The following is a 72,089-nucleotide window of genomic DNA, read 5'->3' on the forward strand; positions in this document are numbered from 1 at the left end:
TGGGTCCTCCGAGGGAAAAACAATGCAGTGCTGATGCTCAGCAAACTGCACACTTCTCTCTACAACAGCACCTCCCTGTCTGTGTCTGCATGAAGTGTCTGTCTGTGCTAGGATCTGGAACACATAGCTCTCTTGTAGTAGAAAATGTATCATGTAGGTTGTTCCACTGGGTAAAAAGTGCTCTGAAGCGCCATAGGCTCTGTCTGCTTAGTCTGTGCAAACTCAGCTCACCCCAAAAGCAAACATAAACCTTCTGTAGCTGCTTCCTGCTTCATTGAAGGTACGGACTTTGGCTGCTGAAAGATAGGCGACCTAAAGCCAAGTGACTACTTTAACACTGTGGATTACAAAGTAGCGCTGCGGTATCTCAGAAGTAGAGTTTCTCCTCCCCCTCCTCGCCCTTAGGTAGTTGCTAACAAAAATGAAAAGAGAAGGTCATTGTAAACAGTGAGATTAAAACTGAGAAGCTGAGACCAAGTGTTTCTTGTAACTCTGTTTCTTGTAACTCTGCCACTTGGTTTTCAGTTGATGGAAAAATCACTCTGTTTCTTTCTGCCACTTGGTTTTCAGTTGATGGAAAAATCAGCTTCCAGGCTGGTAGACTGTGTGGAGCACAAAAAGAAAACTTGATTTTTCAGATGTTTTTGTGTGGCTGAAGACACATGTCTATTTTTCTTTCTTTGTTGAGTACAATACATAATTAAGAACAAAGTGTCTCCAGTCTTTTTAACTTATTTTTCCCCTTCTCTCAAATTCCACTTGGTTTTCAGTTGATGGAAAAATCAGCTTCCAGGCTGGTAGACTGTGTGGAGCACAAAAAGAAAACTTGATTTTTCAGATGTTTTTGTGTGGCTGAAGACACATGTCTATTTTTCTTTCTTTGTTGAGTACAATACATAATTAAGAACAAAGTGTCTCCAGTCTTTTTAACTTATTTTTCCCCTTCTCTCAAATTCAAGGCCACCAAGTTCAAAAACGCAGCCTACATTTTCCCAGTTACTTTATCTGCTCAAGTTGAAGGGCTGTTTGTTGACATGTTCTAATGTGGTAATTGGTAAAGATCTCTTCTCTTTGGTAGTGTGAAGGGCTGATTTATTGAAATGTGACAACAGTGGAACATCACAGTGGAAAAACCTCTCTACAGGGATTTTCACTTGTCATGGACTGTTCTCCTTCTGTGTTTTGCAGCTTACCAGCTCTGCAGTGTTTGGCCCAGCTACAGGAACCTTTCCCTCTCTACTGTAGAGCAGTGGGATCTCTGTGGCCTCTCGGGCATCTGCCAAAGGCATCTTCTGCTTTGGGCTGTGTGGAAAGGCTTGTGCAGAGGTTTCCCTTAATGGAGAGTCTGTCTATAGTAGCAAATCAAAGACAACTTGGGTGTTGTGCTGAGGTCTGGCACGTGATCGGTCACCCTGGTGAATGGTCAGCATGGGCACTAGTGTGGCTTGCTTAGGCCACCTGGCATTTTCCTGAGCCATACCAGGCATCAATTAAAGGTGGCAAATGCCAGGTCTTCTCCAAAAGATATGAGACATGGCCACCCTCTTCGGATGGGGGAGAGGGGAAAGCGATTTTGGCTGTATAGTGATAAATCAAGCAGTGCAAGTTTGCCTCCAGGCTGGAGAACAATCTCTGGCTTGTCTTACTAGTGTAAGAGGTAGCCAGTGAGTTTTAGAAGTTTCTGTCTGTGTTGAAGTGGGTATTTTTATGCTGCAAAGATGTCAGTGTACAGAATAGATGAGGTGATGTCCACTTAGCATTTTAGGTATGCATAAATATGTACCTACTAGTAGCATGTTGAAGGGAAACAAATTTGTGCCATTTTTGCATTACTGTTGGTGTGAAAGAGGAAAATATATTATCAGAAGGTGGAGGCATGTGATGGAAAATGCCTTAAGAGGTCTTTCACTAACTTAATTCAGAAGTTCTCTTTTTTCTTGCCTTGACCTTGTGGCGTTGGAGCTTCTCTTGCCAACTCGGATCCAGTTCTAGGAGTGTCTAATGCTATTAATGGGACTGAATCACTATTGCTCAGTGGGAAAAACAGCATAAGAAATGCTATGCTTGAGCTTCCTGCTTTCAAAAATCACCCCATTTAGTCTTATTTTTAGTCTTTTTACTGAAAAAGGGAGAAAAAGCAAGTGTTAGGAGCTGAGCTGTATACTTAATGGTAGCCTTACGTGACTAGTCACAAGGAACATATTACTTGTTTCTTTTGAGCTTATTCCAACTGAAATGATCAGAGGAGACACCACTTGGAGCACTTAGCAGTTCAGTGCAGCCTGCAAGTAATCATAGGATACTGTCTTTTAACACATAAATAATTCATCATTAGAGTTTTCACACATACATGTATGATTTTGTTTGGGAAAGAGAACTTCACTCTGAAGACACTACAACTTCTGATCTTCATCTTTAGAAGGAAATGTCTTGGGATCCTGCAGTTTTGCAAAGAACTTACTCTGTGTTGCAAATCACTGGCAGAACTAGTAGCTTCCCAAACTGCAGAAAAGAGTAATACAAGAATGAATTGTGAAGTTAGGTAAAAGACTTTTAGAAGTGGTTCAATCTGGAAGGTTTTTGTACCGTAAAAACAAAGGATTAATTAGAACTAGCCATTTATGGCATATTAAAGGGTCATACAGCCACTAAAGCAAAGCTTCAGGAGAGTAAATAACAAATGTTTACTTCAAGCTGTGGTTTGACATTTATGAAAGATAAGTCTTGCATGATACTTAACCAATTTTATTTTTGAGCACTGTTTGCCAGAATGGAGCCGAGGTAATGATCACCTGCAACTCATTGTTATATATGCAGTTTTATCCAGGAAAATAAACTGAGCACCTAACATCTAGTACTTAAATAGTAGTGGAAAAGAATAAAGGTAGTATTGAAATACCTGAGTGATGTATTTGATGACATCAGCCTGAAAGTATTTGTATTTTTCTGATGCTAGAAACATTTCCATGACTTTGGTCACTTGGCCAGTGTAGGATCCGTGTTCCACACAGGTCCGTGCAGTGAGTAATGGTTTCCTGTGGGATATACTTTTGGGGAGGTGGGTGGAAAGCATGACCAAGAGGCTGGCATTCCTAGCACTCCTTCAAACTTTCTGTTCTTATTACGTTTCTCTATACATCCTTAATTAAAAGCACACAGTGGTTTTGGCAGAGCCTTGAAACTTCGGCTACAGACTTCCCTTGCCGCGTGAGGGTTGGTGCTGGAGAGGCTCCTTCAGCCTGTTTCCCTGTTCATTGCTAAAATGTTGGCTGTCTTCACAGTGACAAGTCTCAGCTGACATGGACAGGTTTATAAAAATGATCATTAGAGATTGACTTTCTCTGTTTAGCCATAGGATTGTTTAATTATTTTTTCTTTTTCCTTTTCACTGAGTTGCCAAGTCGTACTGAGCTTAAGTTTCTTCTATTTAGCAAGGTAAATGACCTTGATAATGGGTGTGCATTTAAAGTAGCATCTGTTGTGCAGTGAAAAACCTTTCTGTCTTTGCAGACAACAGTCTTGCCTGTTTCAATTTGCTTCTCCCTAGGAAATAACCAACACTGTAAATAGCTAATGGCAAATATTTCCTTCAAGTCTCTGGAGGAATATGGGCTTTTCTGGGGGGGAAAAAAAAGCTGCCTTTATAGGCATGATTCCTAGCACAAATCTGCGTAACTCTACTCACTTGAGGTTTTAGTTTGGCTTCTATTGCTTTCTGTGACAACAAAAGGTCTTTCTTTCCTAGCAGTGACAAAATCATGCAAAGCTACTTTTTATCTGCACTCAGTTATATGAGATGGAGAATTACATGTCTCTTGTAAATGATGAACTTCTTAAATAGATCCAGTTGCTGGTAGTTGTTGTCATCAAATTATTCTTGACTTGTAATATTCTTGATTTGTAAATATGAGATGCATCCTTGAATGTGGCAATGTTACTGGTTTGGCTATGCTGAGAGCATCTCATCAAGAATTAACTTGGTAAAATGAATACTTTTCCCCCATAGCTGTTGCTGTTCTTCCTAGTCTAACACAAAACTACAGGAGTGGGTTTCCTCAGCCTGTATGGGCATCTCTGTGACTTTGAAAAAGCTGAAAGGTGCCATCATACTGTTCTCCAAAGGTTTTGATAGTTTTCAGGGATAGATATTCCTGTGATTTACAGCTGAGCTCATGCACAAGGAGCTGATTGTCTCAAAACCATAGGGGAAAATGGGCAGATATGGGAATAAACCCATAATCCTGATATAACTGTGAAGTGTCCTTGTTTCACAGTAGGTAACATCCTTACTAATACAAATGAGCATTATGGATTTTTCAAGGATGGCCTATCCCCCTGTCTTCAGTGCTGGGGTCATTGGTCTTTTTCATCTTCCAGATGCAATGGGCATCGTGAGTAACACACTAAGGCCAATGAGAAGGAAGAGGAAGCTGCTGGAGGTCCCTGTGGCTTCTGCTGTTTCATGAACCCTTCATTCTTGTTGACTCAGAGTCTTGGACCCACATCATTGAATCAGTAGTTTTTCGTACCTTAGGTGACTTTCTGAACTTCCTTCTTGTTCCCACTTACAAAGTTTTCAGTATTTCCACCCCTAAAAACTTGTCATTAATGGCAGGAATTAATCTGTCGTATTTAAGCACTGATTGGCACAAGAAACCCAAAACCTGCTCTCTGTACCATGTGCTCCTAAGCTTTATGTTATACTTCCAAGTTTTGGTCTCCTCTATGCAGTATAAGTTCTGTTTGGGAAAGCTCAGCCAGGAAAAAGACTAAAGACATTTTAAAGATTATAGATCCAAGTGTGCACATGAGATTTCAGTCTTCTTCATTTCATATTCAGAGGTAAATTTTCTGTATTAAAAACATAAATCTTATGCATGTGTTAGAAAAACTTAACAGTTTTCTGAAAATCTCTCTGATATATACCTGTAAAAACTAAATAGTATCTGTCTACAGAAGAAATTCCATTAAGTCTTTAATTTATGGACATTAGTGTTGTAAATAGAAGATATCTGAAGGGGAAAGAAGTATTTCAGAATAGCCTTCTTTAACAGGAAGACAACCTTTTTCTGTAGGCAAAAATATTGCAAGGTCTTCAGCCAAACTTCAAAGGCTCACAGGGAAACCTGGAGATATAGGAGCTTCTCAGAGAAATACCTTGTGTGTTTCCCAATAGAAAGTGCTAATGTGTCAGGCACTTGGCATTCCATGGGGATATCAGCACATCAGCAGTTACATCAGTTAGGGATGCTGTGCTGGGCTTTTAGTGCTTTGCCAGGTTCCATCCCATGTAGAGTCCTGCATTGCTCCAACAACCAAACTGCCCAAGAAAACAGCAGCTCCATAAACTGGTTAGTGGTTCATGTGTTTATGGAAGGCTTGAAATAAAAATGCAGAAGAGAAACAGCCTCTTACCCTTTTTCCTTGGGGAAGGGGGAAAAAATTGGCAGCAGATGGGAACCTCTCCATCCTGTCCCAAGCACTTTTCTCCCAAATGACTCAAATGTATGTCCTTGGGCTTCCACGCTGGGCACGTAACTGCTCCTCCCCTCGTGATACCAGGGCATTTAGGAAAGATTTACATGCAGCTCTGTCTCTTCTCTGTCTGCCAAGCCGGAAGCATTTTAAACTAATGAGTGTGATGTTGACAGGTCTTGGAGGTGAGGAAAGATGTGGGTCACAGCACAGAATTCAAACCCTTGGATAGCCATGGGAGGTCTTCAGGCCCTTCAGTGCCCTGTTTTGTTGTATGTTGATTGCTTAAAAATAACACAGTTCATCTGTTGTCTCATGCCATGGCATAGTGTGCCTTGGCAATAGGGTGGGTAGGTGGCAGTAAGAGGTTCATTTAAAGGAGAGCTGTTGCTGAGTGCCCAATAGCCTGAAACTGAATTAAAACAAATTTGGGGCTACACCGTGTCTGAAAGGACGAGACTTCCTTCTTGTTCCCAGGTCCCAGTCCCACTGCTTCCTTTGCATAGTATCTAGCAATTACAAAGTGAGTCAGATCAGTGCTGATCTGACTGAAAGACCAACTCATCAAAAATGAGCTGTGATGTCTAGAACAGAAAGAAAGGAGAGGACCGAGGAAGGGGTGGGACTGCATCTTTGGTGGCAGGCTACAATTAAATGATTTTCATGACTAGCTTAAGCAATTCCCAGCAGGCACTTCCCTTCCACAGCCTTAGCAAGGCTGGTGTGAGGATGGGCTCTGCCCATTCAGGCCATTCTCTTGGTGCAGCTGAGACCAGCATGGTCCTTCTGGGGCTGGGAATCCCAGAAGTGTAAGCACCTGGGGCCTGGAAGGTCCTCAGGGAATGCATCTCTCTATGCTTCCCCTGTTCTCTGTTTTACTGTTGCAATGCCTTCAGGAATGTTGCCAGACCAGGTTGGTGGTGAAGTGGACATAGTGAGCACCCAGTCACCTCCCAGGTCCAGAAATCCAGGCAGTAGAAAGTCCTCAAGGTGAGAGTCCTCAGCTGCTGGTAAGAACAGATGCGTCATTGTAACCATGCTGGTATCAGGGTTTGGGTGTTTGGGGTTTGGGTGAACTGAAGATCTGATGGAGTGCTGTGATGAACATGAGACCTAGTCAAAGTTATTCACTTATCTTACAGGTTTTACCTGTGACATCCATGTGCTGGGAGCCTCTGGTCTGGCTCCTGCACATGCTTTCTCTGTCCCCTTTTCTGTGCTGGGAGCTAGGCTGCTGCCTGCCTTTCTTCTCCCAGTGTACTTGATACAGCAGAAGTCTTTGCTGCAGTTGTTGGTACCAGAGTTCAGCTGACAACATTTTCAGCTGACAAAAGGGAAAAGGTCACCACTGCTCACCTACTGTAACCAGCACTTTTGGGAACAGCTGTGCTAGAGAGTGCACTGCAATGAAATGCTGTGCACTGAGTCGGTAGGTTTGAGACAGATGGAAGCTGTAGTGTTAGTTGAACACCTTTCCTTGTGCTGTTCTACCAAGTTCCCTGGTTTTAAAATGGACATGGCTGGTTTTGAAAGTACTTCCCTGGCAGTGCCAGGACAATTTCCACGTGTGCAGCAGACTTTGATTGTTGGTTGAGGCATATAGCATATACTTAGGGTTATAGGACACTTTGTGACAGGAAGGCTATTGATTTTTTTTAGTAACAGTTGCTTTAGAACATACTCGCAGTGATAATAGGTAACAACACTTCCCGTTAATGTGATCAGCTGACCAAGTACCACTTCTAGACTAGTGAGTTTCATAGCTAAAACTGGCCAGTCCCTTGGTGGGAAATTTAGTGTGTGAAATTTTTTTTTGCCCTAGAAAACCTACAGTGGCCCTGTAAGAGTTGGTTCTATTTTACTGGAATATTAACCTAAGGGTTTTACAGACAAGATTGATATTTCTGCTCAGTTTGTTTAAGCATGTAAAATCTGACAGGGAGGTACAATTGCTATCCAGGAAATAGGTATGTATTGCCTCATCTGTTAGTGCATGGCTTAAAATTTGTGTGCAACTGTGAAATTTGCCAGAAGGTGTGAAAAATGACAGTGTAACCAAATGACCTGGATTATCAACACCAATGAAACAAACCCTGTCTAGCTGTAATGTAGATGCTATTCTGATGTGGCCCATGCTACAAGATGCTGAGCCTACCTAGAATATTTTTTTAATCAGCTCTACAGTAGATAACAGCAAGGTGTAGATTTACCTATTATTCCATTTTTCAAAACTTCAGTTAAAAATAAAACCCTTCTGAAGGTGCAGTCAGTGTAGCAGCTCATGCTGAGACCAAGTTATAGACAGTGCTCCCCTTCCTTGTGGAACAGTTTCTTCATGCTAGTTGATAAACAGTTGTTTTTTCTTTCCTCAGCAGTGGTTTGAAATAGCAGTTGTTTAAAGTAGGAGCTCAAAAACAAGACTACATAATTTAATTTGTTATGAAAAGGCTTTTAGAGCACAGTTCGTAAGTTTAGGAGTTCTGTAAATGCTCCTCTCACTTGTCTGGAATGTTAAGTATTGCAACGGTTCCACATTGCTCACAGCAGTTACAGCCCCCAAGTTTTCTCCAAAGAAGGAGTAGAGAAATGTAGGTGTATAACAGCCAATTCTTGCCCAAAGCTCTGGTCTTTCCTCCCTTCTCTTTACAAGAGAAGTAGCCATAGCAAATGTGGCTTGAAAACAGTGGATGGATAATGTAACTTAATGGCAGAATTCCTATTTTTGTAATGCCACAGCTTGTAAAGCAATACTGTAATGGCTCTTTTGAATTTTTTAAGGTAGAAAGTAATAGGAAGGTCTTTCCTCTCTGGTTAAGTACCTGCAGCCTTTGTTCTAAATGTGCAGCTCCCATGCTGTGTGTTTTCCTCCCAGAGCGTAGCAGACACTGCCCACACTGGCACAGGGATCCATCCCACCTGGGGCCCTGGGACTGGCTGCAACTGTGGGCAGATGCCTTAGGAAAAAAACCAAAACCAAAGTCTTCCCTCCTGTCCTGACTGCTTTCCCACCCTGCAATTAATTTTGGCTCAGAGGGGTTTCTGAGCCCTTTGTGCTCAGGTCTTTAGCATCCATCAGGGGATTTCTCTACCTTGTGCATGTCCCTTCCCCTCGCACTTTGTGCAGCCTCAGAGTTGTGGTAATCTGCATTAAAAGTACAGCTCACTGGTTTTGAACCTGGCTCTAAGTTCGTTTGTTGGTCCTTAGCTTTAATACTGGAAGATATGGTTAACAGCTGTTCCCAGTTTGCCTTCTCCATGCCGTTCCAGATTTGATAGGGTTTTGTCATAGTCCCTGTGACATGTCTCATGGGAGCTATTACATACCTTTGATCTTATTTTTGCTCTTGCTGGACCATTTTCAGATCTGTAAGAAAATCCTCATCATTTTTTTTGAGCCTGAGAGACCAGAACTACACATAGCAATTGAAGTGTGAGTAAATGGGTGAAAAATTGATTTGTTGAGTGCAATATTTGTGTTTTATGGTTCCTTTTCTATCCCTTTCTTTAATAATTCCTGGAATTGCTTTGATTTTTTATTTTGCCTTATTCCAACCACCATACTGATAGTTTAATGAAGCTGTGAATCAAGAGACAGAAGCCTTGCTGAGCAATACTAATACAGTGAGAGCACATTTATATTTGAAGCTGAGGTTGCTTTTCCTCAAGAGATAGATTGCTTTGTTACCTATATTTAATTTTATTTGCTGTTTTTATTGTCCAGTTAGTCTCATAAGGGTTTTCTGTGATTCCAAGCACTTTGCTGTTATCCTTGGTGTCTTAAATTACCCACTAGCATCAGTGACTTTCAGGTCACTAAAACTGATGTCTTGATCTTTAGCAACAACAGAAATGCACTGTTTGCTCTGGGCTTCTGGAATCCAGTGGTCAATATATTATGTTTTTGGAATTATTGAGCAGGAGACATCGTTGTAGAGTGTTTGTGCAGCTTGCAGGCTGAAGGTTTTAGAAGTGTAGAGAACTCTGTCTCTCTTACTATGTAGCTTATTTCTTATCCCAGCTATGATGTGGTTGGTGACCATTCTGGCTTCCCATAAGTGACCTAAAAATGTCATTCCCTAATTATTTGGGAAAAAGTTGTCAACCTGAATATATCAAAAGCAAAGAACTTGTACAAATAGAGAGTGAAAGTGTACTGACTCTGTTGCTCTTATTTTCCTCTCTAATTTGGGTATTTGGTTTTTCAGAAGTGCTCAGTATCCACAGATTTGAGGGATCACTTGTTCCTATTTTTCTGGATCTCCCCTCAAATCACTTGTTCCTATTTTTCTGGATCTCTTAAAAGATTATAATTTTCTTAATAACTCACAATTTTTAGTAGGTAAAACTGCTTAATGCCTCCTGATACCTTGTCTTTTCAACCAAAAGCAGAACATACTTTCGGTGCTTAATTCTCACCTTCCAAGCATGGCGAAATTATTTTTTTCTTCTCTTGTGATAGAGCCTGAGTTTTGTGACAGCAATATGAGCATAAAAAAGCATATTAAATAATGGATGAGATTAAAATAATCAGAGTAAGAAATCACCCCTTCCCTGCCCTGCCTCTATTCAGGGCTCTGGAGGGAGACGCTGAAAGTGTTGCACGTTGGCTGGGTGGATGTATCATATCAGTTTACAGCAAGGAGCAGAGCCATGCCATTGGGCAAAACACTTTTAAATTATTATTTATGCAGTTGTATTTGCAGTTGGTATAAAATGCAGGGCTGGTTTCACATGCCTTCCCAGAGCAAGGAGAGCACACTCCTGAGCAAGGTTCTCTTATTTCCTGTGCTATGTGTGCTGTGGAGAGAGAGTCGGCTGGGAAAGGATACAGGTTAGAGTGGATAGTTGTGTTGTGGTTCAGGGTTCTTTCTAGCTGATATTTTGGCATTGTTTTGGCTTTTTTCCATCCTGATTAGTTTTGTCATTGATGCTGTTGTGCTAGTGTTAATCAAATGTTTTCCAGTAATGTTTTGTGCCTGTTGATAGATGAGTATTTTGTTTAGTGGTGTGATGTGAGGCACCTCCAAAAGTCTCTCCTGACTCTTCATGGAATGACACTGTCAGCTTGTAGTGTTAAGCTTCTACTTTGCTCTTTTTCTTCTGTTTTTTTTTGGAGGGTTTGGTTGGGATTTTTCAAATTTTTGTTTTCTTTGGGATTTTTTTCCCTTTTTTTTCCTGAGGTGGAAGTGTGTATAAAGGCAAAGGAAGTCTTCAGTAATTCCTTCTTTCTCCCTAGGGCAAAATAAAAACTACAGTTCTTTATGCAGTATTTTCTTTCTAAAACAATGGTGAAATAATGTTTTAGTTCTCCTTTGAATTGTTAGTGCTGTGTGTTACTCTTCAGAAAGTTTCTTTTGGCCAGAGTGCGTTTAATTTCTTATTTTAAAATTTATTATTGGGCAGAGAGAAAAATATTGTTGATTACTAATACAGTGTCTTCTTAAGGAATGTGGTGGTGTTCTGAAGCACAAAGGCAGTCTTTATCTGTGATACCTGCCTTTTGAGAAACTGGGTGAAGTATATCTTTATCCCCTTCCAGTCCGACAATATTGATGTCTTCTGTTTTCAGTGCTGAAACCTCATACTCTTTTTCCTTCCTGGAGAAGGCAGGAGGGGAGAAACTGGCACAGAGAGGTCATAAATTCACTTTATGAGCCTGAGTGAGCAGCTGCTTTTAGAACCTGTAATGCTAATTAATGTCTTGTCCTTATTTTAAGTGTGACCCATTTGTATATTTTTATCAGTTTAAAAAATATAATTACACCATCTTCTTTCAGTGAGTAAGCAACTACTAGAGCTTAGTTTCTTCTGGAAGAAAAGCTGAAACAGTGGTAACTAACCCTTCTTGTCCTCTATGTATCTCTGTTTCACTGGGTCATAAAAGGTGTTTTTCAGTGTCAGATTTATGTTCCTTTCAAAGTAATACTGTGATAAAACATGAGGATTACACTTAGCTCACATCATTGAGTTTCAGTTGTTTACATCACTGTCCTATGCAGTTGCTGTTCCTGAAGCAAATCCCGTGTCTTGTTTGAGGAACAATTCTCAAACCTGCATTTTGTAAAAAACCATTATGGAGGAGAAACCTTGGAGTTCATTGTCACTGCTCACCCCTGTAACACAAGAGTGTAAATGGTTCGTGCTGTGCAAGCTAACGTTAGCCTGCATTTCTTTCTTTCTGAGACTACATCCAGTGGGTTATGTTACTGCATTACTGGCTGTAATAAGCAGCTCCCAAATGTATTTACTGTGCATGCAAAGGTTGTGTGCTGTGTGTCTGGCACGGAAGGTGTGTCAGGCTTGATGAATGTGCTCTGTAGTCTGGATAAATGTGTATTGCAAGTGGCCATTGCTGGATGTCTGCATGCAGCTGGAGCTCCTGCTTCACAGCAAACTGCACTGAAAATTCCTTTGGTTATTTCTCAGCTGTGCTATGGGCGATTTATTTATGTCCACAGAACATCAAAATGCCATTCAATAGTCATGTTGCCAGTTTTACTAAACAATACTATCCTCTTTGGTCTTTTCAGTTTTCGTTTTCAGTCGAATAAGATCAAAAGCACAAGTGTTTTGAGTCATAAACATGAAAAAGGCAAGAAATATAAGTGTGGCAACTGAGACCTACCTGTAAATGTTAGCATCTGCTTCTGGAATCTGGTAGGCAGTTGTACCACTTAATATGAGGTGTGTATAGCAAACATGTTACCTTCATGGGGCTTTTCTGGTTTGGGTTTTGGTTTTCTTAGGAGTGTCTCATTTCCAATTCTCCCTCAGTTATTCAATCTGCTGTGAAGACATTCTGATTGCTAGTAGCCATATGGCAGGACTGGTGCATTTTTGACATTCTGATGATGAAACTGCAACAGCAAACAAAGTTTTCTGTGTCTGTTCATTCCACTTTTTAGAGCTAAGGGGAATCTGGAAGATATAAACAAATATTTTCAGTGTCTTAAAATGAAACTTCCTGTTGCTTCTGTTAGCAGTTCTTAGGGATCTGTGGAGGCAAAACTCCTGGAGTTTTACTGACTTTTATCAAAGTCAGAATTGAAATATGCTTGTGTGCAGCTGAGGTGGTGATGAGGAGGAAGGAATGCGTGTAAGGGTATGACATTAATTTCGTTAGCTGAAATGAATTAGTAGCTTGATCACTGTGTTGTTGTGTTCAATGTCTCATGCATCCAGTCATCAGTCTGCTTTTTGTGCCCTTGAAATGCTTCGGGTTTTAAGAGAAGGATGTGTTTCATGTTTCTAATCAGCTGCAAGATACTGGGCTCAGATAAACCTGATCACTCACTCCCACCCAGAATCTGTAAAATTGGGAGGGGAGTGGAAGTTCATCCTCTTAATGTTCCATCCTGTCTTCTGACTCAGGGGAGATGAAGAAAACAGCTGCCAACTCTCACTTTTGCAAGAGAGGAGAAGATCCTGGTGTGTCTAGTCTTTCTGGTAGTCCATGCTTCAAATTATGGCTGTTGGCTAGTCTACTCTTTCTCAGGTTGTCTTGCAGAATTAGCAGTTGTGATAACTGCAGTGGCCAGGACTGCTGTGGCTGCTCATGGTTTGGGTGAATCAGCTTTGGTTTATGGACTTTATTTACATGCTCATGGACAGAATGACAGTATTGACTGTTGTTTGCTGTTGGAGAAAACCTGAAGGCAAGGCAAAGCTGCAGGAGTGTCCTGGCTGGGCTGTGGGACATAGTGGGCTACTTCTGCATCTGGTTTCTTGGAGATAATCTTTGTAATTGTATGACTCATACTAATTTTGTAAAGTCCCATGTGTTTATTGATGTGATTTTTATTAATAAATGGTGTCAGGGAATCTGAATTTTTTTTTTACTACTTTTGATTTTTATAGCCTGCATTTTTCACTCCAACTGCTGTTCCACTCTGGATACTGTAGTTACCAAGCTGATGGTAATCTGTTCTCAGATTCAATGTTGTTGCTAGTTAGGCTGTTGGCTGAATACTCCCACGGTATTTTCCTTCCCACAGTCAGAAATAAAGAACATTGCTCCCTAATAAGCCTTTCTTTCGCTTGCTAACAAGTGAACTCAGCAACATGGGTCACTTATAAAGTATCCTCGGTTCAATGCCATTTGTGGAACTCAATAATTATAATTTGGAGTGGAGCTGTAGGAAGTTGCTTGCTTAGTCCTTGGTAAAAATTCCTCTTGAAAGAAGGCAAAAACCACTGGTCAGTCACATGCATTCTGTTCGGTTCTAATTTGTGGTCTTTGCTGCTCTTCTGGACTTCTGGTCTTAAATAGAACATTATTTAAAAAAAGACACTGTGTTTCATCTGTATTTTATATTTCAAATGTCTTTTTTTCTGCTTGTAGATTTGTTTGTAAATGCATCATAAACAGACAGCCCAGAATGAAGAAAGCAAGCAGGAGTGTTGGCTCAGTGCCCAAAGTGCCTGGAGTAAATAAAACTCAAACAACTGAAAAAGCCAAACCAGAAAACGGCTCCTCAGTGTCTGCAGTAACAAAACTCTCCAAAACCGGGACATCCGCGTCGCTTTTGAAGGTAACAACCAGTAGAACAATCTGATTATTTATATTTTTCATGATAAAGCTTTGAAAAGAGTAGAATTTCAGGGCATGTCTTTATTAATGCAGCTTGGACTTAGAAGTTTGCTACATGGATAGCTGAATGGAATCTGGGTAGTTACACAAGGGGGATAAGTTTTTGTGTGTTTTTCGTATTGCAGCCTGTGACATGATGGAGAGAAAAATTTGTGCAGAACTGGGCTGTTCTGCAAAAGGATAGGGGTGAAAGTTGTGTCTGATGAGTGTTATTAGTAGTGTTGTGTTATGCTTGAATGGTATGTCAGTGGCTAATGGGATTTGATAAGAGTTATTTACTAACTCTGAGAAAAGGACTAATGAGGTATCTAACATGAGAGCCTTTTGATATCGGTGATCCGTGTCGGGTCAGTGCAGCTGCACTCTCCAGGCTGTTTTGGCCTTTGCTTTGTGTGAAGTACTGCTTGAGCTGAATTTTCACAAGTCGATTCTTGCTCCTAGAACAAGTTCAAAGGTAGAGGTTTTCTCTTCTATTAGCAAAACAGGGCAGTAGATGTAGGAGCATATGGTTTGCAACAAACAAGGAGGAGGAGAAATAATGAGGTGTGCTGGTGTGGAGCGTTCACCTGGGAGTAAACACATGTGGGTTGGATGGATGGCATGAGCCTGCCTGGTCAGCTTCCCTCCCCTGGCATGGAGACGTGGCTGGGCACAGCTCCTTTCCCTCCCTGCAGCCCAGTGTGCAGTGCTGTGCTCTGCTGCCCTGGAGCAAATGGGCAAGGGCAGCAGGGCTGGTGTCTGCAGCTGGGACCTGAACTGCTGTCACTGACATGCAGAGAGCCAGATAGGCCATGAAATAACTGGCAAATAAAGATCCCAAATCAAACCAGCTGTAGGGGCTGAGGTCTCTCAGCAACAGCTCTGCAGGGTCACTGAAGTCAGAAGGTGTGTTTCATTTGCTTTTCTCTTAGGCAAGAGTGGTTAATACTTTTGCTGATGAAGTTGCAAGCTAGTTTTCAGCTATGCTTTCTCCTGGTGCTCCTCCTTTCCCCTGTCACCCAATGCAGTTTTCCTAACTTAAAATAGTCTTTTGATGCTTGTTGGCACTACTTCATATTTCTAGAAATCTCTCCAAGAATATGGAAACAGAAGTTCTTTGTAGTTTGCTTATCAAGTTTCTTATGTCATACCTCTCAGGGAGATAAAGGAGGAGGATGATCTAACACTGAACAAATTTGACCCAGTATGCTTTCACAATTTTGCTTATATTAGTAACACTTCTGGCAGTGTTTGGGTGTGGGATTAGAATTTAGGACAACTCTGTTTGAGGCACAATGAAAAATTTTCTCTTAATTACTAAAACTTACCTCAGATTCATGTTACAGCCAAGCTTGCTCATATAGTTGGATGTCTTTTACTTCTTGTGCTGCTGTTCATCCAACTGTGTGACTTAATGTTGAATCTTATCTTCGTTGAGTGTTCCATACTTATGTAACAGTTAGTTCTGGGGTTTTTTTAGTTTACTGGTACTGACAAATCACATTTATAATGACTGGCTTGAAAGGAGTATCAACACAAGCTGTCTTATTTTTAAAGTAACTTTTTGTATAGTTTGATCTTATTGATGAAACATTTGGCACATTGCTTTCCTCACAGTGTTTGTTGGATCTTCCCTTAGAGCTGATGAATTGGTGTGTTCTGAATGACATTTGATATTCCTTGACAAAAAAAAAAGCCAGCATTAAATAGCTTTAATTGCCCCAGCTCACTGATTTACTCAGTCCTTTGAGTTGGGTATTGAATGAAAGGCCACTATTAAGGAGAAGAAATACAGCACTATAATAACCTTAATTCAGTCAGGAATAATGTTGCAAAATTAAAAATTATTTTGTAATTATAATCTTCCCTTCATGGTATAACTATAAGCTTCTTTCACTGTGCATCATTCCATAGATTTGTCCTTTTTTGTGGAGTTTTCAAAGTGTGTGGACAATGAGCACAGGAAGAGGCTGTGAGACCCACCCTTGTGTGCAGCTGAGCCTGGACCAGAGTGGGTTTGTCCTGCTGCTTCGAGTCCTTTGTCTGTTCCTTCTCTGCAGTTTTGTGTCTCCCACTTTGCCCAGGACTTGAGTATATGTTCAACACATCCCTGTGCATGCTGTTACAGCAGTAGGTTAACTGCCAGCCACTTCTAGTTTTTAGTCTGTCAAAAAATACTCTACAAATCATGTGTTCTCATTTTTAGGTTCATTATGTTTTGACTTCTTTAGCTAATGAGCTTGTGATCCTGCTAACACTCCCAGCTGTAATTAGACAGCAGCTCTACTTCAGACAAATGAATTGCAAAATCCAGTGTCCCTGAAAAGCCAGGACTTGGAGACCAGTATTTGAATATTAAAAATCAGAATGTGCTTTCAGTATTCATGTGTCTGGGCTCCTATTCTGTTTGCAAAATCACTTAATTATAGATTGTTGTGAAGTTTGACGTCTGAAAAACTCAAATACAGCAACAGCAAGCATCAAAGAAAATCATGGGTAGTAATAATGATATATATATGTAAAGGTATTTGAATGAGGTGCAGTGAATAGGATATACCTGTTGAGAAACTAAGATGAATTGAATTGTAGAGGTGATTATTCATGTTTCATTGCACTGAAAGTTGTGAGGGGGAAAATGGAATATGAATTGTATATTTATAAAGTGGGTTTTCATATAGAAAATCAAAATAGGTCTGGATGAGCATTTCTAATTGTGGTATTTTCTAATTTTTTTAATGCAGGGGCTTTAATGCTAAGCAGGATGACACAGTTCTCAGTGTATGGGAGAAAGCTGTTTAATAAGCATACAGCATTGATTTTGCTTCAATTAAAAAGATAAGCTGCAGAAATACTTTGATTTTAAAAGTCAAGAATGGTTGCCATTGTGGAGCATTAAGAAGAGAGATCTGCTGGTTTGTAATTTTTCCAAGGCTTTGCTAAATAGTTTTCTTTGCCAAGAGTATAATGTTACAGCTTTGAGAAACTGTTTACTAATTGGCTGCAGAGGAGGCAGTGCCTTCCAACCTAGACCAGAAATAGTTTATGGGTAAGTCAGAAGAAGAATGGCTGTCTTAAATTCCTTTGTTCAGCAAGGACTGGAGATGACTAATGTCTGAAAGTGTGTATTTTACTTAGCGTTTTCTTTCTTCAAGCTGAGTCACATCTTGACCTATTTGGCTTGATAACATGTACTTGTACTGTAAGTGTCTAAAAGCTTAATCTAATTTCCCCACTCTTTCAGCAGGGTGAAAATGCTGACAGCTAATAGTCTGTTTGAACTATCACGTTTGTAGGCTGGTTGGCAGGTTCAGCACCAAGACAGAAAGTCACTGTTCTGTGCCTTTCTGTAATACCTGGTTTAGGTGATAATTGCATCACAAGGTTGTTTCCCTCCTCCTCTCCCCCCATGCCCACAGAATGAGTTTAGATTAGATGTGAAATCTGATTAGATTGCAGGCTGAGGGAGGGTTGTTGTTGAGAAGTGGTTTGTGCTCAGCTTGTCCTCCCCACATGCACAGGGTGGGATCTGTGGCTTTTGTAGCCATCTGACATTTTCATTTTCCCACTGGTGCTTCCATTGCCTCTGCTGTTTGCCTGGCTGTGTGACATGGCAGATGAAGGAGCTGATCTGAGTCCTGGGAGGAAGAGCTCTTTGAAAAGGCTTGTTTGCACAGCACAGTGTGTGAGCACACGGAGAGGAGCAGCATGGAACAACAGTGCCTTTCTCCTAGCAGAAAAGCAGCTTAGATGCACATCAGACTAGATCCTCAGAGTAATGTGTTTTCTTCCAGCCTTTTAAAAACCTTTTCGGAAGGCTACACCATTTCTTGCATAATTCAATAAAAACACTTTTGTCCTGGAAGATTTTATCCTTACAAATACATGGAATTTTTCTGTATTTCTAACAGCATGCAGAGCAAATATGTTCTCTTCCCAAGCTCTTTTGTTTTGCAGCTGCTCCACTTTGTAAATGGCACAGATCCCATCCATGCCCTTTCCACAACGTTGTGATCAGTGTTCCTGACTGTTCTGAAATTTGCACTTGCAAAAAAGAAAATAGATAGAGTGGAGTGATGTGCAAGATTTATTTTAATTCAGCAAGTGTACTTTCATTCTTAGTATATAGAATCATGATGTCTGGTGTCTGGTATTTACCATGAGTATGTATAGGAGCTGGACGTTATAAACCTGCAGGATTTGAAAGTGATGATGTAAAGCAACTAGTTAATTCTTAAGCAGCACCTTTTAGCTGGGATATTGGATGAGGGTTCAAATGTGTTATCCAGCTGAATAATACAGTTACTCAAGGAATGCTGCTAACAGCTGTTTTCTTTTAATTTTTCATGCCTATATAACAGGAAAAATATTGAGCGTATTTTGATTGTTTCATCATTTGAAAAATTGCATTTGAAAGGCTCTAAGTCTGCCAATTAATGCTTAAGAGCTTAGTATTTCTAGAGTTTGCTTCATTCTGAAAGATGTACTCTCTGTTTGGGAGTCTGGTTGTTGAGAATCCTCTGCTGACTGCCTTGTCACATTCCAGGCAACGTTCGTGGCTAACAGTAGTTTCAGGAACAATCATGAGGTTAGGCAAAAACTCCATCGGACAAATATCTCATCTCTGAGAGTGCCTAGTAAATAGCATGAAAGCAAGGCAAGGACCTAGCTTAGTATTTTGAGCTAGAAAGGGTATTTTGTTAATGCTGGATTGATTTTGTTTTTTGGTTTGGTTGTTTTCTTGTGAACTTGTCCAACAGAAAACATTTGATCATGTTCTACTGAAGGACATTATTCTCACTTCCTAGTGTTTGGTGATTTAATTACCTACAAATTGTCTTCATTTTTACACATAAGTAAACTTTCAATCAGAATGGAGAAGTTTAACTCTGTACTGTGTTACTGTGCTTTAATTATTTTTTTCTTCTTGGCATTGAAACATTAAGAATTTTTTCTGGGAGAGAGAAAACTCAGTTTTTATAGTCACTCATATGTAAGGAGTTAATGTTCCATTTCAGTTTACCCCCTCTGTGCAGTGCAGTTACACTTTTCAGCATTCTTGCATAGACACATGACTAGACAAATATGTACTTTTTAAACTGATGGAATCTTTAACAGAAGAAATGTTGGCTGTGCAGACTTCTCAGTCAGCTGTCTTAAAGATGCTTCTTCCCTTTCAGACTAAGAGTAACGATGACCTCTTAGCGGGGATGGCTGGTGGTGGTGGAGTGACAATGACCAATGGTGTCAAGGCCAAGAAGAACACTTGTGTATCAACAGCATCTTCAGCTCCAGGGACAACCATGAACAGTTTGGAAAATAAACCCAAAACTCTTTCAGGTAAATGGATATATTGTATCCTTAAAGATGGTAGTTGGGTGGCTCTTTATATTCATCTTATCTATCGAGGATCTAAGCTGTCTCATTAAATGATCAGTAACACCATGGTCAAGTCACACACCTCCTGTTCCTAATAATGTAACTGGTTTTTTGGAGGATGTTCCGTTTAATTTTTTCACTGATGTAGTTTTTGCACAATTTATCAGAAGCTATTAAGACAAAAAAAAGCAACTTAGAAATGTTAAACTTCAAGGTCTAACTGATTTCCAAGATACAGGTAAAGCATGTATGAATTAAAACCTGACTGCACTGGTTCATGCTGAATGTGGTGTGTTTGCTGTGGAATGCATTTCCCAGTGTGATTCAGAAAATCAACCACTGCATTGCTGATGCAAAATGCACAGTCTGCTGTGACAAACTGTATTTTGAATTCATGTTCCTAACTTTCAAAACACATCCAGGTACAAGTTCCACAACCAAGCGTAGCACTTCATCTGGCAATAAGGAGTCGAGCTCTTCTAGAGAGAGAATCCGTGATCGTTCCCGCTTAAGCCAGAGCAAAAAGCTGCCCCTGGCAGGACAGGGCACAAGCGATACGGTACTGGCAAAGCGCTCCCGGAGCCGCACCAACCCGGAGTCTGACGTCCGAATGAGCAAGTCCAAATCAGACAATCAAATCAGTGACAAAGCTGCACTGGAAGCAAAGGTGAATGATCTTCTGACATTAGCCAAAACTAAAGATGTGGAAATCTTGCATCTGAGAAGTGAACTGAGGGATATGCGTGCTCAGCTGGGGCTCAATGAGGAGCAGCTTGAAGGTGATGAAAAATCTGAAGAGAAAGAGGCCATTGTTGTCCATCAGCCAACTGATGTGGAGTCGACATTGCTGCAGTTACAGGAACAAAACACTGCTATCCGAGAAGAGCTCAACCAGCTGAAGAATGAGAATCGAATGTTAAAAGACAGACTAAATGCATTGGGCTTTTCTTTGGAGCAAAGGCTGGACAACTCTGAGAAACTCTTTGGCTATCAGTCTTTGAGTCCAGAGATTGCAGCTGGCAACCACAGCGATGGTGGTGGCACTCTGACATCTTCAGTGGAAGGTTCTGCTCCTGGATCAATGGAAGACTTGTTAAGTCAGGATGAAAACACTCTGATGGACAACCAACACAGTAATTCCATGGATAATTTGGACAGTGAGTGCAGTGAAGTTTATCAGCCACTGACATCGAGCGATGATGCCTTAGATGCTCCATCGTCTTCAGAGTCTGAAGGTGTACCAAGTATAGAAAGATCTAGGAAGGGAAGCAGTGGCAATGCCAGTGAAGTATCTGTAGCCTGTCTGACAGAACGGATACATCAGATGGAAGAGAACCAGCACAGTACAGCTGAAGAGCTCCAAGCCACACTTCAAGAGCTTGCAGATTTGCAACAAATAACACAAGAGCTAAACAGTGAAAACGAAAGACTTGGAGAGGAAAAAGTAATCCTTATGGAGTCTTTGTGCCAGCAAAGTGACAAGCTAGAACACTTCAGCCGTCAGATCGAGTATTTTCGGTCCCTGTTAGATGAACACCATATTTCCTACGTTATCGATGAGGATATGAAAAGTGGTCGCTACATGGAGCTAGAGCAGCGTTACATGGACCTTGCAGAGAACGCTCGGTTTGAGCGAGAGCAGCTCTTGGGTGTTCAGCAGCACCTAAGCAACACTTTGAAGATGGCAGAGCAAGACAACAAGGAGGCCCAAGAAATGATAGGGGCGTTAAAAGAACGAAATCACCACATGGAACGGATTATTGAGTCAGAGCAGAAAAGCAAAACAGCACTAGCATCCACCTTAGAGGAGTACAAAGCCACAGTAGCCAGCGACCAGATTGAGATGAACAGGCTGAAAGCACAGTTAGAGCATGAAAAGCAGAAAGTGGCTGAGCTGTATTCTATACACAACTCTGGAGACAAATCAGATATCCAGGATCTGCTGGAGAGTGTGAGGCTGGATAAAGAAAAGGCAGAGACCCTGGCCAGTGGTCTGCAGGAGGAGCTGGCACACACGCGCAACGACGCAAATCGATTGCAAGATGCCATTGCTAAGGTAGTGCTTAAAACACTGTTCTGTTCTAACATCCTCTGTGCACTGTGACTTGTTACTGGGCACTCTAGTTCTTTAGGAATTAAAGGATTAATTATGAGGTTAATTGGATTGCAGCAGTGTTAGGACTGATTACTTTCTCTTAACTTTTGTTATGGAAACGATGGCAGCGTTTTAAAATGTTACATGGATATGCTGAGCTACAGGATAACAATTGTGTTAGATTTTAAAAATATTTGAACTCCACAACTTATTTCAATGGCCAAACTTAAACAGTATTTAAGATACTGTACTGATTTAGTGCTTAAATTGCATACCTTCTGCAAGAGTTTCAGGGAGTTAGTGCCACACTGGTGGGAGAGGGAGTCATGGAGAAAGTGCTGGGAATCCATGTTTGCAATGATAACCAAGCTGTTGATGACTGGAAGGAGCTTTTTTAGGCATTGAGAGAATATTTTGAATTTTCAGACTATACAAGTTGATTCAGTTAATTGAGAATAATCTAATGATAAATAAAGAAGTGACTTCTTTCTCCAGTCAAGAATTACTAATGAGGTAGAGATTTTACCAAATTTAATTGCATCTCCTAAATCCATATTTTCACTTTAAATGGAAAGAAAAAAACCCAAACATATTGCTAGACTTTTAAACAACTTTTAGTCATCTCTTATTAAATATGATAAATACACATTGGTTTTTACTAATGACCCATCCAGGAGCACTTTGTGTGTTGACTGGATTTTGGATCAAAGTATATATTTCTAGTTCTTAAACAGCTATTTTGTCTCAAATAACTAATTTATGCAGTAGATATGTGTAGTGAAAGCATTTACCATAATTTAATATAAAAACAATAACATTTATTTAATAAGTTGAAATATGCATTTAAAGATCTGTCTTTCTGATGAGACAAATTATGCTGAAGTTAATGTCTGAACTATATATTAGCTGCATGTTAGTCATGATCACGAGCCAGTTAGAATCAGCCTTAATTTGGGATGAAAAACCAAATAATTTTAATAATTAAATTTGGAGAGGGCTATTAAAATACAAACCACTGAAGCAGATGATTTAAAAGCAGAGCATTTTGTCTATTAAACTTGGTGCCTGCCTGTGTTTGTCTAGCCTAAGCCATGACCTAATTTCTCTTGTTTTTCTGTCCTCCTATTTTCACTGTTGGGTTAATGTTCCTGTGCCCCTGATCCCAGCTTGTTATTTTTGTTACAGTTTTATGAGGCAGGGTAAAATAGCCTCTCCTCCTGCTCCTAAAAGGGAGAAGTCAACCACCTCTTGCCTTCCCTGTATTTTTTTATTTCAATTCAATAGCTCACAAGTCTCCTCTGAGAACTGCTTCAACTCACTAGCACATCTCACACACAAATGTGAAACCTGCTGCTTGGTTAAGGAAATGAAGCATCACACAGGTCCAGCAAGCACTAAACTTGATGCACAGAAGAGAGCAAGCTTTTTCTTTTTTGGCAAGAGGAAGAAGGGGTAGTGAGTTTCCCCCACCAGCCTGTCCCTTTCCCATGGCAGCTAGATGTTACACTGGATCTGCTCATGAGCCCACAGCCTTGGTACTAAGGCATTGTTGCTTCACTTGTGTACAAGGCACTGCTGTCAGAGTAGCTGGGGAATGCTCATATATCCAGCTTGGGAATAAAGAAGTTTAAGTCTGGGTCCGGGCAATATAACTGTACATTGTTAAAGATTTACACTTCTATACCTTTTCTGGCTGCAGAAATGGTGTCAGTGTGGTAGTTACAAAACCAAAAGCTTGCTTAATATGCAGCCAGTTTGAGTATGGTAAGATACATTCTTCTGCAGGTTGAAGATGAATACCGAGTGTTCCAAGAAGAAGCCAAGAAACAAATTGAGGATCTCAATGTGACTCTAGAAAAACTTCGAACTGAACTAGATGAAAAAGAGACTGAGAGAAGTGACATGAAAGAAACGATCTTTGAGCTGGAGGATGAGGTAGAACAGCATCGTGCTGTGAAGCTTCATGACAATCTCATCATATCTGATTTGGAGAGTAAGTATTATGACTTTCTCTTGAGAGAAATGATAATTTAAGAAAAGCTTGAGTAGAACACTAATATTGAAAATATGTTCACTTAAATTTTGTATGTCAGAATTCAAGTCAGACTGGGTTGCACACTAGGGGAAAAAATGAAGTCAGCTTTGCTTTTCCAGTCCCAGTTAGTAGTTGGTGTGGGAATGAAAACCTGTGAATTCAGAACTAATATGAAATCTACTAATACTGTTTTCAAGTTGTTTTTCAAAGTAGAAAAGCATGTAATTACAGACTTAATGATAGTGTGCTCCTTGGGCGTTTTGGAGACTGGATGATTGATTTAGTGTTTTGGGGTTGTGTTTTTTAAACATGTTCTCTCTTTCAAGTTCCCACACATTAGGAGTTACCAGGTAACTTGAGATGTGTGTAATGAATGATTTCTCCCAACTAACCTAAGGTGCTTTTAGTGGAGAAATGAGTGGATGGAGGCCCTGGAAGTTACAAGTGTCAGAGCTGACTTGACAATATGGTGTATTGGAGATATGTATATCTCTTTCTGTATTTACTTGCTCAAGTCATGAAACTGATCTGTGAACCTTAAAATGAGTGCGATAAACTTCAGGCAAGTGAGAATAAAACTTAATCTCTTGACTCTTTGCCCTGTACAAGAAATGGTTGGGGCTTATAATGAAGTTCATACTTGTCTAGCTCTCTGTGCCTTAGTTTCCTCTCTGATCTCAAGGACCTGCTCAGACATTCCTACCACGGGCTGGAATTCTGCAATTAGTCTCCATCTAAATAAGAGCTTGTGCATCTGTACTCTGGCAAGCTGTATTTACACAGAATTCAAATATCTGCTAGTTTTCCATGGTATTCAAAGCTGAAACAAGACAGCAAAAAACCCAAAGCATGATCCCTTCTAACAACAGGGGAAATATTCACAGAAAGAGTTTTAAATGGGTCTGCTGTCAGGTAGAGGTAGTGTCTTAAGCAAGATAAATTGTTTATTCAACTGAAGCTTGGTATCTTCAGACATGTGGCTGTGAGCTTGGTGTCCCTAAGCAACCTTTCTTCATCTTGAAATGGAATTGCTGCATCTCTTTACAAAGTTGTTTTATGGTTTGATTCTGCAAATTTTTTATCTTCCTGTGCTAAAAATACAGACATTGACTAGGGAGTAGGAGCTCAGACACAGCAGCTCTTTCTTTGTTCCTGAATAATTTTGTAGCAAAAACTCAAAAAGGCTCAACACTTTTCTTCTGGTTTTGTTTTATCTGTTAGCTGAACTATATCTGTACAGGGAACAGCACCTCAGGTAAATATTTAGGTATCTGCATAGTAATTCCCAATTACAAAGGCAGCTTTAATTTTTAGATGCTTCTGCTTTGGGGTTACAAAGCAGCTGTCAGGTATTTCATTTAAAACAGTACAAATTCAGGCAGACAAAATGCTGCGAGGGCAGAAATTTCAGCAAAAATTGCAGCAGTCATTGTTTTTCATTGCTCTTGAAATAGTTTGGAAAGTTTGGCTGTAGTAGCTGCTGGCCTGGAGTGATCCCTTAGGAAAGCAAGCAGTGTTTTAGCAGGAAGGAGAGAGGCATCTAGTGGCAGTATGTGAGGATGGCAACCGAAGGGTTGTAAAAATTTTAAAAGGGTGTTTTTTTCTGACCACGTTAAAACACTGTTCATTATGAGTTTGTAACTGAACCTTGTACAGGAGATTCTTCATGGTAGCCTCTAAGTGCCAGCAGAGAACAACATCTTGGAAGATCTGGGGCTTGGAAGAGGTACATAGAACATTTAAAAGACAGAATTCTAATAGTTTATATTAAAGTGACAGAAAAGCTTATCTTGAGTACTAAGTTCTCTTAGGCTGATCAGATTTTTGGCCAGTTCTGGTATTCTGTCAGCCAAATGCCTTTGCTTTTAAATGTGGAGAATTGAGTGTAGGTTTAGGCACTAGTTAGAAGAACAGTGGGTTTTCAGCCTAAATAATCAAGTGTAATAAAACCCCCATAGAAGTTACCTTTAGTGACCTTTTATTTTAGATTTTAAAATATGAAGAATTATAACCCACCCTTCAAGGAAGGAATTTGCCTAATGACAAAGTTAGTAAGTGAATGAAAGTCATGGCAAGACAACTGATAAATGCCCAGTGGTAATTGATGGGAAATTATCACTTAAAGCAGTCACCAAAGACAGACTTTACACTTAGGAGAAAGATGCTTCATAGATGAGGTGGTGAGTGTTCATTCAATCTAATGGTTAATCAACACAAATTGTAATGTAGGAATGGGAAGTGCTCCAACCCTGGTACTTAGGGCATGCTTCCTTGTGGGCTTTTAAAACACCAAAAAGAGGCACAATGAACCTAAAATGAAACATTTGGCACAGTAATCTGGATAGTGAACTGTCACATATTAGCTGTCAATGTGTTTGCCTGCAGAAACTGGAATCTCTTTGATTGGGACAGTAGAATGCAAATTGCATTGATCAAAAACATACTGTGTGTTCCTCATGTCCTTCCTGACACAGTGGGAACTGCAGTGAGTGGCAGCTGAACTTGTTACTGGTGGGACTTTCAAGCATAGTGCTTCTGTAAGGTATAAAAAGGCTAAACAAATATTAGAATAATTTGTATGTTTTATATCCTCAGCACTGCACTGGGCTGAAACAACCTGTAGTGGGATGAGTGTGTGGAGGTGTGGGAGTGGAAGGGCCTGGGCAGCTGGTGGGGAGGGAAGGCAGGCAGAGAGAGGGAGGCAGGAGCTGCACTAGATGGCGTGTTGCCTCTGAGTTTCACTTCTGACTTCCCCAAAACTTTCAGCCCTCAGGTAGCCCAGCTGTCACGTTAGTCATTCCTGGTGACTAAAGGGGGAAGAGAAAGCTGTTATTCTCCCAAACAGTTCATAAGTGTTTGTGGGGAAACTTGTTTGGAAAACTTTGTCTCCTGATGTGCAGAAAATGGTTATTTGTAGGTTAGCTTCCCAGCTGTCAGATGCAGCTTCTGATGCCTGGAAATAATGTGTACAAGGTACATGTGCTAAGCATAGAGGTTCTCCTCATCTGTGACTGCTTACGTCAGTCAACTTTTAGCACAAGGGTAGGTGAGGAAGAAGGTTGATATATCTAATGTTCAGTGAATAAATAGTTCTTTTATGGAGCTGACAGTGTCACTTTTTAACTCTGATATATCTCATTTGGAAAGGATCTTGACAGCAGTTATGAAATGAAATGTTTACGTAACCATATTTAGACCTTTCCTAACATAGTGTTGGAAAAGTGAATTGGATGTTCATTTTTTAATTGTTAGTATTCTTTTTTTGGCTAATGCAAAGAATGGAGTTCAGGCTGCAAGAGGTGAAATCATTTATATGAGTCTTAAATTCTCACTGCATTGCAGATTCAGTTGCAAGTTGGTGGGTTTGGATTATTTTCTTTTTTTTTTTTCTTCTAAATCTCTTTAGTTGACTGGGGCAGAAGACTGTTCCCAACAACTGCTGTGAAGTGCTCTGTATTGTTTATGGTACCTGCAGAATATTCAGACCATTGTGTTTTACTTCAAAGCATAAATACACTAAAACTTAATGGTGCGTTTCATATCTCACAAAAGCTCAAGACAATGGCACTCTGGGTGCATTTATAGCTGCTGATTTGTGGTTATTTTTAGATGAATTGTAGCTTGCTTTTAGTAGTACAACAAATTTTATTTTAAAGAATATATTTTCTTTGAAAGAGAAAATTATTATCGACTTAATTTTGTTTCCAGATACGTTTAAAGGAAAAAGGGTGGGGAAGGAGGAGCACCTTTTATAACTTTGACCTAAAGCTGCCCTCCCAGTTCTGATTTCACCTCAAACAAGTTGTGTGTACAGAGGCAAGCTAAAAACTGAAGAGCTTTGCTTAAATATCATGGTAGCTTGAGATTTGTGTGACCCACCCTGCTAGGTTTATCTTTGATTAGCTGGATGCATCTTAAAATGTGCAGGAGATAAATACAGAAATATCTGCCTAATTTTAGTGTTTCAACTTTTCCAAGCCTTTTTTAGGCCAAATGAGGTTTATATCATTCTTGTAAAGAAATTAACTGTGTTATGAAAAGTCCCTGTACTTGAGGCTGTTGAGGAAGGTTTTGGATAGCCTAAATGTATTAGGTACTTTCAATCATGTTGTGGAAAGAACATTGCTAAAATATAGGAAAAATACTTATTTTCAGCATGTCTTGGAATATTGAACCTGGACAAAACCAATGCATTTAGTCAGTTGCTCCATCATTTTTACCGTTTGGAAACAGCTACGTGATGCTATAGAAATAAACCATCCTTGAATCCAAGGATCAGAGAAGTGACACACTAATTAGAAATTTATGCTGTGTTCTTCTTCGTTAGCTGCTTAGTTGTAAGAATGGAGGAATCAGTCACATTGTGTATTGACTAAAGTAACTGCTGAACAATAATTGCAGCAGCCAGTCTGTCAGACGCCGTGAGGAGCTGGTGCTGGTCGGGCTGTGCACCCTTTGGTGGAGCTGCTGACAGATTTAGGGGACATCTCTTTGATAACACGAGCTCATGCACTGTTTGGCCTTTTGCTGCAAATATAGCTTGCTTTGACCTCAAGTAGGAGCTTGATAGACAGGAATGTCAGATTCTTTGGGGTCAGGAGTAGAATTGTCTCCCTGTGGAAGGCTGTGGGGGTTATGTCAGCTGCTTTGTGGCAGGGAGTAACCTGTGAATCAAAAGGTTTTGTGTAGCTGCAGTTTACATTTGAGGAGGGAAACCCACTAGACATCCACATTTTTAGGATCCTTTCATGTTAAATCACCTACCTTGTTTATTTGCTCATTGTTATTGCTTTGTCATTTTCATGTTGTGAATGGGGATTTTGTATAAGAATTGAGTTTGCTTATGCTGTTCCTCTCACCAGTCACAGAGAAGCTTGTACCTGTTAACACACTGTCAAATTATTTCTTCTCATACTGTGTTTCTCCAGGTGGCTTTGGTTAGAAAAATGTATTCTCCGAGTAAGTTTTCAAAAGCATTTGCAGGTTTTTTCAGTTACTGTTTTTCAAGTAAATAGATCTGACTAAAGTCTTACAGAGAATTTGACTTTCTTTCCAGATACAGTTAAAAAACTTCAGGACCAAAAGCATGACATGGAGAGAGAGATAAAGAATCTTCACAGGAGACTCCGGGTAGGTTAAAACCTAAAAACTCAAAAAATTGTAAACTTAGAATGTCATAAGATGTGCACGTGAAATTGTGAAAAGATAATATGATTAGATTCAATACCATTAAAATGATTATTTCTGGGAGACAGAAATCATGGGAATATATTTCCTAACCTACAGCCAACAAACAATAACTTCTGAAAAATTCTCAGTCGCAAAGACACAGGAGAAAAATGTTCCTGTGTCTTCTGATGCATAGCTTAATATTACATTTTTTCCTCCTCCACTTTGAACATTTTATTTGTTTCTGGAAAAGGAATTCATGATGTTGGTCATCTAGTTACTTCCAGCACAACATGTTCAATTTGCATTGTCAGTTAGGTTGTGCCTGATGCCATATGAGTGCCTTTGTCCTTCCTGTAAATTGTTTCCTTTTGCAGCATAGGAAAACTATGAAGAATAAGGATAACGTTTATTTTTAACTTCCAAACTCTTGCTTGTAGGAGGAGTCAGCAGAATGGCGTCAGTTCCAGGCAGATCTGCAGACTGCAGTGGTTATAGCAAACGATATCAAGTCTGAGGCCCAGGAGGAGATAGGGGACCTGAAGCGCAGGTTACACGAAGCTCAGGAGAAAAATGAGAAGCTCACTAAGGAGCTGGAGGAAATAAAGTCACGCAAGTATGTGAATGACAACAGGGCTGTGGTCTCCTTTGTCTGGGAGGCACAGTTTTGGAAATGCAGTATCTTCACTGTTATTGAGACTCTAGAAGTTCATAGATCCTCTGGCTGTGAGGATCTGTATTTCAGCAAGCTGCTTTATGCAGCCTTTCAGCAGTCAAAGTAGGTACACTTAGAACAGTATTTGTTTCTTTATACTCCGTTTAATCCATCCATGGATATTCAGTTTGGTGCTTTTACAAAACCAAGTTGAAGTGGAGGATTTTTCCAGTTTAACAGCTAGACATGATTTCACTTCCCTCGGTGTGAAAACCCAACAGCGTTGGCTTTTCTGTCCCATCATTAATGTTTCTCATTAGCAGCTAAGGCTTTTGGTATGGTTAAAAACGTAGCTGCATTTTTACCTGAGAAGAAGCCTTCACCTCATTCTGCATGTATCTTGTTCTCTTTTCTTTCCACTGATAATTAGAGATGCTTTGTGTATAGAAAACATTTAAAATGAATATAATTCCAGCCATGATGTGGTTATGTATTAGGTGCTCCAGTTAGTTAGAAACTGAGTTATATATCTTTCAGAATATTAAAGTCCTCAAGTAGGAACATCTTGGACAGCACCATTTGAATCCTAACTACATTGTTTCCAGGGATCAAATACATTTGTAGCTGAAAATTACAGTAATGATGTTCGTGATGTGTATATAATAAATTTTTTTCCATGTCAACAAGAATTTTATAGGATACATTACATTTAACCCAGTCTGCAGTAGGATAGGAGATAACACAGGCTGTGGAATTGGGGAAAAGCTGAAGGTAGGAAGAGCAGACTGATTACACTGAAAGTGAAAAATTATCTGGCTGGATGAGTGGTGGGTGTAAGGCATCTTATGTGAAGATCACCAAACTAAGTAATGTGAACAATTCTTACCACAGATACATTTCAGCCAGAATTATAATTGTTCAGTTACTACTTGCAAGTGAACCTTTGAGGTTCCAGTTGCACTTATGGACTGGCTTGCTGGTTCCAGTCAGTATAATAATTTTTACCTGTATACAAGCATCTTTTGACATTTGATTTACTGCAGACAACTGAATCAGCTTCCTTGGAAGTGATACAGGTACTGCATTGGAGGGAAGGTGTTAGGAAAATCTATTACAGTGTCTGAAGCAAATATAAGTCAATATATAATTATTTCAGAGTGGATAAATTAGGTTGCTTCAAACAGTTCTTGCCTTATGAGTGACACTGAATACAATAGCCATAAATATTCTGTACTAAAAATCAAATTTTTTTACGAAATGGATTCATGTGCTGCCTAGAGATGTAAGCCAGAAATATTCCTACCTCCTGAGTATTGACTAAAATTGTTTTCCTTTTATGCAGGGGAAAAAAAAAAGCTTCTCCCCTCTGAGATGATTGTTTTCATGTGAAGTAGTGGAGTCCTTAAGGCTAAATTTTTTCCATCCATGTCTGTGTGAGAGAGTTAGGAGCAGGAATTAAGCCTTAAATCGAGCATTGGTTTGATAGACTTTTCACCAGATGCTAAGCTCTGATGGTGACAAATAGTAAGAACTTAGTGCTAGTTTAGGTTGACAATCTATTTCTGAATTACAGTGGAAAGAATACTAGGTTAATGTAATGGTCGATTTGGCCCATTGACTTTAATTCAGCATCAAATTTGTGTTGATTTTTAAAAAAAACCTTTGCATGTTAAAATGTTTTTTAAATACCTTAAATGAGCTGTATATTGATTTCAGGCAGGAAGAAGAACGTGGTCGAGTGTACAATTACATGAATGCTGTAGAGAGAGATTTGGCAGCTCTGAGACAAGGAATGGGCCTGAGTCGCAGATCATCCACCTCCTCAGAGCCAACTCCTACTGTAAAAACACTCATCAAGTCGTTTGACAGTGCCTCCCAAGGTGAGCTAAACAACCTGTGTGGCAGCTGTACCGAGTTACCTTTTTGCATATGATGACATGGTCAGTTCTGAGGGTTCAGCTAGCTCAAAGCTAGGTTATTTGATAGCCATGCCCTATAAGTGATGGTTGAAACAAACCACCCCAAACTGCATTGCAGAACAGATGGTTCCCTGCAGTTCAGTGCAAGCATCCTTTTTTGCCTTTATTTTTTCTTTACTGTCGCATTGCCAGTGACTCATATGCTAGATGCTTTGATTCAGTGCTCCTGTATATTAGGAATACATAAACACATATGACACACATAATTATAGCTGTAAGCACAGCTGATTTCAGCCTGATTATTAAAATGTGAACTTAATGTACCAAATTAAGCATTCTAAAAGGCATGTAATAGCTGCAGCTGAGTTTATTTCTTTTAATAACATATTCTTATACTCAGAGCACTGATGAAAGTTAAAAGTAAGATCCAGCCAGTACCACTATTCAAATATATAGGGAATATTTTCTAAAATGAAAGAGGTCCCACTGTCAAGACAATGGACTCTACTATGATTCTTATTGTGGAAACAAGTGCTCTTGTTCTTCAGAGGAGCAAAATGAAGAATCCAAGTAATTAGCCTGAAATGAGAAATACTTTGGTTTTAGCTTTGACTACATATGAGACCCATATGGATTAAAGTATTTCCCTTGCCAGGTCTTTGGGTTTTGAATTTCATGTGCAATTATGTCACTGTATATCTCTGATGTAAGAAGGCTTGGTCTCAAATAGACTAAGTGACCAGAGAGACTTACACTACTGTCCTGGGCACAGCAAATCTACTTTTAATTGCCTATAACCTGAAGGTTAAAGATACAGAAGCATCTCTGTGTTATTTGGTGATTCTATAAATGGTTCTATTTACATACTTGTTCTCTTTGTTTATAGGTATTTACAGTTTTTTACTTTGAGTGTTAATTTAGAATGTTTTTTTAATCTGCTGTTGGAGAAAGGTGCTTTCTTGCCACAGTCTCTCCCTTCTTTTGAATCTTTTATCTCAAGCTGATATCTGCCTTCTTCCTCAGCATGCATGTCTAATCATGCTGTTAAATAATCAGATGACTGAGTCACCAATTTAGAATTTGTCTGTTTTCATACATTTCTAAGCATGTTACTTGTTTAATCCCAAAATGTAAGACATAATAATACCTAGCACTTGTGGACTTTGATTACAAACTAGAAAGGAGAAGCAGGTATTATAGGTTATCTTTCCTGTCTTACTGGCAGAGCCAGGAGCCTGCTGCTGTCTCTGTAATTACCTGGAGATCAGAGAACTAGTAATGCCACCATTTACATCTGCCAAGGTAATAGTATCCTGCACCTTAGCCTTGTCCACCCCCAGTAAACTTAGGCTTTTACTGTGGATGATAGAAAGACAGAAAATGAGTGTAATTGCAGAGGAGTAAACGTGTAGGCATACTTTCAAATGACTTTTCAGTCAGTTACTAATTGAAATTCTGAAAGATGTGATCTGGCAAAACTAGAAATGTAAAGTACAAGGTGAGAGTTGGCTATAACAGTCTCCTGTTCCTCTGCAAAACAGTGTCATGCTCACTATGGCTTCCTTTCTGTGTTTCTGCTAGTTCCAAGCCCTGCTGCTGCCACAATTCCTCGCACCCCCCTGAGCCCAAGTCCCATGAAAACTCCCCCAGCTGCTGCTGTATCCCCTATGCAGGTAGGTGTTTTCTGACTGCACTTTATCCTTCTTTGTGAAGGTACAGGTGGTAATATCAAATATTGGCTGACTCTGTGGGGAAATAGTGTTAAAATGTTGCGTTAAGTAAGTAATTACTTAAATGCTCAGTCTAACAAAAGAATCTCTCACTGGGATCCACGTTGTGAATACAAGATTTGGTATAATTTGGAAGTTCTTGTTAAATACTCCCAACCACTGCTATTCCTGTGCTACTGAAAAGCATCAGAGGAAAACTTTATCTGCATTCCTTAGTTTTAGAGTTGCTGTTTGTCAGTCTTAGCCCTGTGCCTGGCACGGAAACAGCAATAATCCCCTTTGGGCAGTGCTCTGGGGTCTGTGCAGGACCTGTCAGCAATCATCAGTGTAAGTGTCTCCCATGGTGCATCAGCTTTCAATATAGGTCTGACCAGAGAGAAATCAAATAATTGTGAAGTTATCATCATTGTTCATTTTGTACTGAGTTAGAGTTTGGCCAGTGGGTGATTATGCTGTGCCTTTTGTCCTGTCCCCTCTAAAGCTTTGTCCCTTTGCTCAGCTGCTGCCTGAGTGCACTGAGATGGCATCATCAGGACTCTAATGCTCAGCTTTGTAGATCATCACTGGTTTTGTTATCTCACTTCCTGTGTGATGTGCGATTTTAGCAAAAGCCAACAAGTTCAAGGACAAAAGCAGATGGGACCAGATTCATAAAGAAAAACCAAAGACTGTACCATGTGTTTTACTCCTTCAATATTAGTAATTCTCCTGTTGCCTTCAGGATATTGCTAACTAGAGGTTCCAAAAGTTGATTTTTACTGTAGGTCAGCATAATGCTTTGGTAATAAATTCTCTCTGCGTGAACTGAGGACTCTATATCCATATTAGCTTTTAGTCCTGAGGGAACAATACCTGGAACAGACTGACTGTTCTGTGCTCACACTAGTGCAGCTTTTATTCATTTAAGACTGAATTTCATGAAACAAATAGATAGCCTCAAAGCAAAGAGAAAGAAGTAAATGTTTTTCTGGGAGAGCTTCTGCTACTTCTTGTGGTTCAGTCACTCTTGACAGCACTTTTCTAAATTAGTTAAATGTGACAAGTTCTCTGACAGATGCTTTGTTCCTATTGATCTGTCTTTATATTTCTGTTTATTTCTGTGCTCTCGTAGGAGGAGGCAGACTCAAGCTCATCTTCTGTAGGGCTAAACCAGAGAGAGCTTTGGCAGACAGAAGACTTTCTGATGAAGCCTAAGGCTTATTTCACTTTATTTACCTGTAAATTAACCATGAACCAAAGTAATCTCTTAGAATACTGCAGACCTGCTCAGGTTTACAGCTCTTGCTTGATGATCTCGATCTGCCAGAAGTACTTGAATTTTGAATTCCACTTCTGATATGGGACTAAGTCATTAACAGCTGGATACTCATTAGTGGGAAGCATTGCCTGGAAAACAAAGGGGAGGGCCTGTAAATGAAAACAGCTTCTCTTGTCTTTTTGAAGATAGGTGGTTTTCTTGAAAGTGCTTGTAATTACTAAGAATGCAACTGGGTTTTGTGACCTCAATTATGTAAATTGCATTTCAAGCCTATTTACTGCTTGAGAGAGAAGGGGTTTGGGTTCAAAGCAATTTTCATGATCCCTTCCTTTTTTGTTTTCATATTACTACCTTGTTTTATACTGTTGAGTTCTATGCAATTTTAAAAACACTTTTTGTCTGTGTTTCTGCTCTCTTGCAATAGAACAGCAAGATTTTTAGAAGCAATCACTATGTGAGTTGACCTGTTGTCTCCTACCTTACAGAAGTCTTTGATGGTTTAAGGTTCTGAGAAAAGGTGGAAGGGTTGATCTCCATATGGGTGTTATAGTGCTTATTATCATTAATCTCAGTTGCTTTTAAATGCTATCACAGGGGAAATATTTACATGGGCACCTACTGAGCAACTGGCACAGTGTTGATATTATGATAAGATAGATTGGTTGCAAAAAAGATTCTCCACATACAGATGCATCAACATGTGCTTTGTCTTTGTGTTGGACTGGGTCATGAATTTCCTCAGTCTTGAAGAGTTTTTGTTTGCTTGGTTTGTTTTTCTTTACAGGAGTGTGTGTATGTATAAGGAAATATATTCTTGGATGCATTTTGCAATTGAAAACAAACAAAATCCTTTCTGGCTTCAGGTCCAAGCCTGCAGTGGAACATAGCTGTGTTTTACTGTGGCTCTTAGCAGTACTGCAAAACAATTTAGGAAGAGAGGTATGAAGAGAATGCTCTTGAGAATGTGAAAACAAGCCTGCTGGGTTAGCCCGAAGCTTAGCTGGTCTGGAATGCCACTGGGAGTGACCAAAGCAGATGCCTAGGGAGGAATACTAATGACAAGGGAGTATATCTGCTGCTTTCCCTTAGTACTTTCTTTTTCTGTTTCATAGCTGGAGGACTCTCTAAGCAGATGTGGTTTCAGATTTATTGGTCACGACTGAATGTCCTGTTTTGCTTTGAGCATATAAACTTCCAGGCTTCAAGCAATTTAGTGTCAGAGACTTCCATAGCCTAACTACTTCATAAGTGCAAACCTGCGTTTGCTCTGAAATTGCCATGTATGGGTGTGCTGACATGAATTACATACTGCAGTGCAAAGTGATCAGGAATTGGGTACCTGAATAGTGGATGAAGGCCATTTTTCCTTCCATAGCTGACAGCAGACACAAGGATGAAGTGTCAGATGCAACATATTTGGAGTTTGAGGGATTAGTTCATGCTGCTGTAGTTCTCTCTCAAATTTGAAGTGTCTCCAAAAGGCTTGTGCACTGCTACTAATGCATAGATGATGGTAGGTGGAACTAAATAAACATTAGTTGGTTCATTTCCCTCTAGTTTGCAGTGTGTTAGTCACTATGTTACTTCTGTAAGATCTGTAATAAGGAACTAGCAGCAGTGCAAGTAAGCCCTGTCTGCAGTGTCAGCAGGAGCAAGAAGACAAATAGTTTGCTTTATAACAGAGACAAGAGCAATAGGCAGCAAGTTATCAGTTGAGTAATACAGTCACTTTCTGACAATATCCGTAAAGGATGTTTGTTTTTAAGTGATATCCGGAAGCTGAGAAAGTGATGAAGGTACATGGTTATCCAGCTCTGTACATACTCTGGTTTCCTGGCTGAAGCTCTGTACTCCCCTGTCTTTGTAATGACAGTCTCAAAGCTAACAAGAATGAAATACTTTGCTTTTAACTTCATTGCCTAACAATTCTAACTGTTTCCAGCTATGGGGGACAAAACCAATTTGCTCTGACTTGGAGAGATAGTCCTTGTCCTTGACTTATAAAAACCAAGAATATTTCCTAAGTAGATGACATGAGCTTTAAAGGTAGTGGAAGTGTGAAATAGGGGAAGCTGTTGTAGGCATTTCTGTGCACAGCTCAGCACAGCAGTCACTTTCATCTGCACAGGTAAAGGTATAATCTTTGTAGTATGTATGCAGGATGTGAAGTGATGAAGTTCTTCATGCTATATATTGGCAGTTGTTTTCTTCATTTGATTTCTAGCATAAAAGCACAACTGTAGTTTGACTCTAAATGTTGAGTAAGTAATCCTGCCTGTGCTAAAGGATGCTGCAAAGTATATACTGTAAACTTGTTTTAGTCACAATTTTGGATTTGTCTATATTGCCTGCATAATTTGGCATGAGAAACAACTGACCTTTAGTATTTTATGAAGCTAAGACTCATTTAACCTTCCCATCTAATCTTGGGCCAGATGGAGAGCTGAAAGAGTTTTCAGGATAAACACATTAGTGGATTGATTATGATTAAGTATTGGAATCTAATAGAAAGGGCAGAGTGAATAAAGAATGAACTGTAATTTGCAATAGGCTCTTTGAAATGATTAATTTAAAATAATGGTGGACAATCCTCTGAGTCTTCAGCAACCGAATCTGAGTTTCAGTAACTGTAAGGGTAATTTTTGCATTGTGCAGTTCACTGGTGAGAGATTAAAATGCTTATTTCAGTCTTTTTCAGTGCATGCTGAGTTGTGTGTGTGAGTCCTAGCAGGGCTGTGATCACATACTTGCACCTTAAGGTGCTAGAAGCCAGGCATTGCTAAATATGTCACATGCAGCTTGAAAGGAAATGCTGTGTTCTTAGCTAGTTTAGAGCAGAACAGAAATTGAAGTGATCTGAGAAAGAAAAAAAATATATTTGTGTTTTATTACATACTCGATAAACAAGTAACAAAATATCTCTCTGCAGTTGTTCCCAGAGCATCCATAGGTGGGAATAAATAGGTGGGAACCAAAGCTCTTGACATTCTGAATAAACCCCATTTTTTTTCAGTAGGGTTTCTCTTAGCAAAGAGTACTTTGTGTCACTGTAGCAAATACACCATTATCCCAACTTTCCAGGAAGAGGCACAGAGCTGTAAAGGCTTCTGTTAATAACCCAAATCAAACAGTAAAACCTTGGCTATATATAGAGGGTTGTATAGTTTAAATTGAACACATCAAGTTTAACCAGAACAGGTTTGTTCAAACAAAATACAGATGAAGGTGAAAATCAGTACAAAAACTGCAAGATAATATACAACCTCAGCTTATAACATTGGTCTGAGGAGCAGCCTTCAGTTGAAAGAAGTGAATGTTGCACTATCAAGGCATAGTGTGTGTTTATATTCAGATTGGCAAAAAAGCATTTTAAAAAGCTTTTTAAAAGCTTCTTTTGTTTTTCAGTTCTTTTAAATTAGTGATAATGTCATATCTGAGTTTCTAAAACTGATTCTGCAATACCACATTTGGTTTTTTGCCTTCAGATTATGTTTGACACAAGTGTTTTTCCATTCCAGAGGCATTCCATAAGTGGGCCAATCTCAGCTTCAAAACCCCTGGCCACTCTGACAGACAAACGGCCAAGCTACGCCGAAATCCCTGTGCAAGGTATTGAGTCAAGTTCATTCAAACTTTGGGTTTAGCAATGTTATTAATAATGCTTTTTTAAATCATTCAGTGTCCAAAGCAATATCACGTCATGTACAAAAGTCAAAATATTTTCATAGAATATCTTGTGTTCAAGTTGTTACTACTCATGTCTCACCACACATGGTGGCATAGCCTAAAGATGCTCTTCTTCAGTTTTCAGCAAAACCATGTTGCATGCTGCTAACTTGGCATTATTCTGACAGTTTTGAATGTGTGCATAAACTAAGAGCTCTTGCAAAATGGAGATAAGATAATTTCAGGGACGTGTCTCACAGCTGTCTTCCAGATATTAAAAGTACACACCTCTAGGGTTACGTTATCTATCGCTGTGGGCTCCCCCCCAAAATGAAACAAGGATGATGGTTCACATTGCATTGCATGTGAATAGTAAAATGTAAACTTCTTAAGTATTGAATCATCAAGAGGCAGATGAAAAATTGAATGGAATTGAGTGTTGATTTATCTATTTCCCAATATTTCCCTGTTCTGTGAGCTTTGTTTTGTCTCTCAGAGCACTGTTCACAATGTGCTCTTCCTGTGAGAATGAATGGCTATCATGTGTTGGGTGTAGCTCTCTGATTTATGCCTGCATTAGGGTCTTTTTGTGTGTAGATGTTTCTCAAGATAATCCCCATATGACTCCAGGCGGAATATTTCCTCTCAATTTGGTATTCCTGAGGTCTGATGTTTTCTAAAGGGTTGGGTTTTTTTTATTTTGTAGCACTTCATAATAGTCTGTATGTGCCAGATTTCCTTCTTGCTTTTGTTGAATCCATACTGAGGTTATTTGTACAATGCAGCTGCAGTTTTAATTTTAGAAACTTTGATATTTTTAGGAATATTGAAATGCCTTTCCAAGAAGATAATTCAGGATTCTTTAATTGTTGCAGAGTTCATGGGTAGACATAAGCTTAAACACCAAATGAGTGCTGTGCTTTACATGCTTTTGTGTTCACCTTGGAGCAGGACTGTTCCAGTAGTGAGTGTGCCAGACAGAATTCCTGTTTACAGTCACAAAGATATATTTTTAACACATCTCTGCAGCAATGTATGTTTCTTATGTCATGTTTTCAACTAATAAATGGAGTTTCACTTTGTTTTAATCCTTGTTCTTAAGTTCCATGGGGTTTTACATTCAAATTACTGCCTTGGAAGTGCTTCTACAGAGGAGTATGTAAACCTTTTGTATGCAGTTTAAAGGTTTATATGAAGGAATATTTCTATGAAAAACTATTTTAATAGGGAATCGTTTTTACATGATGCTGCAGAAAATGAATTTTGTTGTAGGTTTTTTTTACTCATTGGCAGTGGGCAGAGCTAATCTTTCTGTACAATATGTAAAGGCACCTTCTAGACTCCCCTGTATGGAGGAGGGAAAGAAAAAATGTGTGGGTTTATGTAATAATAAAGAAATTAATAAAGAAACCCTCCAAAATCCAAAAAATCCAACAAGCCAGAGCAGGGAAAAAGAGATCACCTGAGGGACAAAGCACTCTGCTTTACCAATACACACTGTGAATGGCATATTTCTGGCCACATGCTAAATGGGGTTCATTTCTCAGTCTTTTGGTTTAGCATTTCATTTTTTTATAGACCAGGGCAAGTGGATTAGCAAGAGGCCTTAGGGAAAAAGGATTGAGAAGGTCATGGTGTATTCATAGTGCACTGCATTGTTAATGAGCAATTTTAGGCCTTCTCTTTCATACAGATAAAATCATTAGCTCTCACTAAAACAACCAAACTCAGGCACTGTAGGCAAGATGTGTGAGTCACAGCCAAATGTCTTACACTGGACTGGAATCCTTGGTGGTGATGTTCTCTTGTCTTTTCCTTTGTGCAGAGCATTTGTTGAGAACATCCTCTACCAGCCGCCCGGCATCCTTGCCGAGAGTACCTGCTATGGAAAGTGCCAAATCTATCTCTGGTAACACCATGGTTTTTACATTATTAATGAAATTGGGAACTCTCATTTCAACACTGCACTAATATCTCCTTTGCTTTGTCAAGAGAGAACTTTGGTCTTCAGACCATCAAGCTCTTGTCAAGAAAATTCTTTGGATATTTGGAATAATTTATTTTTCAGTGTTCAAGTTTTCTGTTGAAGTATTTGGGCAAAGAAACTGAAGTCCAGTGGTAAAATAATATTCTATTTTATTACTTCAAGTGGAACTGAGGAGATTTTTTTTCCTAATTGTTTGTCTAGTGTCCTTAGTGTTGCCTATGCTTGCACCAGCATGTCAGATGGATGAGTGTGAACCATGCATGTAACAGTTGATTTCTATGTCATCTTTCCTTGTATTACACATAATTTTGGAATGTAAGAGTTGTGAGGAAAGAAAGTTTCTGACTGTTACTTTTTACTGCTTGGATGTAGGATTGTCTTGTTTTTTTTGAGCGAGGCAGAGAAGCACATTATCCTTTCCTAATTAAGCAACTCCGATTTTGTTTGTGGAAAGCATTGTCAATGGTTTAAACTGGGAGGATTACTCTTTTTAAGTGAGAAATGCACTGGTATCCATTATCTAATGTTTCTAAATGTTTTCATGTATTACCTGGCAATAGCAGAACTTCTACCTGTAGGACAAGAGATGTTTGCAGTGAGTCATTTAAAAATAGTTCGTTCTGTGACTGGCATAACCTACAAATGTTCTGATAGAAAGTGTTGCTGATAGTGGTTGCTGCACATCAGATGTTAACTTTGGATTTTAAAAAAAAAACAGACTTGCTAAATGCAAGTTTATGTAGAGTGTTAATTTACTATCAAGGTGCTATCTCGGAATCAGCAGGGCCTTCTAAAAACAAATCTTTACAAATTATAGCACAAAGAGTGTGATACTGTGAAAATGATACTTTGTATAAACCAGGCAGAGTTAATTTGAGAGAAATATAGTTAAAAAAACCCCACTTATATTTGAGTAAATGGTTACAAGATGTGGTTTTAATTTGTCCTAAAAACAAACCAACCTCTTGTGCCTGGTATTTATAAATCAGTGTATTTGCCCCCAGGTGATTAGAAAAGAAGTCTCTGCTTTATGTGGAGAGTTGCAGCTTTGGTTTGCAAATCTCATACTTTTGATTGGAAACTCTTCCATGTAGAGAACATGTAACCATTCCAAATTTGGTTTTACAGAGTACAATGCTTTGCTTTCCTTTGAAAGGAAAATCATTTCCTTTGATAAAATGAAGCAAGCTCTGTGGAATGTGGCTGAATGGGCTCAGGTCAACGCCTGATATACTTGTTGATGCTGTTTAATTAACGTCCAGAGCATCACATACATGCCAATTCTTCATTAAAATCAAATGGAAATAAACCAGCTGTCATCTCTAAACTGTTCTAGTTCTCTTTTTTTTGTTAACTGCTTGAAGCTTCGCAACATAACTGCATGGACTAGAGAAAAATAAATGTTCGGGTGTTAAAACTCTTTCTCATTGATTAAATCCTTCAAAAGGAAGTAGTGATATTCCAGTATCGAGCAAAATGTGGAAACCTAGAATACTATATAGGATATAAGTTCCTATGCTTGGTTTCTGAGCTAATGCTCATTGCAGCATTTGAAAGTTTTTATGTTTGCAAATGATAAATATGTGGGCATTTCCCCCCTCAGTCTCTCGAAGAAGTAGTGAAGAAATCAAACGGGATATCAGTGCACCTGATGGAGCCTCTCCAGCATCTCTCATGGCAATGGGAACCACCTCACCACAGCTGTCCCTCTCATCTTCTCCTACAGCATCAGTCACCCCTACAACCAGAAGTCGAATAAGGTAAAAACCCTTGATTGGGGTTAATTCCACAGTTCTCTGTCTGCATATGTCTGGTATAGACTATTAGCACTAAGGCTGCAGACCCTACTGCTACCCATACAGTAACATCTTCAATAATCTCTTCAGAGCTTCAGAAAGACTTTTCTGCAGCTCAGTATTTCTTTCAAATGTTAGACTCAAAGTTAGGCTTTTAAGAGCTTATTAGTTAATAGCAAAACTTTATGCTCCATTAAAAAACTAAGCTGGGTTGTATCACTGAATAATAATACCAGTTCAAAATAGCATGAAGCCAAATTCAGCAAGTGAGATTACAGTATGTAGAGCAGGTCAGGCAGAGTGGCTTGGACTCAGGGAGACCACATGATAAACCTTAACTTTTGTAATCCCAGTTGAAGACAAAAAGCAGCATGCCTAGGTCTTAATCCCAGGCACTGGCAAATCTGCTAAACAGCCATGAGTGGATAGGCCTGGATTATTTGTCCCACAGATGGAATCATAGTGCAAGTCTGAGTGACAAATGGCCAGGCAACCTCCTTTGATTTGGAAGACAAAAAGATAAGTCTGAGATAAATTTAAAACTCCTTCTATCTGTTGTGTTATCAGTCAGAGGACTTCAAAGTATTTAATCCTCATGTTATGCGAGTGAATGATGCCCTCAGCTCTGCTTCAGACTGGGAATCTGGCAGGCAAAGGCTAAACTTTCTCAAGACTATTTCTCACAGAGCTTCCTGACAAAGCTTTTGTACAGCAGAAATATGAAACCCTTAATGTTCAGAGACACTTGCAATATGTAATAACCATAGTATAAAACTCTGAAGTTATTTACAACTGTGGGTGCTACTGAAGGTGATTCCTCTGAACTGAGCTGAGATAGGCCACGGTGCTGCCCTCCTGTCACTCTGCAGAGATTAAACTGAGTTTGGAGCTGTGGGTACTTTACTACCAGCAATGAATGCTGTGTGCTAGCACCTAAATTTAAACTAAGTGCAACCAGAAATAATTTTTTTTAAAAGGCTGAAACACCTGTGTATGAACTTTGAAATAGTGGTCTATCGAGTTGTGTTGATGGCAGCCTACAGATTGTAGCAAATAGATGGCTTTTAGGGTGACATTTTACAGTTGTATTTATGAAATCATTCCTGTGCTGCCTGACCATTGCCTGCAATGCTGAGTGCTGCTTAAATAAGACTTAGTAGCATCTGCAGCAGTGGGTGTGTGGTGATGTGTGGCCTTTGGAACCACCCTCAGAGTGTCACTGCTGGACTTCAGTTTGTTATGGCATCAGGTTTCTGTTTTCCTCTACCTTTTTCTGAAAATTGTTGCAAAATAAACAGTTATTCCTACAGTGGACTGAAACAAGTATTTGCAGTTTAATGTTCCCTATTCTAGTTGAAACTTCATTGGCTTTCTGATTTGGAATACAGTTGACCTAATACACCAACATGTAAGATTGATATGTAAAACCATTTCTCATTGTCTCCATGCAACTTAACACTCATTTATTTTCTTCAGCACTGTTTTGATAACTGTGAGAACCTGATATAAACCATGTGCTCTTACTGGAATTTGAGAACAGGCTGTACAGATCCCTCATGGCTAAACAGTATGTTTAGCGTAAAGAGAGAAGGAGCTTTTTATTTGAGTTCTTAGGCTGTCCCAAATCTCTGTCCTTAAATTCTCATAGTATTGCATAATCCTCATTATCGATTAAATATGCAATCCCATTGTTATTTGTTTCACTCCCCACTGGAAAAAAATACACCAGTTTGAGTTGCTGAAATTTGTAATGATTTAAGAACTGAAATGCAGAATTTCTTGAAGCATCATTCTGGCTTTGTGGTGCCTATGAAGTTTAGATATATTGAGCTATTCAGGTATTTAAAATACACAATTAGTGTCTTCCTTGTCACTTAAAATCTCTGAGATGAGCAGTTGGGTTCAAAGGCTCAGAGTGCCTTTCAGCATCAAAGATAGCAGTTACTGTTTCCTGTTTATTGTTCTGTTGTGCCTATATTGTCATGAATATTTCAACTGCTATCTCTTTCTAAGCAGCTTTTGAGATCTTGCCACCCATGTGTCAGTGAAGACTGGCCAAGCAAACTGCAACACATGTACCTAAGATTAGTACCTGAGAACATTTCCTTGTCTGTTGGGACATGTTCTCTTCTTTTATGCCTTGAGCAACAAATGCTGATACATGGAGCAGTCTCTGATGTTCTGTTGGTAATACACATGCAGGAAGAAATCCACATTCCTTGGATGCTTCCTTTTCCCTTAGCAGGACCTGGAGAATTGCTACCTGTAAATCTGCAGCAGAGAATCCACTGATGATACTATGTATTTCCACATTCCACTCCTTGTTCCAGTCACCAGATGGGATGTAAAGAACAAAGAGTTGAAGATTTGAGATGGAATGTATACAATCTCTGTGTCTCCTTGGAAATACTCTTAGTGTATCATCTCTGTGGATGCTGTGACAATCTTGCTTACATCTGCATAGAACTGTTTACAAATGGCAGACGAGGAAGTCTGTGCAGTATGGATTCCCTGATAACTATCTGATTTTAATGTTCCCAATGAAAATTGTTAAAAATGAGAACAACCGTTGGCACATTTTACATCCAGGACTAAACTCCATACTGGTGCAGTATCTGCTCCTTTTGTCAAGGACTGTTCATTGGAGTATCTGCAGAAATACTGGATCATATAGCTAGGCCACTACAGAAGTATTAGCCTCTCTAACTGATATTCTTTAATCTAAGCACTTATTCCTGCAGCTTGGTAAAGAGATGCTTGTAAGGTAAGACTCATGGGAAAAATGGCCTACTTAGTTATGATTGTTCTTTTCTTCTCCAGTCTTTTCTTAAAGAAAGAATTGCTTAAGATAGCTTGACAAACTGGAAGTGAAATTAATTGATAGCTTTTATTGTGCTAATGTATCAAATGGCAGATCAGCCTACACAGATCTCCCCCTTCTTTTTTGAGAGCTTCAGCTCTCAGGCAAATGTTCTGTTAATAATGCTGTGCTGCTCATGTGCAAACTTGTTGTTTCAAGGTGACATTTGTAATCAGCTATGAGATGCAGAAAAGATAGCATCAGTTTATTCTCTTTGTAAATACAAAATAAAGTGAGTTAGCTTAATGGTTCAGGCTGGAACTGACAATATTGTGAGTTTAATTTTCTGAACTCGTAGAAAGAAATATCATTGAGGTTGAAAGACTTAGGGAAAAAAGTATAAAGGATAAAGAAGGATGATTTGCTAATGAAAGTTACTCCAAACTATTAAGTCTTTTGCAGGTATTTCTATGTATTCTGTTTCTCAGTCAGCAGTGCTGTGTCCTACTGCTTTCAATGTGACAATTTGTCCTTCTATTTAAGCCCTTACAAATACGTATTTCTGTTGCAAAAAATAAATTCTAAGCTCTGAGTTGCACTTCTGCCTTGTTCCTAGGGAAGAGAGGAAAGATCCCTTGTCTGCCCTAGCAAGAGAATATGGAGGATCCAAGAGAAATGCCTTGCTGAAGTGGTGCCAGAAGAAAACAGAGGGCTATCAGGTAACTGCAGAGCTGGTTAACACAGTGCATTAGGCTGCCAATGGCATAAAGCTGGCTGCTCCACAGTTGAGTGCATAGATTGCAGTGGCCCTGGTATGTACTGTACTCTCCTCTTGGAACACATGCTCCGAGTCCTGCCCTAAGGAACACTAATAGCTCCTCAGTCACTTCACTCCACGCAGTAACAACTTTTCTTAAGGGGGCAGGTGCCCTGGGACTGAGGCACCTGCCTTGCACAGGTTATACTTTTGAAACTGTAGCTGAAACTTTAGCAACTTAAGGTTTAAATTAATGTTTCCCAAAAACTAGGGTATCATTTCTCAGATTTCAGAGTGGTTTGGTTTTGTTTGACAGGTGATTAACACAAGGGTTTTTTTGGATCTTTGAATGTGTTCCCATTTAGCTTCTGTTTAGGGACAGTTTGTTTTGTGAAGGTGGCATTGTCTTGCATTTTGAACTTGGCTTTCTACTGTGGTTGCAGACTTTTTCTTTTTTTTTCACTTAGTCCAAATGTTATCAGAAGCCAAAAGAACTAACAAGATAACTGTCCAGAGTTCTCCTGATTACATTATTTTTTCAAAAGAATTGTGACTTCAGCAAACTAAACCAGGATGTTAACAGTCTGACCATGATGTATTTGTTTGGTTAACTTGTATTGAAAGTTTTCGGAGTTCTCAACACAATCCTCAGTTTAAGAACTTTACTCTTTCCATGACTTGAGGCTCACAATGCAGGAGGAAGTTGAGAGCCGCATAACAGGATGATCACCCATCCATAGGAAAAGTCCTGGTTCAGTACAATGGACAGGCTGTGATATAAGCCCTCCCCCTCTTCCTGTGGCACGTCTAGTACTGAGCTGTGCTATTTCTCAGGATCAGCAGCTTTGTGGAAAGAGCCTTTCTCCTTCCCCACGTTTTAAAAAAGGCAGGATGTTAAATGTCTTCATAATGCCTCTAAGTGCAAAAATATTTTCCCATGTTGTCTTGAAATGAAAGATGGATTTGACAGCTTTGTTATCTGGATGGGAAAAGTGGTAGAAATTACTCCAATGTTTCCATTCTATATGTGTGCACATGTAAGAACATGCTTCTGTTTCTAGAGATTGCTGCTTTATAAACAGTGGTAGGATAGGTTTTGAGACTCGCTGTACTTGCTTCAAAACACACAACGTGGTACTGAGAAAGCACAGAGCATCTGCAGGGCCAATGTATGCCTTCTTTGAAACTGTGAGATAATATCAGGAGGTTATATTAAGTTAGTTCTTGGAGAAGAATGTCTTTTGCTTTAGGCACACTCATTTTTCATTTCTTTGTTGTACAGAATTGCATTATTTTCAGCATCCCCTGAAATTCAATTCTGGTTGAAGATCATGTTAGTGATGTTCTAATGTTTTAAACACATCTAGCACTGTATTTATTGTGAAGAGTGCTTAGTCAGCTTTCTGGTATCTCAACACCCTTATCAATACCAGATAAGGATTAGAATAATGATCATCTCCCTTTCTCATTCGGTTCCACTGAAGGTACTTCAGCTCCCTTCTTCCTTCCCTGTCACCCAAATAGAGACAGGATACCATCTTACTTCCAGCTCCTCCTAGTGTCTTACCCTCTGCCACAGCTCCCTTTTATCCTCAGCATTTCCTGTCATTAGAACTTCTGTTTTTCTGCTGTACCACTGTTGCTTTTGTTTGGTTTAGCACCTGTGCAAGAGCCAGCACATGCTTTTTAGAGCTACCTGCATGCTGGCTGACCAGCTGTTCTCTGAGCTGCTGCAGGAGCCACACAGAACAGGAGTCTCAGATACCCCAGCCTTTTCCTCTTAGGACTATCAGTAGTTTCATTTTATATCCAGTCACCAATTTCCATCCTGTTATCAATCTAAGTCAATGCTAGCTATTATTTATTTAGCTGCAGATACTACAGGTTGAAGGAAAGGTACTTGCAAATTGAGTCTGTAATAAGTTCTAAAATGACATGCAAGACTTTAAACGTATTTGGAAACAAGGAAAAGCACAAGGAAGTATTAGAAGCCTTTTGTTTCAGAATAATTCAGTTAATTTTGTCCTATCCCTACTATATTGATTTGTTTTCAATACAAGAGTAACGAAGTTAACAATATTTAAGTAAAACTCAGCCCTGTATGCCACTGTTTTTCACATGTCTTTGCCAGCACAGAAAGATGTGTTTACTACTTCATCAATTGCCAACAGTAATCACTTTTTTGATCATGTGTTCTCCCTCTCACGTGGAGGTGATGTCTCACAGCTGTAGGTTTTTATGCACAAATGCATGTAAGATATCTATAGAAAATTATTTCAGCTGTTGGTGTTTCCCAGAGAAGATGGAACCATGCACATGGAGCTGAAGCCCCATTGCTAGCAGAGCTGTGTTTGCTGCTGGCATTGCTTTACCTTTCATTCCTGGGATTCTGTTTTGCACTTGGTAATGGAGAATAGCTGATTTTCTGGGTTATACATGGACTAATAATAAATAGTAATCACACAAATCATAGACTCATAGAATCAACCAGGTTGGAAAAGACCTCAAAGATCTTTGAGTCCAACCCTACCATGGTTACTAGACCATGGCACTAAGTGCCACATCCAGTCTCATCTTGAAAACCTTCAGGGATGGTGAATCCACCACCTCCCTGGGCAGCACATTGCAATGCCTGAGCACTCTCTCTGTAAAAAATCTCTTCCTAATATCCAACCTAAACCTCTCCTGGCAGAGCTTGAGTCTGTGCCCTCTTGTCCTCCTGCTGGTTGCCTGGGAGAAGAGACCAACCCCCACCTGACTCCAACCTCCTGTCAGGGAGTCATAGAGGGTGATAAGGTCTCCCCTGAGCCTCCTCTTCTCCAGGCTGAACAATCCCAACTCCCTCAGTCTCTCCTCATGGCACTTGTGCTCGAGTCCCTTCACCAGCCTCGTTGCTCTTCTCTGGACCTGCTCCAGCACCTCAATATCCCTCCTGAGCTGAGGGGCCCAGAACTGAGCACAGGATTCAAGGTGTGGCCTCACCAGCACCGAGTCCAGGGGCAGAATCACCTCCCTGGTCCTGCTGACCACACTGTTCCTGATCCAGGCTAGGATGCCATTGGCCTTCTTGGCCACCTGAGCACACTGCTGGCTCCTGTTAGCCAGATATAAATCCTAGTTTCTAAAATTTTGTTCACAGTGTACAGAGTTACGGGTGAGCTGTCAGTGGCTCAGAATGCTAAAACTCAGGTACAGTGTTGTTGGTTTGTGCTTGTTAATGACAGCTGCAAATGACTGAATGTTAATGTCTCTTTAAGCAGCTGTAGTTCTTGAACTGCTTTTTATTCCATGTGTTGAAAATACAAAAGAAGAAAAAACCCAACAAAACACACCAAAGTCTGTCCTGTTTCAAAGAGAGAAGGTTTTCTTTATTCACAAGGTACTTAGGAGAATACAGCACTACATAATTGCCTGGTGCTACTGGTGTGTTTTTTTTGTCTGCTGGAGTGAAATGGAAGAAGAGCAACTCTGCTCTCCTCTCCTCTCTAGGAAATTACTGTCAAGCTTTTGATTAAAACTCTTAAGTATCTCTGCTTTAGAAGCTTGAAGTTTTGTGAATGCTAAATAATTCAAAGATGATAGAGTGGTGAAGCTCTAATTTCAGTCCATTATAGTGGAATAAACCCTGCTAAAAAAAACTGTAATAAATAACTTCATTGTACACTTTTCCTGATTTATTCAAGCAAATTTGGAAGGGAATAAATGAATAGTCATCTTGAAACGTAGATGTTAATATTTAACTGTGTTCCAAATGTTTTTTCAAGAGTACCTCAGTAAAAAAAACAAGATTGATACAGCCAATGAAAATAAAAGAAGTTGTTACAGATGTAAAAAGCTGTATGGCTTCATCTCTTAGTATAGTGTACCTTTCAGTGTGCTGTCTGAATGTTGTTTGTAAGCAGAATGTCTCCTTGAAGCTTAGGTTTGGAGAATGGTGATCTGCAGAAGGTCATTGCAGAACTAGCAGTGGGCAGGTTCTGTATTAACTGCCATCTAGAGCCTGTTCAGTCTAGACAGTATTGCACTCATTAAGTTACTGAGCTTCATTATATTCTGGGCTGAACAGACCTCTAAGCCATGACAGAGGAGAGCTACTCTCTTAAGATAAGCATTTAGATAAAGGAGTAGTAAATCACCTTTAGTTCACAGATGAACATGTACAAAATGCTTGAAATTTCATCATGTGTTAGCTTTGCTCAGGATCTGACATATTGCTGCAGAGTACAGTGCCAAGTGCTGCATTTTCCAGAGAAGAGAATCCTCCTGGCTCCTCTAAAATATGTGCAGTGTCATAAAACTGTCAGAAATTCCAGATATCTTCAAAGCATAAAGTAATCCCATCCAGCTGTTATGGAGCATTTACCCTGGCTGGAACACAGCTACTTTCATTTTGAGCAGACAACTAATAAAAGTCCCCAAAGGATGTGAGCATGCATGTTTCATGTTAAAGGGGCCGATAAACAGGATACACACATCCTTACCCATTCTTATCTCCACAAGTATTTCAATTTATTTTCCATTTTTGTCAGCATTTTGAGAGCTAATTCACTTCCAGGAGTCTGAAACCAAAAAGGCAATTGTCACAAGATAGCAACAGGAATAGACTCAATTTTTTTTAAAGTTTTCCACACTTCCTAATTACAAATCCACTTAGTGTAGCCTTGTAGTAACTGTCCTCTGTCTCATGCAATGCTGCTTTTTTTCTGGGAAGACCACCTAATTTTTACCTCCTATACAGATCAGAGCCACATGTCTTAGAAAAAATTTAGTGCTGTGCTCAATGCACCTGGAAGTCAAGCCATGCTTCAATTTGTGCTCAAGCAGTGAGTGTAGAATGACAAAACTAAACATAAAAGATGGTTCGGGTTGCTTTTATTTTAAATATGTTCTTATCTACACATGTATTTATCAACACTGAGTTTGGTCATATTTTACTCAAATTATTACACTGATTTGGAAAATGCAGGCACAAAGGACAAGGCTGTGCTTATGTAAGCCTGACTGACTGCAGGGTGTGCATGCTTTCCCTCTGCTGTCTGCTTGATTCATCAAAGCAGTCAGACTGCCAAAACACTTCTCTCCTTGGTTTAAGCTCTGATGCTTTAGCCAAAAACTGTTGAGTTAAGGAAGGACATGCTTCCTTTTCGTGTTTGAATTGGATTCTGATACAAGAGAAATGTCAGCTCGTTAGACTTAATTATGACAAAATTTAGAATAAATTATGAGGCTGTCTGTACCTCTAAGTGCTTCAGACATTAATGTCTGAAGCTATTATTGGATTCTGTGAGAATGACTGCTTCTTTTATGGTTCTTTTTTTGTGCCCAAACTGAAAAATAACATGCCTTTGGTATGGAAAGAAATATTAACAGTCAATATTTAAGGGGTTTGGTGATCTATATTTGTCATTTACTGCCTTTTCCAAAGCTGGGATTGAAGAGGCAGTAGTTGGGACTGCTGCTTAGTCTGTTCCAGAAATACTTTTATGTTCTCACCTACTGCCAGAAGTGCTGATAGCCACAGCTTCATTCCACAGTTTGGGAATCAGTGGCTGCTGATCCAGTGGAGTGTGGATAGCTGTTGTTTTCTAGTTTACCTTTGTAATCTCTTTAATGGGTGCTCTTTTCTTTTGTGTATGTGTCTTTAAAAGATTTTAAAAGCTTTTTAGTAGTTATTTTCTACCACGGGAAGAAGCTGCCAAGGTCTGTACACTTAAATTTAAAATCTCATTGTAAGGGTTTAATATACTGTAGCACAGAATCATATTAATGCTTTTGTTTTCTCAAACCACTTATTTCATTAGCTAATACGACAGAGACAGATGTTTTTATTTTCTTCATGTCCTAACTCTTTTGAGAGCCAAACCAAGTTAGGGTGTGGGAACCTCTCCTCCTTGTGCAGAGCAGGGGATGGAGAAATAGCTGCTGTGCAGGGTGCTCCTCAGCTCCAGTTCTGATGTACATAGTCCAGGGAGATTGAAGACAGCTGTGAGTGTGTGTGCTGAAAAGGTGGTTACAAGAATTTGTTCTTAGTTTGTAAATTACAAACCATGTTGTCTGTGGTTGGGGGTTTTGATGTCTATGGGGGGTTTTAGCTGTGGAGTTTTCTAAGGCAATTTAAAAAAAAAGTAGGTTGAATCACTGGGTTATGATAGGTAATATCTGTTTCTTGCTTTTTAAAAGCAAGGTATTTTCATTGACTGCAGAAGACAGTGACAATGGAAGACAATTTAAAAATTGGCACACTAGTTAAAACCACTTTCAAATTGTGAATTCTAGAAAATGCATAGTTTGAGAGAGTTCTTAGATTGATGTCGTGCAGAGCCCTGTTGAGCACTCTAGAACGTTTCATGGTGAATACATTTTCCTTACATCCTGACAGAACTTCCCTGGGAAGAAATTGTGCCTGTTGCATCTTGTCCTGACCATCATGTGACCTTGTGAAGAGACACCCAATCTTCTCTGTAACTGCCTTTTAGGCATGAGAGACTCAGATTACATCTCTCCCGAGTCTTCTTTAGGCTGAATAAACCAAATTCCTTCGAGTTCTATAACCATCTAATGATCTTAGTAACTCTGCTGGAGCCTTTTATTTTCTGTGCTTTCATTGACTGTTGTGGACTGGAGGGGCTGAAGCTCAGTACAGCCCTGCAGGGTAGACTGACAAGGGCCCAGCAGTGTAGGAATCCACCCCTGGCTCTGCTGGCTACGAGGCAGCTCAGGGCACAGTTTGCCACCGCTGCTGCAAGGTGCACTGCTGATTCATGCTGAAATCCACTTTATCTGCTGTTTAACCACTGTTGTGTTTCAGCCTAAGCTGATGGATCGTTTTGTTCCTATTACACTTCAGCCTTGTTTCAGGAACAATCTTCTCATCCTTTTTTCTTTGTGAGAGCAAGGGAATACTCATTTTGTGGTGACTGCTCCTACTCTGCAGTTTCCAGTTTAATAGGGGCTTGAGTCATGCTTGAAGTGCTTCTTGGTTGTGGATCTACCAGGATATTCTGTTACCATCTTTTTTTCACTTTAGTTTCTTATGCTCTGTCTCTAGAGAAGTCTTACAAATTTTTAACTCTGTTTTTATTCCTGGTTGAAAAGTGTTTCCACAGATCTTTTTATGACAATAGCCTGTTGCTTAACTTTAGTTAGCATTGCTTTTTATAAGACATCTATCCCAAATACTAGAGGTGACTTCACTCCCATCCTACGTATTGAACACTAAAAGACAAATTTTCCAGTTCAGCTATCTCTAGAAAACCTTATTTCTCATTTGACAATTTATCTGAAAGTATGTCCTTCAATTGCTTTAATACTTTGTGGTCTGAAATGGCTTGAAGAATAATTCTGGATTAGATTCCAGCAGAATTCTCTTAATAGAGCCAATTACTTAATAAAAGCAGTAACAAAGAAGAAATTATGTCAGAGATTTTAGGCTGATGTTCTGTTTACCGTCAATTCTTTGAGAAGTAAGAGCTTAATGCAAGATTGATTTCATTAGACTGGCCAAGCTTTTTCAAAAAACCACAAGTAGTTAAAAGCATTTGAGAAATAAAATTGTGCTGTATTTAAATGTGACAGTTATGTGCTCAAAACCCTACATGAAAAATTAAATTTTCAGTTTAAATGACGATCTGTCCCGTTTCTAGATTTGTTTTTTACTGTCTGACCAATATTATACTTCTTCTAGTCTAAGAGGTAATAATAATTCATAATGCTTAGGGCAATTGGAAACAGAAACCAGTCCCTTTTAATTGTTTCCTTCCGTTGTATTTAATTCGGCTTCTCTGGCTACATTAAAATTCTTGGATGATGGGTTTGTTTTCTGCTTGTTGTCGTAATAAAAAAAGCTGGACCCTACAAGATGATTTAGAAAAATAGGGTATTCCAAGGGTTTTTTTGAGAACCAACCAAACTCATCGGTGAACTTTAAGTGGCCCTTTTTTCCCAGTGTTTATTCAAAACTGAGCATTGCATGGATGCTTACTAGTATTTAAAGTGAAATTTTTAGTTTTCACAGCTGTAACACTTCAAGGAAGGTGACTTTCACTTGTAAGTTCCTTTACCATTTTCAGCACTTTATCCTGGTTTTCTGTAGGTCTATTTTCTAGGGCATCCAGACTGAATACCTTGCAATTTCTTTCTTTATATGTCCTGAGCACAAGTCTTCCTTCTTCATCCACAGGGTCAAACCTCATGATCAAGCTTCATTTTATTAGTACAGTAGCTGCTGTCTGACTTTAATGGACTCCTGGTCTATGGTAAAGAGAGTGTGTTCTGTAATAATGCCAGTTCAGCGGAGCTATATCCAGCCTCGAGTCACTAGATGGGAAACCAAAATGTTACAGTTAATCAGATTCAGCAATGCTTCAGCATTCCTCCTGACTTTATTAAGGAATGTCATATCTATCCTTGTAGTACTGAGACCTTAAAATTTGTAAATATTCTTCAGTAGCTTTGACTAGTACCACTTGATGTAAGTTTGTCTTGCTGTCTGCATGTGCATCTGAGCAGGTGTGTGTGGAAATTACCTCTGGCAATGACAACGTACATCTTTCTCCTCCCCTTCCCATGTCACTTGGCCATCCTGGGGAAGGAGGGAGAATATTTCAACAAAGGGGTGAAAACCAGGATTGAAGGTTTTCTCCCTCAGCGGATTGTATAGCAAAGCAAACATGATCATTCATACTTGATTTTTTTTATAGCTAGTTTGCCACACTTGACTGTGGCAAGAAAAAGCCTCTGCCCAACCTTCAGCCATCTGTCTGACACAGGTGTGACCGAGGCCTTACTGGTTACAGGGGAAGGGGAAAGAACTTCTCAGAGAGTAACTTTTGAAAACAGACACAAATAGGAATTTATTCGCTTTAACAACAGATATTTTCCCCTAAAACCTCATACTGCATCTTGCATATATTTCCCTAGTTTAAGTAACATTGCGAAAGTTTTAACCAAGCATTAATTTAAATCCAATTTCCTGTCTCTCTTGAGGAGAAAGGAGAGAGAGCTTCTCTTTTTTTTTCCTTTTTCTTTTGCTTTTCCATTTTCCCACCCCTGTGGCTCGAGGAAGCTGTGTGAAGAACATGTTCCCACAGACTGGGGTCTCCAACAATGCCCTTTCCGTTTGCAGGAGGCTGGAGAGGCTCTGACCACTGCCTTGGGCATTGTGAGCCCCAGCACGTACACTGGTGTCACCAGAGCCTGAACCTGCCTTCGGTGCACTTTGTATAAAAAGTGCTAAAGCTGAGCAGGAAACGGAGATTTCCCTCACATTCTTCTAGAAATCGCCTGTAGTTTTGTTTTTTTCCTCTGTTGGAGGAGATTGGGGTTGTTGTCCATTTGAAGTCCAAGTCGTTGGTTTGACGAGAAGTACACGTGCCTTTGTTCTCAGCCTGGGTGGCACAGGAGCACTGCTTCTGGGTGGAGTTTTCTGCATTAGGAATGACAAGGTTTTGTGTCTTGTCAAAGACACAACTGCTATCAGGTTGGCTCATGTGACTGTGGTTCTGCAGTTCTGTGACTGGAGGTTGTTGTAAAACTATAAGTAAGGGAGCTGGTTAGCTTCTTCTTGAGCCCAGTTAAGTGAGTTAGATATTAAAGCATATTTATATTTCTCATAATGGTCCAAAAGATGTATGAGTTGTTGTTACTGGTTGTTTCCTAATTAAAGTTTAAACTGACTGCAATCCACTTAGCCTCTCTAACATTGTTTGACTGCCAACAGCCAAGTATAGAGCAATTTAAAAGGTCACTGAAGCATCTTGTTCATAACTCTTTTGGACTGGGCTGACTCTACAATAATTTATACAGTCTCAGGAGATGCATTTACCAGTGCCACTGAGTTTCCTACGGGAACTAAAAGATCAAGAGTGCAAGACAGCAATTTTCAATTTCAGTTTCAATCCCAAAGATTCCCTGCTACTGTCAGTGCTAAATCTGTTGGAAGATCCTGATTTTCAAATGAAAGTTAACTTTTGTTTGTGATCTTGTTCTCATCAGTTTCTGTAGAGAAATGGTTTGTTTAGAAGACAAAATACTTGTCCTCATCAGTCAGAAATTTTGTCTGGATATGAATGCAGTAGGAGCAGAGAAGTAAAATGAGCATTAAGAGAGATAGATAGCAGCATGTTGTCTGATCAGGGATTTGGGTATACATCATTAACTTGTTTGCTTTTCTGTCTTGGGGTGTACACTTGCACCAAATCTACTCTTACCCTCTTTAAACACAGCATTTTACACCTTTTAACACACACACACACACATATTGGGCACTTTTTTTTTGAGGGAGATCTTAATATTACCTGAAATCAACATATAAAATAACTTCCTTTCCTATCACTGCATTTTATTGTCATTCTCTGTAGCAGTGCATTTTGGTTTCTTACCTCAGAACTTTGGTATTGTGCTGTATTGATGGATTGGTAGAATCTAATGCTTGTTAGATTATGCCTTAAACACTGCTTATATTTTTTTCCCCTTCAAGAATATTGACATAACCAACTTCAGCAGCAGCTGGAACGATGGCTTGGCTTTCTGTGCAGTCCTCCACACTTACCTCCCAGCCCACATTCCCTATCAAGAGCTAAACAGCCAGGACAAGGTAAGACATTAAAAGTCCCATTCCTGGGACTGCAGGACTGTATAATTAATATGAGTTAATAAAGAAGAATGAACAAAATTGAGTTCTAAACAACCCAGTGTTACTAGGATTTCTAAATTGAAATGCTTCAAATTACTTTGGTGCTATTCTTATAACCTTTTAATGTTATGAGATCATTGGGTGAAATGGAACTTTGGAACAGATATACAACAACAACAACAACAAAAAAAGCCCCAAAACCAGAAGTTCATAAATTTAAGTCTCAGGCTTTTTGTATAACCCAAAGAGTTGGGAAGTGTTTTCAGTTTGGGCTTGGGAAGCAAGGAGTGTTTAAGCTTGCAGATTTTAAATCTATCACATTTGTGTCTTGTCATGTTTTGTTCATTTCCTTTTCAATATCATAAGGATGTGGTTTCATCTTAGTTTCTCATATTGATAAATGACTGGGATACTCTTCTCATGTGATAGGTATCAAAGGTAAACTAGAAGATGTTGCAACTGCAGAGTTGTCTGTGTATATTTGAATCTGCTGCAGTTCATACCTCTACTGGTGTGTTATCTGGAGATGTGTTGTTAGTGCTAATACATCCTAAAAATATAAAAATGTTTCATTAGCACACGAAGAAATTTTTTATTTATGCCTTTTAAAGAATAAATATTCTATTCTTTAGCATTTTATATCTCAGTCCTTCTTCACTGACAATGATTGTTTAGCATTATCTTCTGAACAAGGAATTAATAAAAATTTTCCAGACATTTTTGGATGAAACAGGGCACATTGATTCCTATGGCTTTTTCTAAATTACCATAGTCTAATTACAGACTCCATTTGAAGTAAAAGTAGCAGCATAACTATGAACATTCTTAACACCACTTTGTTCTGTTTGACATAGTGTTTCCTTGTTTTCTAACATGTTTCTCTATCTCATGCAGAGAAGAAATTTCACTTTGGCTTTTCAGGCAGCTGAAAGTGTTGGCATCAAATCTACTCTGGTGAGATTTAAATGCATATTGAATGAATTATGACCCATTTATAGAAATCAATATTACTCTGTTTTGTACTTTTGAAAGATTTGGTTGCTTTATACTTAAAAATAGCAGCAGATGAGCTCAGCTATAGGTTATTGCCCCTGTATCATACTTGGCTGAAGAGCATAAAAGATGTTCCCTACCTCAGTGGCTTTGTTTAATAAACTCACTGTCACCGGTAACTTGAGCTGACATGTTTTGTGCATTAAATAATGACTGGGATACACACCTGTAGTCCAGCAGGTACAGCACAGGCAACAGTGTGAGAGCCTAGAGCAGATAAACTGTTAAGCTCTAAAGGAAGATTGACCAACACTCACCGTGAGAAATGTTAATAAAGGCAAATGGATTTATTTGAGAATAATTTGAGACATAATTATGTGATGGAATTTTCAAGAATTCATTAATTCTGGTCTTTTTCTGACCTACTTTCAAATTATTTGGGGGTTTTGGAACTCTGGGGCTAGAAATCAAGCAATGTAATCTGTTCTTCTGCTCAGTATAGTATGAGAGTGTAGATTTACCTCTTTAATTTATCATCCTGGTAAATAATTGTAAGGGTTTTTTTCAATTATCGTTTGTCATAAGCAGTCTTGTGCAATTTTTAGGGTAAAATAATTAGTTTTCAATAGCATAGTGTTTACAAGAGAAGGGGTATTTATGAAGCTGTGGAATTGGGAGTATCCTAAACCCTTGTGAGTGATCACAAACACTTAGCTGAAATTTCCAGTGTCAGAAATGATACTTAAGTGATGCTTTTGCAACCTAAATTCTCACAAAGCTGCAACTAACAAAGTTAGCAACTAATAATACAACAGAGTCAGATGTTTTTAAAAATAACACTTTCCTTGATCCTTATCAGTGCTGTTAACCCCCCAGCATTGTGTTTGGTGACAATGGCAGTGCAGCTCTTGAGCTTTCAGCCTTCGACTTTGGCAGTGATTTGAAATGTGGAAGTTTCTTAACAAGTGCTGATGTAAGAATGAGATAGTGGAAAATAACTGCAGTAATTCTTACATAATTCAGCTGTAGTCCAAATGGTTACTGTCTGTCCTTCCTTTTTGTAATGTCTTAGCTAAAGATACTCTAAAAAGGCAAGTTCAAGGGAATTAAATCTTCTAGGTGCAAGTTGTATCCATCTTAAGAGTTTAGTATCTATTTACATACCTACATACACACTGTCTACAATGTGTATGTTTGGGGCTTTTTTCCTTGTCCTTATTACATGGATGGAGGATGAAGGGTGTGAAAACCTGTATGTCAGTAGTAGTGGGATATAAGGGGAAAGTATTTGTTCCCTAAAGAAGAATGTGTTCAGCTATTTTTTAAAAAAAAAACACACCAAATTTGTCTTTTTTGAGTTCTGGAGGTTCCTGCACCCAAAGCTTACAAACAGAGTCTTACAGTAAACAAAAATGATGAGAAACTACATAGCTGTGTTGTCCCTTGTACACGTGCTGGAGAGGAAGGTCAGGCTTTGTTTACCCTGTTCACTCACTGTCAGTCTGGGACACTGTCACTATGAAACACAGGTTACCTGGCCTGGCAGTTTGTCTCTTGCACATACCCAACCTGGGAGCAAACTTCCCTCTTCCTTGCCTCTTTATTTGAAAATATATATACAATCATCTAAAGTACACTAATCTGCTGGAAAATGGGATTCAGTTATTTATTGATGCTTAACCTTAAAATGAGAATTTTGAATTTAAATTAATATCTGAGCCTTGATTCTGTGGCTCACAGTTCCTGGGTGGGTTGTGTTGACTGGTGAGACTGAGGTAGGGCTATGTGAACACTCAGGTGTGAGTGTTACACCAACTGTGCAGCATTAGACATTAAGTCAACAAAATAACTCTTTACACATATATGCTATTAATTAAATCTTGTAAGCAATACAAAGCTACATGGAAGAGAACAGAGTGCTTCAAATTGTGGAAGCTTGGCAGATTTAGCATTCCCAGGAATGTGTGAAAACACTAGATTGCTCTCAAGGTTATCATTCCTGATTGTGACCAATCTGTTTTCTGTGACAGGACATCAATGAAATGGTGCGAACTGAGCGTCCAGACTGGCAGAATGTCATGCTGTATGTTACAGCAATTTACAAATACTTTGAAACCTGAACACTAATCATTCAGCAGATCCATGGGATAGAACCAACACGAGCTACCAGATGGAAATCTTACCGAAATGCTAAACCCTGTTTCACTGAAAACTGGCAACATTTGAGTCCCCTCAGACTTCAGTGACACTATCCTGGATTGCCTCAGATTGCTTCAGCTACTAAGCCTGGAAACAACTGTTCAAAAGCAAGAACTTGTTGCCACAGTGCTTGGAATAAACCAAGTTATTAAGCTATTCAGATTAATTATGTAGCCTAATGAGCCTGGACTACTTGTGTGCTGCCTTTCCAGTCAGACTTCCTGAAGCTTTCTTTCCTGGGAGAGTGAGATGAATGCATCCTCTAGCATATAGGAGCCTGAATGTACAGATAAAGCTTTGAGAAGGAAAAGGATAACATGGCATCATATTACTGAACTTTTGTAGCATCCTGATACCACAGAGTCTGAATATTCTACCCACGGCACATGGCAGCCCAATACAGCAGAGTTCTTAATGGGAACTTAGTTACTGCCTATACAGCTATTTTCCATCCTTTGAGATGTGCAATTGTTCTAGGAAAACAAGCTTTTATTCCATAATGACAAATTGAGGGGAAAAGTGCTCTTGATACCTCGAAAAATTTGGCACAGAAGAAGTCTTCGTTCTAAAGCTTCATTATTAGCCTACCTCTGTCACAGTGATGTGGCTTTCATCTTTACCTTATGGATTGTAAAGACTAGCACATTGTCGTGGTTTAACCCCAGCCAACAGCCAAGAACCACACAGCCTCTCACTCACTCCCCCACCAACGGGATGGGGGAGCGAATTAGAAGGGTTAAAGCTACAAAAACTCATGGGTTGAGATAAAGACAGTTTAATAGAGAAAGCAAAAACTGCACACACAAGCAAAGCAAAACAAGGAATTAATTCACTGCTTCCTGAAGACAGGAGGTGTTTAGCCATCTCCAGGAGAGCAGGGCCCATCACACGTAACGATTCCTTGGGAAGACAGACGCCATCACTCCAGATGTCCCCCCTTCCTCCTCCTTCCTCCCACCTTATATACTGAGCATGATGTCATATGGTATGGAATATCCCTTTGGTCAGTTTGGGTCACCTGTTCCAGCTGTATCTCCTCCCAATCTCCCATGCATCCCCAACTTCCTTGCCAGTGTGGCAGTATGGAAAGCAGCAAAGGCCTGGACTCTGTGTAAGCTCTGCTTAGCAATAACAAAAACATCTCTGCATTATCAACTCTGTGTTCTGCACAAAACCCAAACATAGCCCCATAAAAGTTAACTCTACTCCAGCTCAAACCAGCACACACATGCAGCTCCTGGTTTCCAGGGCACACTACTCGTCAAGGAATCTGTGCAAACTCCTTGTGCTTCCATTACAACAGAAATGAATCAATAATCAACCCTTGTATGGCTTGTTCTTTCCTCTCTTCCTCCTCTGCCTGTATAGCACACACACCTCCCTGGGCTTTACTCTCCAGCAATATGAGCATATGTCATGGATATCTGTGGTAGAAGTTTGGAACTGGGATGGCATTTCCTCTCCTGAGAAGATACTTTCAATAAGGTGTAATAATGAAGTAGTTTGTCTCAAAATCCAGCTTTGCCATGTTTTCTGTGTTTTTCATTGATCTTGCGTATCCTCGTCCGACTGACAGAAGGTGAGAGGTTCTCTGACAAGAACTATGGAGGAACTGATGTAATGTGTGTACACCCAGTAGTCTAAAATATTGTGTGGAAATGACTCACTGTCACAAGGAAGGAATTGAGAAACTTTAGTCTGCTCAACTTTTCTTTTTTTTCCCCCCTAAAATGTACCTGAATTCATTTAACAGCTCTTGGGCAAAAGAGTTTAAGTGCCTTAGCGATCATTGAGTTGATACGTCCTGGCACTTCAGGGCCCTGTGTGGAATGTTAATGGCTCCCAACGATTTCATAGATCCATTTGTCATAAGCTGTTTGTTGTAATCTTGTTTGTCAAACCAAGGGAAGACTTCACTCTGTCATTGCTTCTGCCTCTTGTTTTTTCTGAACACTTCTCAGCAGTTAAGCCACAGCTAACATCTCTCATTAATATTAAGCAGAAGCCTACTTGAGCAGTGAGCTCTGTAACAGCTGCTATTTATAAGCACAGGCTCTTTCAGCACAGTAACCCTGTTGTAAAGAAAATGAATCTGCCACTCCTATGGTGCTCTTATGACTGTTAAGGACAGTTTGAATGTCATAGATGTTAACCCAGTGAATGCAACTGTGCTTGGCATCTGTGAAACTTCATCATGGTATAAAAGCACAGATTTAACTCAAAAGTATTGCCAAATCCAAAAACCTGTCATCTGAAGAACATAGCCCACGTGAAGAGTAATAATTCAGCATGTCTCTAGCATTGTATAAGAATATACACTCACACTGATATGTGCCTGTAAGAATTGTGGAGATTTGCAAAATAACTACTTAACCCACACCAAGGGCCTTTGGAGGAGCTTTCAGAGCAGCAGTGTCTCATGCATTCTTATGGTTCTTTAGAACCCTAGAAGTAGCTGATTCCCTCAGATTATTAATTGGTGCATTAGAAGAGCCAATGTAATCTAAAGACAATTGTTGCAAGAGAGGTTTCAAGGGAGAAGCCTTCATTAGCAGATTTTAATAAAAGTCTGAAATACAATTTCCTCTCCTGTATATTTCTTCAAAAATTTTTGTTGACTTCATTTCTTAAGTTTCAATAAGAATAGTCTTACTGGAAATCCACATTAGGGCTGTCTTGCATTCCATCTCCTACTACTAAATTCCAGATTTTGCCAATTAGTGTTAAAAATAATCCTTCTATTTATCCTCTGAACCGATATCCTTATCTATGATTGTCTTACTCATTGCCTTAGATCTAAAAAAAGTATTTTTCTAATGAAAAGGATAGCATTTCTTGGTCTAAATTCCCTCATGACCTGTTTTGGTAAGGTAATTTGAGTTTTGAGCTGATTTTTTCTGTCCAGTGGTCAACTTAGTTTACCTGGAATGTTGTACTAGTCCTTAACTGCAATAACCCTAACAGTGTAACCTTTTGTAAAAGGGGAAATGACATATATCAGATACTTTCTGCTCGAAAGATGAGCTGCTGGTCTTCAGAAAGAGAGAAAAGCTATCAGTAATTATAAAAATGATCATGTTTTGAACTTCAGGGCTCTGTAAACTTCTTCTTGGTGTGATCTGTCTGATAAACCTCTGTGAATTCATGTCTGTAAAGGATATTGAGCTTCCTGAAGAGTATTTTGTGTAATGATGTGTCTGAGCCTTTATATATGAGGTGCTGCACAGCTCTAAAACAAGCAATGCCCTGCTGCACTCTACAATGTGTGTTTTCTGAAGGTTCAAGCCACATTCAGTTTTTCAAGAGGAAAAATACCTGTAGCCATTCTGGACATGGAAGATACTGTTGTGTTTGGTTCCTACTCATACTTAATCCTGACACAGCCTGTTTTTTGTTTGTGTGAAGTGCAAGTTTATGCTGATTTACCTTCTTTTTAATCCAGAAAATATTTCTGAATGTACTAAAAAAAGACAAATACTTTATCATCCATTTATATTACTGCATTTTACCATGTGCCTTGCAAATGCCTGTGCTGTAGAATATCAGGGTTACTTGTTGCCAGCTGAAGGGCTGAGTGGGCAACAAAACAGAGCTGTTGGACATAGTGGTGCAGGTACAGCTGTATCATCTCTGGATCCTGTGTGCTGAAACACTTCTTAGGTTAGAGAGGTCAATTTAGAGCCAGATGTTTGATTTGGCTAGTGGTCATCTTGATGCAAGATCATTAGCAGTGAACTGAATGAAGTTCTGGGGTTTTCTTTACCAAAAGAGAAGGGATGGGAAGAAATACTTCATTTTGGTTATTCTGGAAAATTCTGTCAGACAGGATTTGACATGGAAAATTAACAAAAACAGAACTGAGGAGTCTTCAGAATGGATTTCACTTGGCTTGGTTTTCAGTTAGCTTTGTTTGATCCTGTTTGATTGGTTCTCTGTTTAAATAGAAACACTAATTTAGTATCTCTGGTGTGAATCTCTGGCCTGCACAAAAGACCTCTCCTTCCTATGCCTCTGAAAAACTGTGAGTGACATTTTCCCTTCTAAAACTGTGCTTGTGCTTGTCCAGAAGATAGTATACAATTACAGTATATTCTGATTTAAAGGTAGATTTTTATCTCTTTTGCATAAAATATATTCCTTAAATTACATGTAGCATTTCTGATAATTTTTTGTCTCATTTTATAAAATATTTTCACCCTTTGTTTTTCTGTAAAGTCTATCATCATGCTCTAGGAGGCTCTTAGTTTGCCAGAGCTTAATGAACTTGGCTTTTAATGCCTTGGTGTAAACTCCTGTTAGTGTCCCTGGCACGAGCCATGCTCTGGTTTTGCATGCATACAGGTACAGAAATTGGGCCCTTGCTGAAATGGTGCAGTGCAGTGGTTTAAACTGCTGGGGACCTGCCTTAGGAATTGTGTAGCTGTGACAAAAAATTCTCATCGGAGTCTCTTTTCTGTTACTGATCTCAGTGTTCAGTTCTTACCTAGTTTTTCAGTTCCATGATTCAACACTTTCAGACATTTGGATTCTTTTGCATCTCCCAAAATTACTTTCACTCAATTCTATTTCTGCACAAATTTGGCCCAGGGCACAATTTTTTTAAGCTTTGTTTGAACCAAGATTAGTTGGGAAGTTGAAGATTTGGAGAACTTCTGGGTGTTTTTCTTACTTTCTGTGTTCTGCTCGTGCCTGGTTTGGGAACACTGTCTGGTGTTCAGGTGGTGTGGGACAGTATCTTCCAAAGCTGCCCTTGTGGGTTGGCTGGCCTGAAGCTATGCATCAGCTCAAGTTAAGCCTTTAAAACTGTGTTCATGTGGTGACTTTCCTTCTTGTTTGCCTCTTGCAACTAATACAACCACGGCTGTACTGCAGCTGCATCAAGCAGGAGCTATCAAGGGGCAAAATTCTTCTGGGAAGCAATCTGGTTTTACACCTTGACACTATTTTTTGCTTCTTGTGAGTAATGCTCTTGCTGAGATGGCCTAGAAAGAGGATTTTAAAATAGTAATGTTCATGTACAGACTTGAGTTAATGTATAGTTTGTTTGTGATCCTACCCTTGACTTGGTAAATATTTATTTCTGGTTGATTTTTATGTTCTGTCAAGCTCTATTTCTGCAGTTCCTTTCTTTCAGCTACCATTAGTGTATGAATGCTCAGTAATATTGACCAGTTTGAGATGTTATTTGGTGAGAAGTGTTTAATTAAAGTGTCTTCATCATGCATGAGTGCTGACATGCCACTGCTTTCCCGAGCTGGTGTGTGTCGGTTGGCAGAACATAGACCTCTCAGAACACATGGATTTGTCCCTATTTAGAAAGGTGTCTCTGACAGTGTTTCTGCTTTCACAGGAAAGTGGCTGGATGGGGTTTAAATTACTGTGTGGCTTGCTGGGCATTCCCAGTCCTTTCTTCATCTAAGTTTCTTGGATTGTATTCCCTGATTTCAGAATCAGTGTTGTAGTACACTTTAAAATGATCAAAGCCAAGATGTTAAGCACCTGAAATATATAGCAAGGATGCTTTTGATAAGTAATGCTAAATAAAGCTTGAGAGGCTGAGGTTTTACAGTTCTGATTTCTGTCAGTTGATACAAGTGGCTTTTTCTCCTTATGTTTTTGCTACACTTGCCAGTTGTTGGGAATGCAGCACCTTTGAACTCAGTTTGACAAGGCCTGTCCTAACCTCCTTGGGTCAATTCAGTATGTGATATTAGAATTGTTTCTTCACACTGAAAGTTCAGTAAGACCTATGAATACCAGATGACTTCTTCCAATTGACATCAGTTGTTACTTGGAATATTCCTTACCCTTAGGCCACTGCCTGCCACAGAGTTGCACATAAAGTTCCCATCAGTTCCAGCAGGACTTTGGGATGCAAAACAGCAGGGTAAACTTTTGGCAGAATCTTAGAGTAGCCTGATGCAATTAAGCTGGTTGCATTTTAATCCTCTATTTTCAGGGGGTTTCAGTTTAGGCAAAACCATATACCGAAAGCTGAAATGTGGCATGTTGGTTCTCCTCCACTGGGAAGTATGCTTCTGTTTAATAATATTTTTATGAGATTGTATTTATGGAAATGGAAAGAAAAATGTCATGAAGCTAGTTTTGTTGCACTTTTCTAAGGCTTTTGTATTTTGCATAGTTCTAGAATATGAACAAGTTGTTTGGGGAAGTCAAGGCTTGAAACCTGCTCTGCCCCAGCATAGCAATGTATTTTGTGCATTTTCACCCTAGTGGTATTCTATGTATTATTTTACTTGCATGTAACTGGTGTATTTATATGGTAGTGAGGGAGCCCAGTGGACATTTCCTGCTGCAGAGGAGCCATTGGCAGTCCTGGTTCCACAGTTCATGAACTGACCTGTTCTGGCTGTAGACTGCACTTGCAATAATAGAATAGTCCATTTTCCATTCCGAACTCTGTTTCAAAAAATGGGGAGAGAGAGGCTCTTTTCTTCTTTTTTTTTGGTGTTTTTTTTGTTCCATTGTTGAAAGTTCTCTGGAGGCTTGTAATGGTTTCCAGGGATCACATATGTTCAATTAGGATGGTTACTTGGGAATCAGTTCAGCTAAGAGGGCACAACTACATGTAACATACTCAAGTAATTAATCCTTGTAACTTACAACATTTCAGTTTGTTAGAAACGTTTGGTTTTATGTGTATTGTAAGGTTAATTTTTCTGTCTTTAAGTAGCACTTTTATACATATCTGAAGGGTTTTTTTTGAACAGAAATGTTTTTTCTGTATGTTATCTAATGGGAAGAAAGTATAACACTACTAAACAAGGCATAGGCTGTTTAGCCTCCAGACTGTAAATTCACTTTAGGTCAGTAACGATCAAGAGTTGTTCAATGTATCTGAAATAAATCAGTGATCCCAATTAATATTGGATGACTCTCCAGATCAAAATCAGAAGGGCATTAACTGGTACCCTGCACCTGGTGGATGAGGGTGCCTCCAGTTCAGGTGTGAGGCAGAATTGACAGAACAGTGTGATGAATTTTGGACTTTGTGAAAGAACAAAATTTGATTGATGTCTCAGTCTGACTTCACAGCACTACATGGGATAAGGACTAACCTTGTTTGAGATGACACTGAAGCCAGTAATAATATCTCCTAAACAGCTAATTTAAAGCTCATTTTCCATGATCTTTAAAGATGATGTAAAAACCAGTGATTTTTAAAAGCTCTTCTCATCCATCCTGCTTCTCTGATTTGTATTGGTTTAACTCTTCCTTGAAACACAACTGTTGTATGTCAGTCTGTGTATGGGTTTAGTAATCCTTGTTCTAGACAACGAGTACTTTGCTTTCTTTCCAGAGCCCTTGTGCATAGTTTACACACACATGTGACATGTTTGGACATCTTGCATAGAGAGGGGTTGCATAAATGTATAGATGTACATAAGTATGCACACACGTGTAAAGGTGTGTATACATATATGTACTTGTGCAGGTTCTGAGGAAAACAGAACATGTTTCGAGAAGTGCTTGTGTCTTAGGGTGGTGTATTAGTGTACATATTTAAATGGTAAGGAGGAAAAAACACTCTTCTGGTTAGAGCTGAGAAACACAGGTTTGAAGAAAACTTGGACAGATTCTCTAATTGTATTTCACCCTGTTTCTGGTTTGAAAGGCACAAGCTCTTAATCATTGGAACTTAAAAAGTCAGCAAGAGTATGTTAAGCTAAACCTTTTGGAGGACCCAATATGCTTTTAGTTTGCAAGGACCACTAAAGATCTGGGCATTTACTTTCTCCATAATGTATTCTGTATGAGTATTTAGTATGTATGCCTTCAATTTGCCAATGTTGCCATGTTTTCTTCTTAATTATTCATCAAATAAAGATTGAAAATAGCAGAACATGTGTTTATGTTTTCTTGAGTGAAGTCACTGCAAAAGGAACTATTTTAAGGCTGTTTCCTGCACCAGGGTTTTTCAGGAGTAAGTGTTACAGGAAGTAGCAGTGGAGATTAATCCACTCTGGATGAGGAGTGTGTGAATGGCTTGTGTGCACATAACCTTATGATTTTCTTGGAGGTCCTATCTCTCTTGGTATACCAGCACGCCTCATGGTATCTACCCCCAAAAGGGTTTTAAGTGATAAGACAGTGAATACCCTAGATAAGAGATACATGTTTAAGGCATCTGCTTAGGGTGTATTGTCCTAGAGAAGGGAATTGCAGAGAATATGTTCCATTTGGGCAATTTCTGTAATACATTGTAGGATTGAAATTATTTAAATGTTACTTAACCCAACCCAAATAAGGCAATTGTGTGTTCCCTCCCTCTCTCTCTAAAGGAGTTGGGCTGGAGAGGGATTGGGGATTTAATAATTTAGAACAGTTCAGACTATTTAAAGCAGATGCCTAAAAATAAAATTTCCAGGTGAAAATAAAGACTAGAACACCTTAAACTTGGTGTGGTCTCGATCATCCTGGATGGTAAGTGTTTTCAAATGCTGTTTTAGGGCTTGACTTTTAAGTGCTCAGGAATAAATTGGATCCAGATGTTTGAACAGAGCTCCTAATAATGTTCTGAAATGTAGTGTCTAGTATAGGTATTTTAATTCTATTTCTTAGTTTGTTTTTTTTTTTTTGTGAGATTGCATGGTGTTTTCTGACTGTTCAGCAATCCAGAAAAGCCTTTGTCTTGGTAATGTTATTCTGCAAGAAAATGTCATCTCCTTTGTTAAAGTGACATATTCTCCCTGAATTACAGTGATTTAAGAAAACTCTTCTTAGTTCTCAAAATTGATTTGTATCCTGGTTTTATGCATGGATCTGCAGTTTTGATGCTTCTTTTGCAAATAAATATTTTAGAAGTGTAGTGTAGTAAACTCACATGAGAAAACAGATGTTTTTCTTTTCTGTAGCGAGCACATGGCAGCACTGTAGAAGGGACTTGTACACCTGCAGTGAGCACCTGAGGGCAGGAGAAGGGCCAGGCCTGAGGTATGCTAAAACACCAGTGTCTGCACAGCCTGTAGAGCTGCAACTTTTCTTTCCCATGTCCATTGAAATAATATTCCCTGGCCAAATTTTCATAGATTGTCTTCCACGCTGTCACTAGAGAACCTGGTAAAAACTGTGAAACTAGCTCCAAAGTGTGTTTAAGTTGACTATAATGAAATCAGTTCAATAATTTTGAAGGTCTTACTGTAATGAAAAACTGAAGTTATATAGAATAGTAAAATAAAAACGTTGGAAGTGGCAGCAATACAATGTTCCATTCTATTAAATCATAGAAGCTAACATTGGATAATGGTGGTTCTGCAGTTAAATTGTGTGTAGGAACTAGGTTAGCAATACAGAGTTTTCAGGTAAAATTACCACAAAGGGTTTGACAATTGCTTTGTTTGACAGAAGAGACTTGGACTGTCACCAAGAGCTGTGTGTAGTTCTACAAAGCACAGAGACAAGAAGAGCTCATGGACATGTAAGTTATTACTGCACAAAATGATTTTAAAACAGAGACACGAACTTACCATTAAAAGTTAACTCCCTTCCTAATGTCCCTTGTTAACTGGGATGTTATTAACATCCAGCAGCTACTGGTAGGACTTTTAAAAACAAAGTTGGAGAAGTTGGCTAATTAGTGTCTCTATTCCTGGCAGCTCAAGATTAGAAGGGCATTTATGTCTAATTAAATGTTTTTTATTAGCTTCATTTCTATTAGAAGAGTTGCTTTGAAACTTCTCCCATGCAAGTCTTTGTTTAGAAAAAAAATTTGTCAATGAATTTTCAAAAACGTATTTGAGTATTGATGCTATCGATCCTAATCCAAGTTAAAGTTCCTATTAGTCTTTGTCTGCTACTGCTCTCTGTATCACCACTGTTTGTAGGACTGAATTTCTGGGTATGAAATGCCTTGCTTGAAAAGTACAATACTGACTTTTCTTAAATGTTCTTTCCCTTCTGGATTTTCAGTTCTTTGGAACCTCCTTAATCTCATTATGAAAATAGGATTGAACACAGTAGTGTCTTATCACAATATTTTTGTTCTGAGATGCTTGCATTGATTCTATAGTGTGAGGAAATACTTGTGCTTCCCTCCAGTGCTGTGCATATCTCACTCCCTTGTTTATGTCCTTTTCTTAAACCATTTTAGGCTCTTTCCTCACGCCAGAAGCCTAAAAGTTAAGCTCTTAAAAATGAAAGAAACTTGAGAAGGAGACATAACAGTCTGGAGACAACTTTACTGAGCTGTTGACAATATCATATTTTTCAAAAATAAATATCCCACAGAGCACTGAAATGCCACTGTGTTGAGTTAACACCGTGTGTCTCCGTGGGGCCACACTCAGAGTCCTTTAGCTGCCATGGGGCACAGCCCTGGGCAAAGCCTGTGCTGCAATAGCCAGGGCTGTCTGGAAAATCACAACATTGGAGGGTATGACCCCGAGGGGTGCTGTGCATCAGCAGTTTTGCAGTTCAGGAGCTGCAAAAAATCCTCCCCTAAAATGGCTGTTCTAACACATTAATGTAGTTGGACTGTTGTCTCTGCAGAGAAGAAACGTAAAGGCAAAGCTGCAGCTTCCTCTTGGCCAGAGGTGCAGCTGTTACACAGGCACTGGAACAGGGTGCTAAAACCCTAACTGAACTTTGTAAACCTCTGAAGTTCTGTCATTTTGCACCAACATTTCCAGCACACACTATTCATTCCCTGGCAGGGAGTGGTGGGAGCAGGGTCAGTAGCTCCTTTCTGTCTCCAATCTGTGTTGTGACAAAGCTTGGTTATACACAATGTGTGTTTTGTCAAGTTAAATAAGGGTTGCCCTCTCATTGCTCCTCAGAATAAAATGAGAATAGTGCAAGTGAGGAAGAATCAACCGACTTCTGCCCGGCCTTGCAACTCCAACAGTTCATTTATTGTGTAAAGGTGAGTTCTGTATATTTTAGCTGTTGCTCTGCAGCTCCCACATGATGATTCATGCTACCAGTTCTTCTTCTATTAATAGTTTACAGAGAGTGCTTAAATTTAGATTGAATTCCTTCTCATAGTCTGTCATGCTGAATAGCATTGAGAGAAATGAAGCCACAGTCAGTTTGGGCAGTGCCTTTTACGGAGAGTAGTCAACTCCTGGCACGACCCAAGTGCAAACGGCAGGATTCAGTGTGGGGGATATGGTTTGCATTTCCCTGTGAGGACAAATCTTACCTTGACATTAGCTTCTTTTCCTTAAGCCTAGGTAAAAGTTGAAGTCCTCCTATGCTGGAATTGAACAGATTGTGCGAAGGCTTCGGTCTTTGGCACACGGGAGTGTCCTTCAGTGTGATGTTAGCCATGGGCATTTCCAGCAAAATTTTGTATGTGTAGTTTTGTTGAAGGAGAGACTTTTCAGAAAATCTAGCTTCTTTTCCAAATGTTGGATTTAAAAATGCTATCAATTAATGTTGAACAATGCGAGAGAAATAATTGCATATATACACACATAGGGATTTTAATTTAAATATCTATATCTATCTTTAATCTTGAAGGATTTGTGAGAGCTTCCAAAGGACCTCAAGTAACCCTGCCCTCATCCCTTCTCTTACACTTACACAGGTGTCTTTCCTTGCTTTGGAGGAGATTCAGGCAGTATTTGTGAGAATGGGATTCTGTACAAGTCAACACACCATTTTAAGTGTCCTGTTTAAGAACACTGAACATGTGCTAATGCAACACTCAGTTCTGTGCTTCTTTACAAATTATGCCTCCCTTAAATGTGATTTTGCATCTATCAAATGATTCAGTCTGGTTAGAAAGAAAAGTTTCACAACAGAGGAGAGCTCCAAAAAAGAATTTTTTTTTCTATTTAACACAACATTAATTCTTCCAGATTGTTTGAGGTGAACTGATGATCATTTTCAGTCATTCACATGGAAGCCTCAGGTTATGGGTATGGTTTTCTGCTATCTTTCTGCTCACCAGGGTGGCAGGCTGAGTTTGGTTATCGTTGTGAGGAGTCTGTTCTGTTTTTACGGTGGCATCACTGACATGCCCAAGCTGCCACTCGTGCAGTGTCAGCAAAGAGAAGCTGAGTTCCACAACAGGTCCCAAGCATGAGGTTTTTATTTGCTTTGCCATCACTTTTTTGAAGGAAGCATTTCAGGGGTTATTCTACACAGGCTTTCTAGAGTTTGCTACTTGAGCTTAGTTGCTAAGTCTAGGAAGTGCAAATAATCTCTTATCACTGCTGCCCAAAATTCAGGAGTTTGGCTTGTCCAATGAGCCAGTGCACAGTATGTTACTGCAACTCTGCTTTTCAGGAATGAGAAAGTCCTTCTTGGCTCTACCTGGGAGAATCAGAAAATTTCTTTCCCTGCAGTTCTGGACCTCTTTCAGCTCACAGCCAGCTCTAGAGTGTGTGGAAGTACTTTCCCCATGGATCTGATACACTATCCAAACTGGAATGGCTGGTAAGGCAAGGAAACAGTGGTTTGGTGTTTCTGGTAGTGGTGTCAGAATGCTCTTATGGTAAAACAGTAATTTCTGAGAAACATTAGAAGCTGATCAGGAAGCCATTATCAGCCAGTGCTGTGAAAGCACTTGGACATTTGCTTTGGATCTTCTGTGACTTGGTGATTTAAAAGAAAATCAACATAGTCTACACCAAATAAAACTGGTTAGCTGCAAAAATCAAAGAAGAGTAATTAAGTGGGAGGAAAAGAAACATCCATTGAAACATTTCTGGGGTCCTTCAAAAACTTGTACTGTGATGAGTTGGGCATGGGACCTGACAGCTTAATCAAGGGGGTTGACTGCAACAGCTTTAGGTTTAATGCATTCAGGAGCAGAATCATATGTAGAAACTGTATTCCTGCTCCTTACAAGGATTTTGATTGTCAACTTTCAGTGATTTCAGTGGGAGACAGTCAGTTGGATGGCTTTGAGGATCTGGGCCAAACATGAGAGGCAACCTCTATAAAACAGGGAACACTGCCCTGGAAAGGAGCAGTGCTGAGCAGGCACAGCAGAGCCTGACAGGCAGCTA

At 39.4% G+C, this 72,089-nt stretch overlaps 1 protein-coding gene across 3 annotated transcripts; it reads left to right on the plus strand.

The window, feature by feature from the left end:
* The first annotated feature begins 13,823 nt into the window (after positions 1-13,823).
* On the plus strand, positions 13,824-59,508 carry SPECC1L (sperm antigen with calponin homology and coiled-coil domains 1-like). 3 transcript variants are annotated; one of them, XM_009075465.1, is made up of 15 exons: positions 13,824-14,006; positions 19,222-19,381; positions 19,843-21,476; positions 23,301-23,508; positions 28,607-28,680; positions 29,160-29,335; positions 31,091-31,254; positions 32,875-32,966; positions 37,800-37,890; positions 39,773-39,856; positions 41,538-41,694; positions 45,147-45,249; positions 55,765-55,881; positions 56,815-56,874; positions 58,944-59,508. In XM_009075465.1, the coding sequence occupies exons 1-15, from the start codon at positions 13,854-13,856 to the stop codon at positions 59,031-59,033; spliced, it is 3,363 nt and encodes a 1,120-aa protein (XP_009073713.1). In that variant the 5' UTR covers positions 13,824-13,853; the 3' UTR covers positions 59,034-59,508. The 3 variants fall into 3 exon arrangements, with proteins under 3 accessions (XP_009073713.1, XP_009073711.1, XP_009073712.1); XM_009075463.1 differs by having other exon boundaries at positions 13,854-14,006; positions 19,228-19,381; XM_009075464.1 differs by lacking the exon at positions 55,765-55,881 and having other exon boundaries at positions 13,854-14,006; positions 58,944-59,033.
* Positions 59,509-72,089: the final 12,581 nt, after the last annotated feature.

Source organism: Acanthisitta chloris, unplaced genomic scaffold (genome assembly GCF_000695815.1).
Source record: "Acanthisitta chloris isolate BGI_N310 unplaced genomic scaffold, ASM69581v1 scaffold25465, whole genome shotgun sequence".
In the NCBI taxonomy this organism is placed as follows: domain Eukaryota; kingdom Metazoa; phylum Chordata; class Aves; order Passeriformes; family Acanthisittidae; genus Acanthisitta; species Acanthisitta chloris.

What these genes read in the sequence shown, in the direction of transcription:
- SPECC1L (XM_009075465.1), top strand. Translation starts at nt 13,854, where the DNA reads ATGAAGAAAGCAAGCAGGAGTGTTGGCTCAGTGCCCAAAGTGCCTGGA. An exon ending in TAAACCCAAAACTCTTTCAG is followed by an intron (nt 19,382 to 19,842) that starts GTAAATGGATAT and finishes AAACACATCCAG; the next exon opens with GTACAAGTTCCACAACCAAG. An exon ending in GTTTGACAGTGCCTCCCAAG is followed by an intron (nt 31,255 to 32,874) that starts GTGAGCTAAACA and finishes TGTTTCTGCTAG; the next exon opens with TTCCAAGCCCTGCTGCTGCC.